Below are 72089 nucleotides of genomic sequence, written 5' to 3' on the forward strand. Positions count from 1 at the left end.
AAACTGTGAAGTCAGCTATCGCATCTCCTGAGGCTTTGAGAACTGTTCCTCAAATCCTTATGCTGCACCACACGTGGCATGGCCCCCTCTCCACCCTTGTCTCAGTCTCCCAACCCCTGAGGTTGGTGGACAAAGAGAATAGAATGGGTGCCTGCTCTGAAAACCAGCATGAAGACAATACTCTGAAATTTCTGTCAACCACATGAAGGGGAATGGGCACGTGGAGAATCTGCAGATATCTAACATGTATCCAATGCAGAATTTGGAGCAAATGAGTTAGCCGGATATTAACTGCAAGGAGATGGAATAAAAATAGTGCCATTTAGACAGATCTTCAGGAAAATTTCCCAACCATGAGCCCAGACTGTGCCAAACCCCAAACATTTGGAAAATAGCTTGAGATGTTCAGCACATCCCAAACTTGAGCATTTGGGGATGGTTTGTGTTGTCTTAATCGTCCCTGTTTTCACTAGAGTAAGTTGACAAGACACTCGCTGAATCTCCTCCAGAGAAAGAATGGTTTCTGATTCAACACAATGAGAGCCTCGCCTCTCCTCTCCTCTCCTCTCCTCTCCTCTCCTCTCCTCTCCTTTCTTTTATTTCTTCTTCTTCTTTTTCTTTATTTGGTCTCTTTTTTCTCTTCTCTTCACTATTGGACAAGGTTCTTCCCCAGAGACCGTGATTCCCCTCACTGAAGACTCTTTCCAGTATCAGGTATGATGGGCATATTGAGAAGGGTGATTTATATGCAGTTTGAAGTTTCTCTTTAAGAGGAAAAAAATGACCATCCCTCCTCTTAAGTAGCTGGCACGTGTGCTGCAAATGTATTAAACACTTCCAGATTAGATTCCAGCAGAGTACAGTCTATCTTTGTGCTGGGCTAATAGGCTACAGCTTCTAGACAGGCCTCTGCTTTCTGCTGGGGAATTTCCCTCCTCAGTTCAGGTAGAGGGGTCCCCCAGTGCACAGGAAAGAAAGGCTTCAGCATCCCAGAGATACACGCTGGGGACTGCTGGCTTGCACACCTAGGTCACTCAGACTGCGCTAGAGACTCTGATGAGGAGACTGTGCCATAGCTAAATCTGGTATTGCTTACCTTCCAAAAATCAAGGCACTTTGTTAGATAAAAGAGCCAAAATTCAATCTGGCTAAGCCTACTTCTCAGGATATTTGGTGTGAGCATACTGGTGGCAAAAATCCCAAGCCTGATGGCAATGCTTCTATATGACGCAATCACTTGAAAAGAGAAAAGTTCTGGGACTGAGGGATGCTCTTGGGAGATGACTGGGAGGTCAATGACGGGAGGCTGGTTTTTCCTTTTCACAAATGAAAGATTCTTTATAAGTAGGAATAGGACAGCCCCAGGTTTTCCAGCATTTTGCTCACTCATGAAGAATGGAGATCCAAGTAAATTAGAAAATATCTTGTCCTTCAGCCTACTCAGGTTCATATGCTAAGGCAAACAGAGGATGGCCTATCAGACACTGTTGGTTGTCTACCCAATATCCATTCTTGCTGTTGCCCAATCAGAGAACCCTGATTTTGTTAAGGCCTTAACCAACTCCACTGTAAAACTACATTTCCCAGCATCCCTAGCAACAAGGGCTGGCCTTGGGACAGAAGCCTGGCCAAGGAGGTATAAGCAGAAGTTTGGGGATTTCAAGTTTTCTTTTTTCAGATAAGGGTCACTACTTTCTTCCATGTTGCTTCTTTTTTCATCTTCCTGTACACGTGGATATGGGACTGGCGGTATAGCAGCCATCTTGAGACCAGGAGAATGCCATCCAGGCACTAGATGGCAAAGCAGGAAGATGGAAGGAGCCTGAGGTGTGATGACATTCTGGATCTGCAGCACAAGACTGGACTTGTGTAACTTCTGTAACTCTTCCCCAACACTAGTACACACACACACACACACACACACACACACACACACTCACACAAATAACACACACTTGCACTTCCTTATCTCAGGAAATTGAGTCACCATCCTCCCAAAGGCTTTAGGAGTCATCATTGACTCTTCCTGTTCCCTTACAGCTCCCTCCACTCTTCCAGATCCAGTTTATTATCATGTCTGTTGATTCTACCAGCAGAGCACATCTCAAATTGACCTACTTTGCATTTACGCTGCCACCTCTGTAGTGAGCTCATTACCATCTGGAATATTACAAGGGTCTCTTACTGGGTCTCTCCACAAGTGCTCTGCTCCTTGTAATACATCTCCACACAGCAATAGTGCTTTTTACAAAGAGATCAGGTCACCCCACTTAAAGCTCCTCATGACTCCCCACTGCGTTGAGCATGAAATCGGAACTACTCACAACAACCTCCAAGGCCCCACATGGGCTGGACATACTCCACCTCAACCTCACCTCTCACTGTTCTTCTCACCTCCTTCAGTTGATCAACATCACCCATTCCCTATCTCAGATGCTCTTGCCTTCAACTCAGCTCTATCTCTTCCTTTAGGTCTTAGCTTATGTGTCAGGAAGAGTTTCCTGTCTACCACATCTAGAGAAAATCTCCTTGCTGTTGCCTTCCATTCCACGTTAGCACTGCCACAATCGACAGTGATTGAATTGGTTGGCATACTTGGATTTATTTGTTTTGAGACTGTAAGCTCAAGGACAGGGTTCATGTCTTTCTTGTCATCTTTTTTTTTCTTTTCATCTTTTACCACTCCCCACCCCCAGGCTAGTCTACTGCATAGAACATAGAGCTCAGTAAATATTTGTGGAAGAAATGAATGAAGGAATTTATTATTTACACTTTTCAGAATTTGTAATACTGAACACTGTATTTTAAGAGAGGAAATCTAACACAGCAATATAGCTCATGGACTCCAGAGATGTGAGGTACTTACCAATGGCATGATCTTGGGCAAAGAACTTCATCTTGGTTATTTCATCTGTAAAATAGGGGTAAAAATTTATCTATCTCACTAGGTTGCTATGCAGATTAATTGAGTTAATTCATACGAAGTCCATAGAATATCCTCTTCCTCTTTTTCTTCTTCCAGGGAGACTGAGATTGTGTTTTATTTTATGTCTCTTTTTTATTTTATGTCTTATTTATATGTTTGCTTCTCCAGTTCCAGCACAAAGTGCAGTACAAAGTGAATTTACTACAGCGTTTATTGAAAGGATGAAAGAAAGTAGGAGTGAACAAATTAACAAACAGATCCATTCCAGACCTAAGTTGATATTTAATGACTTACAATGACATAAATCTAAAAATAATCAATAACACAGTCCTCCAGAAATATCCAAGTAATTTGTTCTCTATCAATAGAAGGTGCACTGTGTAACTAAGAGAACCACAAGGTCACCTGAATGTCTTTAGGGACCCTGGGCTGGCCTTGCAGAAAGAATTGTGAACCCCTGATCAGTAAGCCACCATTTCTGTTCAGCATCAGTAGTATCCTCTGAAGCTTCCACACACCCCTCTTAGGAAAGAAGCAGGTGGAGTTGTTTTATTCATCTTAAAAACAAAATGACTAGAACTGGCATAACGCAATACAAATGCTCCTAAAATGAAATCAGTGACATATATACAGCCATCTGCAATCCATTTGAGAATCCAGAACCCAGGAAGAATCTAGTTTCAGGAAGGAAAAAACCCAAAAAGATACAGCAGGCAGCACAAGGAAATAACCTTCAGAAATGTTACAGTTTACAGAGGTCAGAACATCCAACAGGACAGAGCCCAGCTATAGGGATTATTCTCAGGATCTGGCAAATTTACCACATCTCCTGATGATTGCTGATTTGTCTGAAGTGCAACACTGTGGATTCATACAGACTATGCCTTAGTCTTTTCTACCTCTGCCTTTAAGCTCTGTACACAGATCCACTTAAGGACCTTGACATGCGGTACAATGACTGGCATTGTAGGAGCTCAAGAAGTATCTGTTGAGAAAATGGATGAGTGATTAATTCATCATAACAGCATAGAGCTCTCACCTTGCTCTGCTTGATGTTTAGAGATGAAGAAGTTTTGGGAATTGAGACTGGTAAAAAAAAAAAAAGTAAGCAGATAACTTGTAGATTTGATAGGCCCTTCTCTAAGCCACCTGTGTATCTTCTTTGGAGAAAAACTTACTAAAATCTTTTGCCTATTTTTATATTGGGTTGTTTTTGCATTATTGAGTTCTAAATGTTCTTCTAGATACAAGTCCTTTGTCAAGTATGTGGGACATTTACACTTGCAAAGTATTTTCTCCTGTTCCATGGATTGTCTTTCCCACTTTCTTGGTGGTGTCCTTTGGAGCATGCTGAGATCAAGACCTGAGCTGAGATCAAGAGTCAGATACTTAACTGACTGAGCCACCCACGTACCCCCTACAGTCTATCGAGTTTAAGTTGACTAAGATATTACCTTTGATAATGTGGGTGAGGCTCATCCAATCCATTGAAGAGCTTAAGAGCAAAATGGGAGTTTCCTGGAGAAGAAAGAATTCTGCCTTGAGACATCACAGAGAAGTCTTGCCTGTGTTTTCAGCCTTCTGGCCTGCCCCACAGATTTCAGACTTAAGACTACAACATCAATTTGTCTGAGTTCCCAGCCTGCCAGCATGCCCTACAAATTTTAGACTTGCCAGCTCCCACATTACATGAGTCAGTTCCTCAAAAATAAATCTCTTAATTCACATATACATATATCCTATTGGTTCCGTTTTTCTGAAGAAACCTGACAGAAACACTTGTTGAAACCCAATAGACCATAAATGTATGGATTTATTTCTAGGATCTCTATTCTATTCCATTGATCTATATGTCTACCCTTATGCCAGCACTGCACTGTCTTGGTTACTGTAGCTGTATAAAGTAATTTCGAAAGCAAGAACTGTATTTTCACTAACTTTATTCTTTTGTCAAGATTGTTTTGTTTACTCTGGGTTCTCTGCATTTCTGTATGTATATTAGGATCAATTTATTAATTTCTGCAGAAGGAAAAAGAGGCATCTCGGATTTTGATAGGGATTAAAGACCCTATGCAGACCAATTTTGGAATTATTTCTGTTTATTGATATTGAGTCTTCCAATTCATGAACATGGAATGTCTTTCCATTCATTTAGGTCTTCTTTAGTTTCTTTCAGCAATGTTTTGTAGTTTTCAGTATATGGGTCTTGCACTATTTTTATTAAATGTATGCCTAAGTATTCTTTTCCTTTAAGCTATTTTAAATGGAATTGTTTGCTTAATTTAATTTATGAATTATTCATTGCTGGTGTAGAGAAATATAATTGACTTTTTGTTATTGATTTTGTAACCTGAAACTTCGCTAAATTCGTTTATTACTTCTACTAGGTTTTTTGCTTGTATGGATTCCTTAGGACTGTCCATATACAAGATTATGACATCTGTGAATAGAGGGAATTTTACTTTATCTTTTCCAGTTTTGATGCCATTGATTGATTGATTGCCTAATTGCCCTTGCTAGAACTTTCAGTACAAGACTGAAAACTAGTGGCAAGAGTAGACATCTTTGTCTTGTGTTTAATCTTAGGGGAAAACTTTTGATCTTTCACCATTACTGTGATATTAGCTGTGAGCTGGTTTGTTTGTTTTGTAGGTTCCCTTTATCAGGCTGAGAAATTTCCATTCTATTCCTAATTTGTTCAGTTTTTTTTTTTATCTTGAAAGAATATTAGATTTTGTCAAATACTTTTTCTGTATCTGTTGGGATAAACATGTGGTTTTTGTCCTTTATTATATTGATACAGCATATAACATAAATTAATTTTTGTATGTTGACTCACCCTCATATTCCTGGGATAAATTCCACTTGGTCATGGTATATAATCCTTTACATATATTGCTGTACACACACACACACACATACTCCATCTAAAAACCACTATATTAAATGCATTCCATGAGAAAGCAAAATAAAATAAATAGAACAACCAACCAAACCAAAAAGAAAGCAAAAATAAAATCCCTCCAGACAACTTTGATGTTGAAGATATGTTTGTAACTTGAAGGAATTATCTCTGGAACATCATCCGGCATAATTCATTGGAGTTGACCAAAACCCCAAGCAGTTTATTCATATGAATCAAACCTTATTAGAAAAGCAGAATTCAATATGGTCCATAGGACATTTCTGGACTCCTGCCACATTTCCCAAATATCACATACTTTTCTTCCTCTTTATCTGCACTTCCATTTGCTGCTTCCCGAGCTCTGTGGAGTGTGATGGTGCAGGCTTGGGGAGCAAGGCAGACCCTTGGGATTACCCTCACATGTTGGGGATGGTGCTGGCCAGCAAGTAGAGACAGGAGTGACCCAGGCATTATGAATGCCTGGCTAATTAGCCAGTGAGCCTGGGCTTGAGGCTTACGGGATCAGAGAACCTTCAATTGTTCAGTTGCTGGGCCCTGAGCTGTGCTACTGCAGTGTAGGACTAGATGATTATTTCCATTTTGACGTAACAGCTGCTGATTCATTTTCACATTGTCTCAGAGGTACATTTGCATTCTTAAATCTATTTTGTAAAGAGTCCCGTTCATTTAGAGTGGAATAGCTAACTAAGTGTACAGAGAAATGGGGGTTATGATGAAATCTCTGTCAAGGGCAAAGGACCTCGAGGTGTGTGTAAAATTCATGGAATCTGTGCTCTCTAAATGTGTGTCTGAGGAGACAGCCTCACAGCACTCTTGCCTCTCCTCATTATCCCCTTAATCTCATTATAGTCCCACTGCCAGGAAGAAAGTCTTCCTTACCTCTCTGACCAGCCTTTCCTCTTGTACTAGTATCACTGGAGATGGAGAACAGCTGCTCTATTTTATGGTCTCACAGTTAATTTAATTTATATCTACTGTAAACATGATTTTTTAAACCTCAGTAGAACATTTCAGTTTGGCCTATAGAAAGAGCTTTCTGGCTTGCCCCAGTCATTCCTAATAGATGTGTTTTATTGTGTTAATTGATGTTTTGGTCTGTTGTTGGTGCTCCTTGTTTCTTCCCCCAATAGTGTGATTTTATTTTTATGACCATATTCTTCCGAGGAATTTTCTGGGAAATGTGACATTCCAAAATCTTACCAACGTAATGATTCATCCCACTGATGAGTAGATGATCTCAATAAGACAACAGAATGAGAGTTGAGAGAATGCTGCATGATCTCAAGGTGAGCAAAGACCCTAGTATTGTTATTCCAGCTCCTCAAAGATGGAGTGGATGGAGCTCATGGCCAAAGGGTGTGTGGCCCACTTCATTTGTGCCTCTAGCATCACTGCTGAGATTTTACACAAGTGAGAAATATCTGAGGGAAAACTTGGAATAAAATGAAGTGTCCTTTCCATTTTGACATCTTTCTTCCTTGGCCAAAGGAAGGAGAAGTCTTTTGCAAGGACTGCCTGGTATCTTCCACCCACTGGTGGCTGACCTGTAGCCCAGAGGGCAAGCCTGAGGAATTTAGAAATAGGCATATGATTGCTCCAGAGAAAATTGCATAAAGTTCAATCCATGTGGCTAGAGTTTGCCCAGCCCTATAAACTTACAGCCTCATGTGTGGATGAGACAAGGCAACAAGATATTCAGCATCTGACTGAAGTTGTGGTAGTTCCTCGCCAAAGCTTCTTGAAGTTCTCTTCAAAGCAAGTCATCAGGTAGAGGGAGCTCCTTGTGAGAATAGGTAAAATGCCTCATTTGGCTCAGTACTGAGGCAAATAGGTGGTCTGCATGACCAGTTTAGAAACTAGTGGACTATGGTTGCATTGATCAGTTGGAAATGAGAAAGACAAGAGACCATACATACATATAAGAAGGCACCCTATAGCATTTCTTAAGTGTATTCATTAAATCTTTATTGGGTATCATCTAAATGGTAAACTCTACATACTGAAGAGTATGTAGGATATAAGCTACATACTGAACCTTATATCCTATTAGAGATTATTCTCTCCAGTAATGCTATCTGCCATTCTTCAGAAAAACTGAGCATGGTAAGGAGCTGGAGACAGAGTGTGGGTGCATATATGACAGGAAGGAGAGGAAAACATCTCTGAGGAAGTGATTTGCGTAGAATTCTAAAGGATAAGAAAGAGCTGGCAATACACAGATTTGGGAAAAAACATGCCCCTGAAATATCCTGAGCAGAAAGAACTGGGCATGTCTGTTATGTGACAAGAAGGACCTCCATGTTTCAAGTGTCCTCAAGCAAGTTGTTTGTTTTCTCTGAGCCTCACTTTTCTTATGGACATAAAACCTAGATGTCATAAAACCCTGTGGCCTCTCTCTTAAGACAGAGGAAAAACTAGCCTGATGCATCCTCCTATCCTCCTACCTTTACCACCACAAACACCATAATCTTGTGGCTAAAAAGAAGTCCAAACCCACCAGCTCAAAGATTTTCCCTTTCCTGAAGGATTCTCTGCAATCCAGCCCCTACACATCCAGGATGTGTAGTTTTGACTCCTGAGGCATCGATCAAGGAGGCCTTTCTGTAAGAGGTGTAGAAAAGCCACCTGGTCCTGGCAATTGTGTGCACAGCAGCCAGAAGATGTGGGGATGAGAAGAGACCCAAGAGGAGCCCAGCCCACTTGTACAGGAGTAGCATTCTAACACCTCAAAGAGAACAGGCCCAGGAGTTTACTGGTTCTTTTCTCACAACTGGCTTCTAACTTCCTGGCTCCCTCTCCTCTCCTTTCTTTCTTCTTTTCTTTCCAATAGTAAAGCAACAGTTTCTCCTTTCCAACCTCTGCCACAGCCCCTCTTCTGTCATCGTGAGCTCAACCACCCCAAGAATATCTTCCCAAGTATTTTCTTGAAAAAACACAGTGGCATCTCTGAGTATAATCCTGGAACCGGTTTTAGGGGGAAAAAAATCCCGTTCACAACTTTATGTTTAAATTACAGGTTATCCTATTTACTTTGTGGGGTCATTGAGAGGATTACCTGGAATAATCCTTGCAGGAGCTCTGGCAGCATTACCAGAATAAAGGAAATGCAGACGAGCAGAGGCAGTAATTAGTGCGGGTGGTGGTTGTTATCAATTCATTACTTGTTTGAGGTGAGGCAGCTCTGGGGCTCACGTTAGAGAAGGTAGGGAGATGAAGGGCTGGGGAAGCTCTGGCTACAAATATGACAAAGAAAATCACCATCAAAGGAGGAAAGAAGGATATGGAGCTGTACTGGGAGGCAAAAATAAAGAAAGAAATAAATAAAGAAATAAATAACCAAAAACCTCTAGAGATTTGGAGGCGTAGTAAAGCAGAGCAAAAAGATTGGAGAAGAAAAATGATGGGAGCAAAGTTGTGCCATGAAAGCTTAGATAAACTTGGTGAGAATTCAGACCTGAGTTCTAAGCCTGGTAGGTGAATGGCACTCGGGGCCTCTCCTGGCCCACATCACACAAATTTACTGAATGCAATCGAAAGAGTATAGAATGAGTTTTGGTTAAAGATCATGGTGTACAGACATTAAATATCCTCCTCCCCGTCCTCAAAAATCTAAAAAAAGAACAGAAAATGGAGATATATTTTGGTTGCCAATAAAATAAGGATATGACTACATTCTTGAACCATAAACAATGTAGCTAACCTGCCAAATGCTGTGAAATCTGGACCAAAATGAGGAAGAACACTGAGAACTAACAACGTATTCTCAGACCTTGGGCAGGATGGACATCTCTCCCGAGGCAAGAGGTTACCCTGAAATCCTATGAAAGGACTCTCCAAGCCATGTAAGATCCAGGGCACAGAGGCCACTGCCAGAGAAGACTCTTTCCACAGAGACCCAGTTCGACACCTCAGCTCCCGGCAGATGGAGATGAAGGAGAAACCAGGGCGAAAGCCAGTTTTTATCCACTACTTAACTTTTTGAGCTGTGGGCACAACCAGAGGTGAGGCAAGATGAAGAAACTGGAAGAAGACAGCATTTTTCAAACTACCGACCCAGGTCCCCTCCCTGTCCTTTTTCTTTCAAGAATATAAGGTCTTCTTTAGGGGATCCCTGGGTGGCTCAGCGGTTTGGCGCCTGCCTTTGGCCCAGGGCGCATCCTGGAGTCCTGGGATCAAGTCCCGCGTCAGGCTCCCGGCATGGAGCCTGCTTCTCGCTCTGCCTGTGTCTCTGCCTCTCTCTCTCTTTCTCTGTCTATCATAAAAATAAATAAAATCTTTAAAAAAAAAAAAAAGGTCTTCTTTAGTTTGAGTTACCAGGAGAGGTTTCTAACCATGTGACATTTTTATCTGAAACCTGGGTTAATAGATATTCTAGGTGTATATAATAATAGTAAACAAAGACTATAAGGAACAGGATAGACATGAGTGGCAGTCAAAGAGTATCCAAAAATACACAATTGGTGTTTGCAAAAAGAAACAAACAGATAAAACAGAAAATATGATTTAAAAAATACAATAGGTAAAACAATCCTACAATAAATGCTTAAATCTGCCGAAGGCTTAAATTTGAAAGAATAATGCTATCATAAATACTTGATATTTGAATGATAGACATCAGGACATAAGAATAATATGGATAGGCAACGCTAAATCTGGGCTGGTCCCGTGGCTTGCTTTGACCAATAGCATATTGTATTAGCTCTAAACCTGCTCCAAGAGGCTTTGTGTCCTTCCAGTCTCTCTCTTGCAACTCTGCTACCATTATGTGAACAGGCCTGGGCTATTGTGCTGGAGGATGAGAGATCACATAACCAGGTCACCATCTACTTTGCCCCTGCTGAGAGATGACCAACTCTTACCACACATGTGATGAAGCAATCCTGGGGCAGCCGGCCTCCAGACCAACGTCCTGTTTGTAGACCCTTAGTAATTCACCCAAGAGCAGCCAACCCAGACCAGCAGAACTGCCCCCACGGACTGGGACCCACAGACCTGTGTGCTATGAGAAGCGGTGTTTATTTTCAGCCACAAAGCTTTAGAGTAGTTCATGAGGCAACAAAATCTAACTGATAAATATCTAAATGTTCTTCATAATCTTTTTCTTGCCTTTGGAGAGATAATTTAGGACATGCATTTATTTTATAAGGAAATGTCTACCTGAAATTCAGTCCATCTAATTGTATTTTAGCTTCTTCTTCTTCTGTTAAATTCATGTGGAATTTAATGCTTTTTATAAAAATAGCTTTATTAGTTGTTATTAATACTTTAATTAAAAATAATACCTTTCCATCAAAATTCTGTCAATTTAACCATCTACCCTCTTAACCATATATATGCAGAAAGGTATGCCAGGAACAGTGCTTACCAAATGTTCATAGCTGTTTTTTCTTTGAATGTGCTTGTAGTAAAATTTCCTATCGTTTTTACATTGTTCTTTGTAGTTTTCTGTTGAATCTGTTGTGATGCATGAATATCAACTTTATAAAAACCAGTCTTTTAAAAAGAGCTTGACACATAATAAGGAAGTGCTCACAAAAGGACAGGGACATGCTGGAAGGCTACACGGGCAATGTGGAATCCTGAATTGGCTCCTGGGCCAGAAAATGGACATTAGTGGGAACAGAGCTGAAATGTGAGTAGGGTTTATAGAGTAATTATTTGTGTTGTATCAATGTTAATCCTTTGGTTGGTTCATTGTGCTGTGGTTGTGTAAGATGCTACAACAGAGGAAGTTGGATGAAGGGTCAAGGGAACTTTCTGTACTATGTCTGCACTGCCTCTAAAAGTATTTCAAAATGTAGCTAGAAAAGAGGACAAAGATATATTAAATCATGTGAAGAGAAAGTTGGATTTTGATCTTACTTTTGAAATGTAAAACTTTTCTTCTGTGAAATAAATGAAGAGTTAAAAATGACTAATAACTAATGCATCTAGTAAATAAATATTAGGTGTACACTCATTCTGATTCGTAGTTTTAGATCTCGGGGATATTCAGAGAAAGAAACCTATTGATGTAAATGTTTAATGTCTGCAATGTTTAATGTCTATGTTGTCATTTATATGTTGATAATGGTTGGTCTGCTGGGACCAAATCAATTCTACCTTCTGTACAAACAGCCATGTGTATATTTACATATTTCTAAAGTAATTATTAATATATTTCCAGCTTAATTTTAAAGATTACATTTACTTTAATCAGAGAAATAAAGGAAATTGAACACTAGATTTCATCTCCTGTGTAGCAAAACATGGCAAATACAAAATAGATATCAGAAAGGATGTCATCTGCTATTCATGACTCATGGAGGGAACACCATTTGGTCCAAGGTGAAACAGCACTTTCTTTAGAAGAGAAGCACTGTATATATACATATGTACATTCACATATACTTATACATATATATTATACACACATATGCATAGATGTATGTGTGTATATGTATAGAGAGTGTATATTTCTACCATCCTTTACATCCATTTTGGTGCCATGACAAAATGTTATCATATCACACACCATATGCCAAAACTCTCTTTACATGTATGAATAAGTTGACTCCAATATGTTCCAATTGTCTCACAAAGGCAGCTATTTTTAAAAAGAGCTGAATAATACCATACCAGGTTCATTGTAGAGGAATTCCCTGGTGGGCTCTGAAGCAAAGAGGAAACAGCAGAAATCTTAGAAACTTGTAACTGACAAATTAAACCATATTTTGGAAACAGTACTGACTCAGCAATAACTCACATCAAGAAGATACTATGTGTTTACAAAAGTTGTGTGTTGTGGCCTCTCTAACGCTACTGTCAAGTCAGATGTCAAGAATGTTAATGAGTAAAAGGAAAGGGAGGCAGTGGGTGAAGTTGGTCAACAGAGTGCTCGCTGTGACCTGAGTCCCACGGCAGCTACTGGAGGCGTTCTTTGAAGGAGGGAGACAGTATGTGATAAAGCGTGTAGTAAAGAAGATGTGAAAAGTTATTGTTCAGGGGATCCCTGGGTAGCTCAGTGGTTTAGCGCCTGCCTTCAGTCCAGGGTGTGATCCTGGACACTCGGGATCGAGTCCCACGTCAGGCTCCCTGCATGGAGTCTGCTTCTCCCTCTGCCTATGTCTCTGCCTCTCTCTGTGTGTCTCTCATGAATAAATAAATAAAATCTTAAAAAAAAAAGTTATTGTTCAAAAGCCATTTATCAGGACACCTGGGTGGCTCAGCTGTTTAGCGCCTGCCTTCAGCCCAGGGTGTGATCCTGGGGTCCCGGGATTGAGTTTCACATCGGGCTCCCCACATGGAGCCTGATTCTCTCTCTGCCTGTGTCTCTGCCTCTCTCTCTCGCTCTCTGTGTCTCTCATGAATAAATACATAAAATCTTAAAAAAAAAAAAAAAGCCATTTATCCAACAAAGGTATTCTTATTGTAAATTACCAGAAACTGGTTCCAGGTCATTCAGCTCACCGGTGTGTGGGTATCCGCTCTGAGGTTTATTTTGGCTCTTTGTGCTGTGTGCGTTCCTTCTTGATTGGTGCATGCCCTCTGTTAGAAGGCCTCTCCAAAGTAGATTACACAACTCAGAGATATCTTTAGCGTCCATTGATACTTTTCCAATTCTGGATATTCTACTATTTTGCCAACAGCCTGTTAGCCCAGGTATAAAACAAGGAAGAAAAAGATTCCCTCATTAAAACCAACATGTTTTCTCAATGCTCCTATGTCTTGCCCTATTGTGGTATCACAGCACATGCAAATGGCTGTGGATTGGTGTGACAATTTTTTTTTAAACTTCTTTTAGCCCTAGAATCTAATCTAAACTATTTCTTTTGTGCAGCATCACTTGGAAGTCAACCAAGTGGGACCTGGTAGACAAGTATGGGTAACAGACCCTACATGTCTCGTGTCCATCAACATCAGGACTGGCTTGGAAGCTGGCAAAGCGTTTTGCAGCATCCTAAATTGCTTCTCAGTCCATTTAAAATTAACTCCAGTTAAGAGAAAAAAATGACATAAACTGAACAGATTTTTTTGAATATTAATTTTGTAGGCACACTGTTGGAATGATAAATGAGTTTTGCCCAAGGAGGAAAATGAAACACATCAAAATGCTTTATCTTTAGGACAAATGTCCACAAATGACTACATATGTTACTATGTATTTTTGTTAACCCTCTAATGTCAAAATAACCAAGAGGGGATAAATCCTCCCGCCCCAATGCAATTATCCATATATTCATTAAGCAAATAGTCAAGCTCCAAGCCCAGAGTCTGGGGCACAACCATGAGTCAGGCCCTTCTCTGCTCCTTTCCTCCTTGTCTCTAGACTTTTCTCCCACCACCTAAATACTCACATAGGATACGAAATCGTTTCAATAGCTCAGCCAGGCAAGCAGTAACGTCCAGGCCAAACTCTAATGTATTTTAGACATTTGCTGATAAAGATGTATTGGTGTTGTTTTATTTTTTGTTTTATTGCTCTCTATGTGGGATGTTCCACCTGTCCTGGGAAAGAAGGAAAACTGGACCAGTGGGGCCCTGCCCCAGCCAGCAGGGTCATCATCCACTCTGCAGATGTTGATGGAGTCTTGGGGAGCATGAGGACTCGAGACGGGAAAGAGACGCAGTGGACTAGTTTGCTTTCTAATCTAAAGCCAAGTGTCTTATTTGTAAGCCCAAGATTTTTAAAAAAATCTCATTGTCATTGTGTGTCCTGCAGCTGGGTGCCAAGCTCAGGACTTGCCCCGAGGGATGAGCAGCCCTGTGGCCTCTGAGACCACTGTACCACCTGTGTGTTCAGATGTCCTCCCTTCTCTCTGGAGAGCCAGGCCAACTGCCAGACCAGCTGCAGAACCAGTTCTTTGTATGCAATATTTGACATGGACATAGACTGGGTACCTTTGGTGACAGGCAGGATGTCCATGTAATTTATCATCCAAACTAGACATTTTTGACAGAGGGCACTATTAATAATCACACCAGGTCAACGGATATGAATGGAGGCTCTCCCAGGCGAATGGGGACACATGGCTATGCTAGCCAGAGGAGACCTATTCAGGATGCCTGCATTTTCTCTTTAGGAGGTTTGCAATTAAGACACTTAGAGCTTCCCTGAGGCCTCACCTCCAGAGTTATACTGCCTGGAAATAATTTTGAGAAGGTATTTTGGGGCAAAACAGGTTTGTTGAAGAAAATGTCCTCATAAATGTGTAACAATAACTGCAGAAGTCCTCTTCCCACTCTGCCTTCCCAGTGTGGTTGGAGGAGGTTCTAGAATTAGAAACAAAACCAAAAAATGAAAGACCTGATCTAAGGGCTTAATTTTGCCCTTGAGGAAACAAACACACAGAGTGGCCAGTGGGTTCTTTAAAAATGTTCCCCATCCATTTTCCACCTTCTGTTCATTTGGTCGGCCTCTGACTGACTTTCATTTCTTTTGGATTTTTGAAAAAAGTTATTGAATCTACAGCCTAGAAACTTCGATGTACTTTGTCACTATCAAGGAAGTCCATCATGTGGGGATTCCGCATCATCTCTGGCAGACCATGGTGGGCTGTTCAGTGGATGTCATTTTATGAAAACATAAAAGCGTTCTTCTTTCTTTCTTTGAAATACGTTTGAGGTACCATCTCCAACAAAAATGCAGTTGTTCAGCAAGGAGAGAGGCAGAGGACCGTGAGCTGGCCAGGAAGAGGGCCGGGTCTGGGGCTGGAGAGTGGGGAGGAGTGTAAATAAAGTAAAGGCCTGAGCAGAGCTGCAAGAAATATTTGGCATTCCTGGCTTCCCACAAAGGGTAGGTCAAGGAGAGGGAACAAGCAGTTGGGATGGAGTGTACACCACAACTATTCCTTCTCAGGCCAAATCCAGTCCACTGTATCACAGAAACGTCCCCGGTGGGAAGACCCTGAGTTTACTAGGCAGTGTGGCAAATGCTCCGGGTAATTACACGCGATGCCTGTCTATCTGCAGGACGGGGGCAACATCTCTGGCAAAGACAGCTGCTGGCTTTGAGGCTGTGTGTTAAATCCACTTTGGCTAACAACTGCCAAAGTGTTTAAGGGTCAGAGCACTTTAAGTCCCTTTGTCAGGCCCTGGTCAAAATAAAGTCCTCTTCGTGGTGAGCCTACAGGCGGTCTGTTTCAAAGTCCTGCTGTCAGCTTCTTGGTTGGGGATTTTGGAAGAAGAACCACACTGGCTGTTTCCTGGGTAGTGAATGAAAGATGTGCCTCTCTTGTCTCTGAAACTTTGGGAAAGAAAAACAACACACCATCAAGACAAAAATAGCCATTGAGTTTTAAAAGAGATTTGATCATTGACAGGTTTTCTTTCTGCCCACCTCTCTGGTCAGGGTGATTTGGCTCCTGCAGCCAGATCTATAAAATACTGGATTGAGATGAGTTCACTAGGTCCCCAGCAGTGGGAATTTCCAACTACTGGAAATACCCAAGGCCAGTGTAAGCTCATGTGTTTTTCTTAATTTGAGTGTCAGGTCATAGACTACATAGCAGATGTCTCATGTCCTCAAGTGCTTCTGAGACAAACACCACAGAACATAATACAAATGGGAGTGTGCACAGAAGATGGGACACTGTGACCCAGGGCCAGCAGGTGGGCAGACTGCATATAAACCTTCTCCTTGGAGTCATAGAAATGAAGAGTTTCCAGGTGATGAATCTGAGAAGGTGCCTCTCATCATGGGGCCCAGAACAGGAGAATGGCCTTCCTGTTCTCTTGTAGGCTCCGTCTCATGGCCCAAAGTGAAGTGGTAGTTTGGAAGTCATGTTGAGACCTGATATGTGGCATGAGTTGCTTTGGAGTGTTTTTATTTTTGTTTCACCCTCATCAACAAGGAGTCCTAAGACAGTTGCCACATGTCCTGCATTTCCTGAGACAGTCTTAACTTCTAATATTTTTGTGTGTTCATCCTATACAAGTGCACTAGAATCATTTGCTCTTGATTTTAGGCTGAGAAAGCACAGTTGCAAAAATCTTGGGGCATCTGCACATTTTAAAGGACAAGCAGAGGAGGAGAGTAGGGACAGAGTAGACATGGATCATCCAGTTTATGACAGGTAACGCACCAGAAATCTTCACAGTTGATATGTTTAGTTAGCTTCCATAGGGATGGGACTTATTGTTCTGATTTTAGAAATGAGGAAACTAGCTCAGAGAAGCACAGCAACCCGCCCGAGGGTTGCTTGGCTCTGAAACCAAGCTTCGAATCCAGATCTGTCGGACTCTAACACCCATGGCTTTTCTACCGTTGTGCAAGTCACTTATTCTGTTCTTAGGAAGCTGAGTCATTCTTAAGGAGGTAAGATTTATAAACATGAAAACTCTAGATAATAGAGATGGGAAATAACGTATTACATTATGACAAGTGGTCAGTCCAATGAATCAGATAAGTTAACACATCTGTTGCAAAATGTGATCCATGTATATACCCAGGCTTTATTCTCAGTGGGATAAATTTCCATTTCTTTTTCATTATTTCTTGAGGGGGATTCCAAACTCAATGGAGACTAGAGTGTCTTTCAATGCCACGTGGGCCTGGAGCTCAAAGGAATCCAAACCCCCAATCAAGATGCTGGCTTTGTTCAGGAGCCACCCCCTCCCCCCCACATGCTCGATATTGTGCCACGTGCTTGATGATGGCACAATGCTGCAGAGATGGAGGTGGTGCCCGGGGTTGCCAACCAACAGGTAACCGGGACCATGATGCTTTTCAAGTACTGTCAGCAAGGAAAATACCTTCGATTCCATAAGTGTTCACTGGGTGCCTGCTACATAGAAAGCACAATGTTGAAACATGCAGGGGCCAGGGGCTCACAGTAGAAGGAGACAGAAAACACAACCGTGTAAGAAAAATGCCAGCTGGTAGGTACACATGATATACTCTGCTCGTTCCAAATGGGAGTGATATCGCCGCATCTTATGGAGAGGTCAGGGGAGGAGGCCTGAGACACAGGCCTTGAAGTATGTGTAGGAGTCCAACAGACAGGGAGGGGAAAGGAACAACAGAAGCTAATGCTCAGGGAGGAGAACAGAATCTGTGTAAACAGCAGTGAGTCATCCAGCTCGTCTGGATTGCAGGATGTATGTGAGGGAGCAGTAATAAGACTCATTTTCTGGGCTTGCTCTTCACCTTGAACTTCAGTCTATGAAAGATTCATCACTTCTGGTTTATCCTGAGGAGACCAGACTCCCTCTGTCAGCAGGCGGGGCACCTGCCCCGGGGGCAGGGGGCCGTGCTGCTCGTGTGTGTGTGTGTGTGTGTGTGTGTGTGTGTGTGTGTGTGGACAGGGATACACACCAGCCGCCATGGTTTCCTCGCTGAGGAACTTGGCCTGGCCTGTGAGAACTAGCGTCCCTGGCCTGGGGAGCTGACCTGGCCCTCCTCCTGGCCCCTGCTTGCTCTGCCCTGAAGCTCTGAGCCCCTGACAGAAGGCTGGGTCGGCTCTGCTTGTAGCCAGGGCCACTGAGAAGGCCACATCCCAGGGGGCTGTCTCCTCTCGGGTCCCAGAGCTCCTGGGGTGGGCAGCCAGCATCCCTTGCCGTCTGGCTCCAGGCGATGGCTACCTACCAATTAAGCCGGAAGATGTTTGCCCTTAGGATACGGTCTGAGTGTCAGTCTGAGGTTTGAAACAAAACAAAACAAATTCTGCTTCGCTGCCTTTTAGATTGTTGATTTCTGGTGAAGTGGCTTCTAAAAACCACACCAGGCTCAATTAGCCTTCCTGTGAACAGAAGTGAGCAATTTAAAAACTTGCTTTAGCTCTTTCCTCGTTTTCTTGCCCTGTGAAAGCGTCTGGCTCTAAATTGGGCCCCAAATGATCAGTATGACGCCTGCTACCCGTCACAGCTGGCTGGGGAGTTGTTGGGAAATGCAGATGCTGGGCTCGCTGGCTCACCCCAGGTCTGGTGAACCACAACCCCTGGGCCGAGAGAGAGGTCTGTGAGTTTTATTTTATTTTTTTTAATAATAAATTTATTTTTTATTGGTGTTCAATTTGCCAACATACAGAATAACACCCAGCGCTCATCCCAAGTGCCCCCCTCAGTGCCTGTCACGTATTCACCCCCACCCCCCGCCATCCTCCCTTCTACCACCCCTAGTTCGTTTCCCAGAGTTAGGAGTCTTTATGTTCTGTCTCCCTTTCTGATATTCCTACCCATTTCTTCTCCCTTCCCTTCTATTCCCTTTCACTATTATTTATGTTCCCCAAATGAATGAGAACATATAATGTTTGTCCTTCTCCGACTGACTTACTTCACTCAGCAAATACCCTCCAGTTCCATCCACGTTGAAGCAAATGGTATTTGTCATTTCTAATGGCTGAGTAATATTCCATTGTATACATAAACCACAGCTTCTTTATCCATTCATCACCTGCACCCCGATGTTTATAGCAGCAATGTCCACAATAGCTAAACTGTGGAAGGAGCCTCGGTGTCCATCGAAAGATGAATGTGAGTTTTATTTTTCATGCATCTCCCCCAAGTGATTGCTATGCACAGCTAGGGTGGAAACCAGGGCCCCAGGCAAATGCCTTATAACTTTTGGTACATACATTGCCTAGTCCTTGCATCCTAGAATTTCCAGCTGGGAAGGATCCTGGAACTCAGCTCCTTTAGCACTTTCTAAGTTCATGGGAGCAGGGCTGGGAGTCTAGGGACTGGGGCTGTAGCAGGCAGTGTGTCCTCAGTGGGTCTGACTGGAAAGCAACTTCTTGGAGCACAGAAGGGTGTCTCACTGCCTAAAGAACACAGGAGAGTGCTGGTCTAGTTCAAATTCCTCTTGGTGCATTTGAAGAAAGAGAACTGAGGACAGTGCTCAGAGCTCCTAGACCCACAGACTCGCTTCCCCTGTCCCGGCTGCTTTGGGCTGGCCTCTTCCATCTCCTGGCTTGGGGTGAGGATGGCATGTGTGAACAGATGAGGCACTTGTGGGGAAACCATGTGCTCGGAGCATGTGAGGTAATGTACAGTGTTTTGACTTGGATTTTTTCTGAGCCTTGCTTTAAGATCATGGCAACTATTGAAACCATAAAGCATCTTAGAATCATTGAAGAAAGGAGGGACCTTTTTCTCCCCTATAAGGAATTCTAAATTTTGGGGCTGGGTAAGGACAAATTCTCTACTTCCACCCCATTTTGAGCACAGCCTCCTTGTTGGATTCTAGTGCCTAGAACACAGGAGTCAGCTTCTGTCCCCAGGGGCTGTCTAGGCTGCCAGGGGTCACCAGGGATAGTGTAGGAGAAGGGAGGATGAGAAGCAGGGGCACAGGAGGCCCCAGTGGGAGGCAAGAGGAAGCTGGTTGAGTGGGTAAACAGAATGAGGGCTGTTTCCGTGGCTCACCAGCTCAGATTTCTGGCTGCACGTGCTCACCTGGCACCTGACACTCCACATGCCGTCAGTGAAGCAGATCCTTCATTGAATGATGCAAGAACTATGAAGTTATCTGCTTTACACCATCAGGAAGTCTAAGCATCATGCCTTGTTCCTACAAACTGTTTGGTGATTATATGAATAATGATGGGATAATGATGTATCAAGAGTGACACAGCAGGGAACCTTCCCATCTTCAGAGGAAAACTGCTCTTATACACGCTCTCCCAGGGAAACCTCCCTCTTCCAGAAGCCTAGCCTCTCTGGTTATCCGGGGCTGCCTGTTGACCCCCATTCCTCTTCAGCTCATTAGTCAGAGGCAGAGTTGTTCCTGGATAACACCCTTACACACACACACACACACACACACACACACACACACACTTAATCTGTTTACTTTCGGATCTTTGCCCAGAAGCCTCCAGAAGCCCAGACCAGGTCTTGGGTCCCAGGTCCAAAATTTCTATAGCAAGAATAGCCATTCTAATCTGAAACTTTTAATAGCATATAAATAAAGTGATCCAGGCTCCAAATGGCCTAGGCAAGGCCACCCTATACAGGGTTGTGAATATCACAATAGGTGATTGTTTTAAAGTGTTTTAATGAGTCTCAAAACATCCTACATAATATCAGCCTCCACTTTAGTCCTCCTGACAGGCTCCAGTAAATAACATGAGTTGACAGGAATAAAACAGCTTGCTCAGGAGTAATTGAGTGGAATTAGAATGAACAGACAAGAAAGAAAAATTGGTGCTTGGGTCACAAGGAACTTTTTGTTAGGAACGCCCTGGGGGATTTGGTGGGATGTGGTCCCGCTGACTAATCACCAGTATAGAAAGTTTACAGTCTCTCCACCATGCCAACGTCTTTAATAACTTGAAAAGCACAAGAGGTGGCTGTTAATTTCAAAGACAGTTATATGAAGCTTTTATTGAGTGTGGCGCAGAGTATATAGTTAGCAGCCTGTGAGATAATGAACCCTTTAAATAGGGTTTTCAAAAAAAAAAAAAAACAACCCTGTTTTATTTTTGCTTGAGCCAAAAGAACAGCAATTTTCTCCTGTTATTTGAAAGTAGAAAAATGTCTACAAAGTAGGATTTCTCCATTGGACATGAGAAGGGCAGCTTTCTCCATCGAGGGCATCTGCAGTGCGGTAGAGCCACGCGCGCATAGATGGACGGAGCTGACATCGTCGTGCCATCGTCCTGCCTCTGCCAGGAAGAGCGCAGGTCGGGAAGGGAGGGGTCACGGGTACCATCCTAGTTGCCCGGTGAACACTGGCTCCTGGGCCTCTCCCCTCACCCATCACAGGCCCCCAGATGTCACAAGGTGGGTAAACCAGAGACCAAACCAGTGGCTTCTTGAGTCTAAAGAGAAAAAGAGAGGCCCCTGGGTGGCTCAGTGGTTGAGTGCCTGCTTTTGGCTCAGGTCGTGATCCTGGGGTCCTAGGATGGAGTCCTGCATGGGACTCTCCACGGGGAGCCTGCTTCTCCCTCTGCCTGTGTCTCTGCCTCTCTTCTATGTGTCTCTCATGAATAAATAAATAAAATCTTGAAAAAAAAAAAAAGAGAGAGAGAGAAAGAACCAACCCATGAAAGAAGCAGGACTTTGCATGCTTCCCCAGGGGCACTCTGGGGGCCAGAGACCACAGGGGAGGAGCAAGTTGGGCAGACATTGCCTTTCCAGACTTAGAACCATTTACGATGGCCTGCTTTGAACTCTGCAAGCTGTAGGTGTAGAATGGATGAAGTGAAGAGAGCAGCTGATGGGCTTCGCATCTCTGAGATGCGATGATGGGACCCTCCTTTACCCCCTGGCAACATCTCTGATTTGATGCTTTGCTCATTGTCCCTCCCTCCCTCCCTCCCTCCCTCTCTTTTTCCCCTTCCCTCCCTCCTCCCTCACCCCATCCTGCTGGGTGAAGAGACTGAGATAGAAATGTGTCCAGCCCACTTTGGAAATCATCTGCTGTTCCCTCACGCTGCCAATCTTGTATTCAGTATTCATTAACCCCTTGCCAAGAACAGGGCTTACTAACGTGAGAAAGGCAGGTGTGGCTCCCCGTCCCCCCACCCCCCACCCCCCACCACAACACAGGGGTCCTCCACACCTCCACACCCTGCAGCTGACAGCAGTCAGGGACAGTGCTGGGGAGCAGGGCAGGCGCTGGCCCACCTGCAGGACCAGATCTGCAGCTGGCCTTGCTGTCTTCCCCCTTCATTCCCCTCTGGGTGGGTCATGCCAGCAATGGCTTTAACCATAGGGCTCCCCGGGGCTGAGGAGCAGTGGGACCAAGTCCTACTGACCAAGGACTAAAAAACGAAGCAAAACAAAACAAAGAAACAGGCCTTCTCTAAGCCAGGCCTGTGGAGCAAAGGAAATAATGTAAACAGAGAGATTAGTTAAAGGAAAATGAATTATTTCCTGCCTCAGCATTGGCAACCAGCAGAATCTAAGACCTTAATTCAGTCTTGTTGTTAGCAACATACGCTTTGGCTTCACTCTAATTTTTTTTTTTTTCTTTTTAAGACACACGTCTGTCCCTCACATGATCTGGAGGGTTTCTCCATTTCCAGGAATTTATTCTGCAATATGCATTGAGTCTGACCTCTTCCTGAGCTGTAAGTGTTTGTTAGCCCGGGAACACCCCTTCCAGAAGCTTCTGGGATCCAGTGAGCCCCCAAGGAAAACTCATAGCCTCACTCATTTCTAGAGTTTGGGAACGTGCTGGGAGCTGTGTCCGTGGGTGTCTGGAATGCTCAGGAAGGCGGTTTGTTGGCCACATTGTATTGGAGTCACTCGCAGATTCCTGCGGGCCTAGGACGTATAAAGAAGCCAGAGAACAGCCTTGTTTTAGGAAAAGAGAGAACTGCTTCTTCTAAAGCTGTCAGGAAGCAAAACAGTTTCTGGGGGTCGAACTTACTTTTCCACAGTTTCTTAACAGAGGCAGGGATGTTTGAATGCACTTTTAAAGTGTTTATGCTCTAATTGTTAGTGATAACCAGTCCTACCAGGGTTCTAGAAGCACCTGAGAATGAGTCTGAATGTGCATTGCTGTTCCCCATGTCCCGCCTCCAGGAAACGTCTTGTGTGGGACCTAGGAATCCGGATTTTTAATCCTGGGTGATCTTCATGCAACCGGTGCAGCACCACCACCCAGGAAGTGATGGTGAGTGCGGTCACCCAGGGGCTGCCCACAAGGCAGGGAAGCAGAAGGAGCTAAGGTTGAGATGTTCTAGGGAAGCTCTTTCTCAGGAAAGGTGATCTTGGGGTTTTGGTGAGGCAGGGGTGAGGGAAGGCTGAGTCCCGGGGGGTCCTAAGTCCAAGCCGAACATCTCCTCGTTAAGGATGCCCGTTAGCTGACTGGCCACCCTGGGTAGCTTACTGTGCTCCTGGTGGCCCCTGAGATGCGGTCAGAGGGAGGACGAGTGCTGGCAATGCCAGCGTGTGGCAAATACCATTGCTCGAGAACACCAGTGGGAGTCCCTGAAGATGTCCTGTGGGTCACACTGAGTCCTAGGCCAGGCTCAAGCGCTGGGTGTTTCTGGTCAGCCCGAGGTTCCACAAAAGCATCTCCTTGTGCCTTCAGTTCAGACCCTCCCCACCTGGCACCGTGGCCTCTGCGGGTGTCCACGTGCTTGCTGCGCAAGGCTCCCCGAGCTGCCCGGGGCCCACACCAGCCAGGCTGCTAACGAGCCTGCTCCAGGCCGTTCCTTCGGATTGGAATGAACCCCTGCAAGAGGCTGAGAGGCCGGAGGCATTCCTGGCCTTGGGGGGAATCTGATCTCCCTTAGAAGCGTCTGACTGCGAACCTTCTGGGCCAGGAAGGAGCTTACTCCCTGACGTAGAGCCCACTTTTCCACAAGGAAAGCAGCACCTCTCAGCTAGTATCCAGGGTTTGCTCTTTTCAATGCTAAAACATAGTTAAGTGACCATTCGGAGCTTCTCTTCTGGCTAACACGGGGCGTGGGTGTCTAAAGTGGAGAGGCCACCTGTGCCTTTCGACCTGAGTGGGTCAGAGCCACGGCTGGGATCCTCCTTGGCCTCTGCGAAGATGGCTCTGTACCACCAGGTACCCGGGAAGCTGGGGACAACGCAGTCCCAGTCCATCAACAACTATTTACTGAGCCACTGCCATTGCCAGACATTCTTCTGGAATCCTTGTCTTATGAATTAACTTTTAGAAAAGTCAGGGACTTTTTGAATTCTAAAAGTTATGAATTAACTTTTAGAAAAGTCAGGCTGTATTGCAGACTTTATTTATTTATTTTTGAGAAAGAGAGCAAGTGGGGGGGAGTGGCAGATGGAGAGGGAGAAAGAGAGAGGGGCAGATTCCCCCGCTGAATGAGGAGCATGCCGACGCTTGGCTCGATCCCACAATCAATCCTGAGATCATGACCTGAGCCAAAATCAAGAGTTGGACGCTTTACCGATGAGCCACTCAGGCGCCCCTGTAATTGCAGTTTTATAACTGACTGTGATGCCATGCGACCCCCCCTTTCCATCTCTGGCACTTATTAGACTCAGCATGGTGAGTCTGGCTATAACATTTTCTGGAAGATTCCAAAGACACCTGGCTTAACACATCCCACCTCCACACCCAGCTTTCATGAAGTTCTGTCTTTAAGGTGGACTCATCACCAGGAGTCTGGGGCACTAGCAACCCTATCTAGTGATGTTGTGAGTGTGACAGGTTAGTTCCCTGGATGGAGTCTGGGTGTGTTGAAACTCCTCTTCTTTGGAACCTAACAGCTATAAGGTTTGTGTAGTCAGGGAGATTGTGCCATCCCAGACAACCAATGAGGGAGCTCTGAGAGTCAGAGAGGCACTCATCACATGTGTTCTTTGTATCCTCAAAACCATCCAGACTCCAGAAGAGAAATGCTGAGATTGTTTGAACTTAGCCAGGGCTTTGGAGATGCTTCTTCCGCCCTCATCCTGACAAGAGAGCCTTGCCCTGGCCCTATGGCTGCAGCACTGGGAAAGACATCCCGACCAAGGAGCCTCCTCATGCTCCCTTGGTTCTAAGTCTCTCTTCACAGCCTTCAGACTGGAGTGGGTGGTAGGCAGCTCCAATCACTCCCTTCACCCTCCATTCATCCATCCATCCACCAAATACTGATTGAACTGCTACTCGGGGCCTTTGGAACCCTCCTGGTGGCCTGCTACTCCAAGTGCTAAAGACACACTATGGGGAAGAAACTATCAAGAGGAGGCCAGGCTGGCTAGGTCAGGCCCTGGGAGATCATGCAGCAGGGCATGGGTGAGGCAGGCAGTGCTCAGCACCAGAGTTTGGGTGGTATCCAGGAAACCCTCAGGCGGTGGTGCGGTATGGAGAGGAAGCTGATACCATGGAGCTGCTGGGGGGTGGGGTCACAGTGACCGGGAGAGCTGGTCTGCAACCCTCCTCTGCTGAGCAGCTGCCCCACATGCTCGGCTCCGCCCTCGTGCCCAGTTCACAGTGGTGCAGTTCATTCTCTGAAGATGTTAGGGAGATCATAGGAGCCTGGCTTTTGGGCCTTGCCCTAGAGATTCCTCTATCTGGGGCATCCCACAGGTATCTCCCATAACTAGGAGGGTGGGGCCAGGGCCAGGGCTCATGCCCCAGAGCCACCCCTTCTGAGAGCTGGTGCCAGAGGATCCCAGTCATTCCACAGTGTGGGGCTCCATTTGACCCGGATGGGCCCAGCGCTTCCTCCTCAATGCATGCTTGTCTATCCCTAGGACTAAGTGGAAGCCTTTTGGATTTCCCAAGTATCCTCTCCTTCTGTTTCATAGATTCACATGGAGAAGGCTTTTTTTTTTTTTTCATAAGGTTGTTTACAAGGCAGATTAAGGCTAGACTCAAACCGGAAAATCACTGAATACATTGGTACCAGAGAGCTGAAGTAAAAAGCCCTCGAGCTGATCCTGACATTCTGGTGCTACGTCACTCTGATCAGGAAAGGAGGCCGGCAAAGCAGTGGAGAGCCTGTCTCCATGGCCTGGCGGCTTTGATCTCTGGGGAAGTGGTGATTAGTGCAGACAGGGTGTCATAGGTCTTGATTCGTCCATTCAAGCTGGTGACTGCAATTTCCCCATAGATACAAGCACAGAAAAGTCAGTAAGTGTTGGGCTGAGCTTTATACAGCTGTCTCCTCAGAGCAAATCCAGCTGTGAAGGAAGATTGCTGGACGGGCCTCAAGACAAATGTCTATATACCCTGTGCTCTCAAGTCCAGGGGGAAAGCTTGTCAAGGTATCAGCCGGTAACCCATGACTGGTCTTAGGTAAGGTCCCGTCAATGGGCAGCAACTCCTCAGGTCAAATAAGGATAAACGCAACCTGGTCTGAGAGGGTTTCCTTCATCTGCCCCCAAAATACCACTAACCGGACTGCAGACAGCTCTCTCTTAACCTGGGACCTCTGGCTTCTCTGGTGGTTGAGTTGATGTGGTGGAAGTTCAAACCTCTACACCAATCCTTCCTTCACATCCCTGGATAATTGCCTTACATTTCTAGGCAGACAGTTGAAATTCGGTCATGGTTTTATTTTGTAGCTTTTGGCCAGCAAATGTAAAGGCGGCACCAGTAAAGCACGGAGTCCACAGAGTTTGTGGCAGGACTAGTGGGACACAGACACAGTGGGATGGGGAACGAGAGTGGCCACAGGTTCCAGCGACAGTCCAGTTCTCCTGAGACAGTCCCGGCTTACACCTACTGTCCCATTCAGTTTCCGCTTGCTTCTCTCCAGCCTTCCCTGTTTTGGTGATGAATTATAGAGCCCCTGGAGGGGAGGTCACTTCCCAGGCCCAGGCTTTGTTTGAAGGAATTGATGTTCACAGACCCCTTTGATTTGGGTGGAGGAAGCCTCTGTGCTTAGGTGGGTGAGGTTGAGTCTAGGAGCCCAGTCTTGAGTCTTCTCTACCTTCAGGCACCACAGCCTGAGCCCTAGACTGGGTGAGTCAGGCTGAGGGGCTCCATCGGTGAGGCATTTTATGAAATTTGGGGTAGAAGATTGGGGTAGAAGATTGGGTTACCAATCTTCACACTTGCGTACTGACTCAGGGGCAGCGCCTGACAGGCTGCAAGAGGTGCAGCAGCCCAGTGGCAGAGAAGCAGGTTTTGTCATGGGGCTCCAGCTCTCTCCCTCCCAGGGAGTCAGCACGAGGCTCTTAGTAATCCCGAGGGGAGGCTCTGACAGCAATTATGCAGGCAAGGGCCAAGAGGCGCTGAAATGTAGGTGTTCGTGTTAACATGCCTCACTGATGACATCCAACCGGGGAGGCCTGAGAGCACTGACTCACTAGGGAAATAGGTCCTTTGGTAAGACCTGACACAAATGTTCTGGTGCATTTCACTTCTGGACAGCTAGTACTTTGTGATGGGCCCTCCCTTTTTGGAACCTCCCTTGGGGGTACTCCTCTCTCCTATCAGACAGCAAGCTCTCTCAGGGCAGGAAATTCATCTTTGTCTCCCTTACAGAACCTAACCCCACTCTGTTTCAGGGGTGCTCAAGCAATATTGGTTGAACCAATGAATGAAAGGCCCTGAAATGTGTGGACTAATTCTCCAGCTTGGCAATAGCTAGTGAAACTCGAAGCCTGAACTTATCAAAAAAATTCATAAAACTAATTCATGAACCACCCTGGCCCTTTAGGCTCCCCTTTAGCCAGGAAATACTGATGATCTTGATGTGCCCTTTCTGTGCACTGTTAATTGACTGGATTCTAACAAAGAAAATCCCCTCCTGGGATGCCTGGGTGGCTCAGCAGTTGAGCGTCTGCCTTTGGCTCAGGGCATGATCCCAGGATCTGGGATTGAGTCCCACATCAGGCTCCCTTCGAGGAGCCTGCTTCTCCCTCTGCCTATGCCTCTGCCTCTCTCTTTCTGTGTCTCTCATGAACAAATAAATAAATCTTAAAAAAAAAGAAAAGAAAAGAAAATCCCCTCCTAACCATGATTTTTTTCTGAGGTAGGATCATGTTATTATGTAATGAAGGTGTGAGAAGGCAAGAGGCCCGAGAGAGTATTTACCTTACTCGAAAAGCTTTAGACTCATGTTGAGGGTTTGGTTTAGAGACCCAAGTCGACATCCTCCTTCTGGGAACCCACTGGGCTAGAGAGCAAGGAGTGCAGGTCTTCAGCTGCCATGTTGGGTCTGTATGGCTTCCAGGGGAATTGGATACTTTTTAATGACACATATTTCCCTTATTTAACCACACATTCCCTGCACAGATGGTATTTATGCTCAGGAGATGACTCACACTCTTTGTCAACATACCTTTCTATATTAAATACCCCCATAAGTTTATACTCACTGGGCTTCAGAGTAGACTGGGCGATATTAAAAGATCCTCTTCTTTTTCTCTAGGAGGTGTGTGGCTTTTGAAATTTACCCCCAAGTGCCCCTTTCTGTAGATTATGACTTTGTGGGACTTCTCTATTTCACATCTGAGTTTAAAGCCTAACTCTACCACCTAACTAGCTATGTGATCTTGAGATTCTTATTTTCTGTGCTTCCATTTAATTACTTATAAAATGAGAACAATATTACTGATTCCCTAATGTTGCTCGGGAAATTAAATGGAGTTGTGGCACAGGAAAGAGATTGAAGAAAATTTTTTTGAATGAATGACAAAAGCAATAATAGAAATATAGAAAATTATCAACCAACCCCATTGTATATGACCACTGTTTATGTATCAGGAACAGTTCTATCTTGAACACATACTATCTTAGGGTAAGTGAAGGGATGGGGATGCAAACCTCCATCTTGTGGGCATCAAGATCATGCTTTAAACTTCTACCTGAATTGCCTCTTCTATACTTGTAGTAAACTCCTTTGTCACTAGAGACTCCTTGGGAAAGAATGGAGAGATACTTTAACTGTGGCTCCTTTTAATATAACTGGGATTCTTACACTTTTATAATTTACTGAGTTTAAGAGGAAGACATTCCTATGACATGTATTGGCATGAACAAAGATCTTGTCGTCTACCTTAAGGAATCAATACCAAATATTGGAATCAAATACCTAGCATCTGTTACCTGTTACTCTGAGCAAAGAATTCATCAGGCTTATGCTCCAGAAATAACTTTACTGGGGGTGGTGGTGGCAGGAATCAGTATTCTATTGCCTACTTTCTGGTTGGTGAAAACTGAAGGACATAATGACAACTCTACATTTTGTGCAAATAGTAGTCTTCCTCTTCTCGTTGTTGGAAAGCATTTCACTATTCTTGGGTACAAGAATAGTGTTCTGGTGGCTTTCAATGATTTTGGGTTCTGGTAGCTTTCAATGATTTTGAATTCATCCAGTGTCACTATAAAAGAGTGTACAAATGTTTGCTTAGAACTATGCCAGATCCTGTGTGGTTGCTTCACACAATAGTGGTCCTGGCCTTTGTTGTAGAATCAACATAGGAACTATGGTTTATTATTAGATTACTATGTTCTACGGGCTATTCTAGAATAGCTTAGGTATATTATTAAAGTCAGGGTAGGCTAGTTTATACTGCAACAACAAAGACCATTGAAGTCTTAGTAACTAATAATAAGTTTACTTCTTGTTCTCATGAAACGTCTACTGCAGGTTGGCTAGGGGGCTCCGCTGCACATTTCTTCATATGTCAACCCAGAATAAAAGAGCTTCCACGTATTCTATCTATTGCATTGCTAGCTGCCATTATAAGCTGCACTGCTAGCTTACAACAGTGTCTTATACTGGCTATTAAGTCTTTCCAACACAAAATCCTTCTACTCTCATTTCACTGGCTAAAGCAAATCATGCAAATATTTCCAACTTCAAGGGGCTAAGGGAAAGCATCTTACCATGAGCCTAAAAGAAGGAAGGTAAGGGGGCAACTTGGTGGCTCAGTGGTTGAGCGTCTGCCTTTGGCTCAGGTCGTGGTCCTGGGGTCCTGGGATTGAGTCCCACTTCGGGTTCCCCGTGGGAAGCCTCCTTATCCCTCTGCCTATATCTCTGCCTCTCCTTCTCTGTCTCTCATGAGTAAATAACTAAAATCTTGATAAAAAAAAAAAGGAGGAAGTTAAGATTTTCTACTGAGCTGCACAAATAACCAACATACTTACACTCTTTATCTTAAACCTCATCACAGTTCAAGGAGGCAGGTCTCTTATCTTCTCCATGTTATGGATGGGGAAACTGAGAGTGGTTAAGTAATTTTCCAAAGGTCAGACAGCTAATGAGTGGAAGGACAGGATTTGAACAGAATGACCCGTAGCACAAAAACAGCCTTCTGCAGGGCTCCAGAACATATGGGGCAGTATCCTCATGGACTCATTTTTCTCTACCCCAATGAGCTTCTCTACTTTTGGGTTTTCCTTCTGTATTATCTTAGTCCTAAGACATAGCTGAAATGTACAGCCCCCAGACATCTTTATAGCATCCGTACTTGTATGATCCATGCAGGCTTCACAATGCCTTGTGCTCAGTTCAGCTCTGGTGAAACAAGTCCATGAACGGAATTTAAGAAGAGTGGCTCCTTGTGCCAGAAGTAACCTTAGAAGGTGATCTTGAGATACCTCACTTTATAAGTAAGAAGAGTCTTGCTTTTTATCCAAAATCCATGACCTGACTTGCAATTCAGAGTGCTTTGATTGGTGGGACTTTGCCCTCCTATTTCTATGCATGATATCATATTTTAAAAAGAAGAAAAAGGCATGGAGTATAGCCCTTGTGGGCAGGCTATGATGTGCTTGAACTTGAATGCAGCTATACCTGGGGATTAGGCCAGAGTGGAGGTTTTAGTAACCTCAGAGTCTGAAATTTCAGAATCCCACCTCTAGAATTCTTACAGACATTATCAGAAAATCTCCCTGAACTTTCCTAACTTTGCCATCCTGAGACCTTAAAGAAGGTATACATACAAAAATTGTATGTTTTGAGATCCAGAAAAGGAAAGGGGGGGGGGTGAGGGACATTGAAATTGGCCACTTTAGCCCTGGCTAAGACTCTTCTGGCATAGGCCCCAGGGATGAGCTTGCCTCTGTGGATTCCCAGCCGGGAAGTACCACCCTGGTTTATTTTCAGAGGTGGAAATTCAAGCAACAATTATCTCCTGTCACAGCAAATTAAAAACCCAGGCTCACCCATCCCAGGAGCAGGGTGAGCACAGCCCGTGGCCAGCAAAGGGCCATAATGACAGGCCAAGGCTGGTGCATTTCCTTTAAAGGCATAAGCCACTCATGAAACCCACAAAATAAACAGAGACATAAAAGTCCATAGCAAAGGCCCACAAGTGAGAGCAAGAGTCTCTGCCAAGATCAGAGAATGTATTTTGATTCTGTGGGGGATCAAGGATTGTGGCAATAAGAAGTGCTTGGTGGAGGATGAGTTTTGGTCTGTGTTTGAGATAATGGAGGAAGCTATTGTGTATGATACTGCAGAGGCCCTGCCTGTCACACATACACACACACTCACACACATGCTTGTACACATGCATGTATGCTCACACACATGAATGCATGTTCTCACACATGCATGCTCACACACTCACACTCTCATGCACACATACTCACTGCTATGGCTTCAAGCATGCTTCCACTCACTTCTGTTAGAATCTTCCTCCCTGCTTGGACTCCTGCCTCCCTTCCCCTAGATAGGGCAGCCTGGCCCTGCTGGCCCAAAGTTTCTGCTTAGAATCCTCCTCTTCTCTTATGTTCTGTGCCCCACCATATTGCCAGGAACCTAAGCAAAACTCGCCTCTTTGAAGTCACCTCAAGGACTGGTGCTTCTGACCTTCATCACCCTCCCCTTGCAACTCCTTTCTGTAACTGTGTCTGCTGCTTTATGTCAGTGCGGACTTGTTATGTCAGGTTGTTGGAAATTACTTTGGGCTTTGTTATGGTATAAGGTCTACAGGAGTAGAGATTTTTTATTTTTCCTTATATTTGTGCCTGATATGTTTAACTTTCAAAAAGTGTTTTCATATCCATCATCTAATTTTGCCTTCAGTATCGCCTGGTGAGGTAAATGGGTGGGCAAAATCATTCCAGTCACCAATGGGAGCTTATATGGTGAGGTGGCTAAGAACTTTGGCTTTGGCTGGGCAGGTTGCTGATCTCTGTAAGCCCCAGCTCTCTCATCTCTAAAACAGGGATAAAAATAGTTTCTACCCATAGGTTATTTTAAGGATTAAATGAGCTAACACGGGGAACATGCTTACCTCACGCAGAGAAAATGCCCAGGAAAATTGTCATTATTTCAATGATGATGGAACTTCAGCTCAGAGAGGTTAATATCCAAGGGGTGGCCAAGCATGGTGGGAGAAGCAGAGGGGTTGGAAGTAGTGAATTCCTGTTCTATTTGCCCTGTGTCTTTGGGCAAATCACTTTGCTTCTCTGATCCTCAGCTTCTTCATCTCTTAAATAGGAATCATGTGATACATCATGTATCACACGTGTCACATCATTAATCAAAAGTACATTTGAAAGCCTGTTGTAAAGTGTGCCAAAAATGTTCATTTATTAATCCACCTAAATTTCTGCAGTAGGTCAGGGCTGGAACCAGATTTCCTTACCCCTGGTGTCCTTTCTAGTGGTCTGTTCTTTCCTCTGGAGCACCCTCAGAGCCTCCATAAATGCTCCTGACTGCCTGTGGGCTGAACAAGTGGGCTGCATACCACAGCTCTAGGCACCCAGCGTTGAGCGACTGAGGTCCCCAGCCTGCCACCCCTCCCTGTCTCCTGCCTGGTCTTTATGGGTGTAGGAGTGTGTAGAGAAAGCAGAACTCAGAACCAGTCATTTCAGCTGTCCCTGACTCCTTTGCCTTACTTCTGCTGTTGACGAATGGAACAAGAAAGAGTAAGAGAGAGAGTGAGTGAAGTAGATCCTAGGACATTACGGACAATGTCACCAGGACTCAGCCTAGGAAGGGGAGGGAGGAACCTTAGAATCTACACAGCCACTTGCACCCCAGATTGCAAAGTAGGCTTCACAGGTGGATTGTGACTCACATTATCTATCTCACTTTACTTACATATGAGCTAATGAGCAGGTGAATGTTTTACTAGCGTTATTCCCATGGCCTGCAGATTAATTGCTATGAAGCCAACTTCTTTTTCAGATTGCAGGGAGGATGTGGTCTATTCTCTACTGCATGAATCACTTCAGTCTTCCCCCTTGTCCTTAGGCAAATTCGGGCCAGGAACTGCCAGGTGACCTGAAAAGAACACCACGGCTCCTCTTGCTTGGAGAACAGCTTGCTCTGGATATTTTGCTTTGATTGTCAAGTTGTTCAGGAATCCTCTCAAACCCTTCAAACCAAAGTTCCTTTGAAACGTTCAAGTTGATCCAGGCAGGGTCAGGGCTGGAGTCATCAGTCCAGCCTTTCCTGAAATACCTTGTTTTCATCCTCCCTGTGTCTGCTCTCCTTTTCTAAGCCTTATTTGCTCCAGAATGACTGAGGGGTCTCTGAGATGCTGATTGGAGGAGGAAGAGGCAAGCATGCTCTTGCCATGTGGCCAAAGGGACTGGTGGGGGTTGAGGATGCAGAGATTTGGTCCCAGTCTTTACTGCCGACTCCCAACTTGACATTGGGAATATTCTCAAGACCCTCTATCAGGCATATATGGTCTCGTCCTTTATTGGTTAGAAAAATGAGGTGGTAACCAATGAGACTCTGAACCTGAGTCCAGGATATAAGATCACACGACGTTCATTTGTCCAAAGAATTACGTGTCTTGGAATAGGTCTTCATGAATTCATCAGATTTGTAGTTCCCTCTTTAGTCAAAAAGACCAAAGATGGTGAAGGATAAAACATAATTTAAAGGAGAAAGATGATGTCAAGAGTACCTTTTGTACCTGTTTCAGCATCTATGCAATTTTACTGACACTTTACTGCTAGGAATCAGTCATCTATTTCTGCATAAGAACCTACCCCTAAATTTAGTAGCCTAAAATGAAGATCATATATTTGCTCAGGAGTCTGTTCTTGGGCCAGGCTCAAAGGGGCAGTTTCTCTATTGATCTCACCGGGTGAATTGCTGCAGTGAATTGGCAAGTGAAGGGTTGGGGAGCAAAAGAAATGACAACTAAGGGGCTGCCTGGTTGAGCTGGTCCAGTCCCATGTCTGGTGCCTCTGTGGTGATAGCTTGAACTCCGGGGGTGACTGGAGTTCTCTCTCCATGTGATTGCTTATCCTCAAGGAGACCAGCCTGGGCGGTATACATGGGGCTCTCCAAGCACCAAGAAGGTGAGATCAGGCACTTGAGGTCTAATGCCACTTCTGTAACATGCTATTGATCAAAGCAAGTCACATGGCCAGCCCAGATTCAAGAGGAGGAGAAATAGGGTCAATCTTTTATTGGAAGGGAGGAGAAGTTCACACTGCAAAGAAGCATGCATGTAGGGATGGAAGAAATTGCTGAGGCCATCCTTTGAATCTGTCACAGTTGCTGAGGCTGTATTTTATAAATATAAATAATTTATATAAATTATAAATATAAATTAATTTATATAAATTATAAATTAGTTTATAATAATTTATAAAATTATTCCTCCTACCCTTTAGGAATGGCCTGCCCCACCATGGCAAGGATGGATGGAAACCCCAATTCTGACTTTCTCTGGTTGAGTGAACTAGGGTAAATCATTTAAGTGGGAATACAGAACGAGCATTTCTGGGATGCCAGCTCTGTGCAGGCACTATACATACATCATCTTATTTAGCACTCAAAACAACTTTTCTGTAAGTCTTATTCCCATTTTCTTACTAGAAAGCTAGTGTTAAAGAGATCTAATGACTTAGTGTCACTTGGTTATATGTGATGGAGCTGGAAGTTCCTTCATCTGTACAATGGGAATCATGAAACTTGCCACCAGCACAGTTGGGAGGATAAAATGAGACCCTGTATGTGGAAGTGCCTGTGAAATCCCAAAGCACTGCACACGTCAGTTGTAGTTTTCATCGAGCCAGGCAGACTTCTTTGGAGGAAAAGGGGTGGTCTAGGAAGGCGCCAGAGCCATCTGAGCCAGACGCCAACTGTTATGTGTCTCTCAGCTGCTATTTACTTTGGCTTCAGACCAAATCTTCTATCCAGTGCCTTTAGCAGTGATGGACAAGAAAGAACCCTGTGGGCCAGGTGGCGAGCCAGGGCATGCCACAGGTGAGGACACAGGCTTTCCCCACAGCTTACTCTCCCATTGGAAGAAGGGAGAGACAGAAGCAAGGCTCCAGTTGCCTTGGTGTTGTCCTCAACTGTTAGGGTCAGGAGTAAAGAACTGCGTGTTTTTAATCAACTCAAGGTCACACATACCCTTGAATTGTTCTAAGCTTACTTTACCCCAGCTCTGCCTTTCACAACTCTCTTCTCAATTTCTTTTCACTTCACTTTATTTGAACCTTATTCCCTTTTAATGAACTCTTCCACATCTTCAACCCACTGGTTCCTTCGCCTCATCTTATCAGACACGTGAATTTTTGTGACCTAATCCTGTGGCCAGGAGGCAGGGTCGGTTTCTCTAGGCTTCTCACGGCATGGGTACCACTCACCCATAGGCAAGATCTCCTGCTTAGAGCTTCCTGCTGCTCAGGTGCACCACGTCCTCGCTGCCCTCCTTGCTGCTGTGATCTGCCCACCTCTTGTCAGTTACTACCATCATTCTTGGAAGATTCTGGGAACTCACTCACACCTCCCTGCCATGACCAAGGACAACTTCAGCACATGTCTTACCTTCAGAGTTCCTTAACTTTTATAACCCCACTGCCCTTCACCTATTCTCCATGATAGCTGGATACAAATAGTGAAAGGCCTTGCATGGGGAAGAAAAATTAAAACCTCCCTGTAGCCAAAGATGGCAGAACTAGAATCTGTGGGAAGATATAAAAGAGACAGGTTTCAGCTCTTAATCAGAAGGAACTTCCTACCACAGCTATCCCCTGGTGAGAGAGGGTGCTTTGCATGTTTACTACAGAAAGTGTTTGCCAAAAGACTCTGGTGCAGGTAATAAAATAAAAGTCAGATTTGGACCAAGAAATCTGGTTTTGAGTCTTGTCTCAGCTCCTTACCAACTAATGGAACCTGGTTAAGACTCAACCTTTCTCAGCCTCAGTTTTCTCATATTTAAAAATGAGGACTAATAGCTATGATACTGGGTCACAGTAAAAACTAAATAAGTTCGAGAGTGCGAAACATAACTAGAAACTAGAGGATACTCAACAAATATCACTATAATCCCTGGAAGACAAAGCACATGAGACTATGACTTAAATCCATTTTTTTGTTGTTGTTGCTAAGCCAAAAATGAAAAGAGAACACAATAGTGGATTTTATTTATTTATGTATTTATGTATTTATTTATTTATTTATATGTATGATAGTCACACAGAGAGAGAGAGAGAGGCAGAGTCATAGGCAGAGGGAAAAGCAGGCTCCATGCACCGGGAGCCCGATGTGGGACTCGATCCCTGGTCTCCAGGATCGCACCCCGGGCCAAAGGCAGGTGCCAAACCGCTGCGCCCCCCAGGGATCCCCACAATAGTGGATTCTGATAGACTAAGATGATCCATTGAACCTATACATCTATTTTCACTCTCTCTCAAGATCTTAAATTTTTTTTAAAGGCATAAACCAACAAGAGTGGAAAAATGGGAAGATCGACAGTGGTAGCAACATTGTGGAAGCAATAGCAGTAAATCCGAGAAAGCTGAATCCTTAGGCAGCTGTGAGAAAGTGGAAAGGGAACCCAATGTATCCCACCAAATTTATGAAGCAATTAGTGTCCTGGCAGCCAGATCTTCACTCTCCAGGCAAAAGAATAGACATGACTTCCCTGGAAAACCTGTCCAGCCCAAGAGGAAACCTCCCAAGATACTGACATTAGGGTTCCAAGGAAACTACAAGGAAGCTAACATTCAACCAGGGCCACTGATGTTTTAAAGCTTCCAATCAGATTTTTAGAGCCTTAAACATGTAAAGATAACTAAAGACCATCACACAGATGAGGAAAGAGAAAGCATATGAAAGAGAAAGCAAAACAAGTTTAAAAAAATAAAGCAATTTAGAGGAAGAGGAGACCTTGTAAGGAAGAAAAGAATGTGTGAATGTGTGTGTGTGTGTATCTTCTAACTCAATGTCAGTATCTTTAGGGAGATAAGATACTGCAATCACAAAACAGGTTAAAAAAGAAACATTCCTAGAGAAAAAATGATTTCTTAGAAATTACAAATATGATAGCAAAAATGAAAAACTTGGCAGAAGTGTTAAAAGATAAAGTTGAAGGACCTTCCAGTAAATAGAGCAAAATATAGGAAATAGGTGAGAAAATTTAAGAAAAGTAGAAAAAGACTCTAAGAAGTTTAATATGCAAACTATAAGAATCCCAGAAAATGAGAGGAGGAAATCAAGAAAAAAAATTTTTTTTCCCCAAATTGAATGATAGCTAGACAAATATCTACACACATATATACAAACTTTCCAGGACTGAAAGATATGAGGGTCCATGTTGAAAGGACACAAGTGCCCAGCCCAGTGAATAAAAATAGACCCATACCAATGCAAGTCATTGTGAAATTTCAGAGCACTTGGGATAAAGTTAAAATCCTACAACATGCTTTCAGAGAGAAAACATGCTTACGAAGAAATAGGAATCAGAATGACATCATCCTTTTCAGTGGCAATGTTGGAAGTTAGAACTGTGGAGCCAATGCCTTCATAATTCAGAAAGCAAAGGATTTGCAACCTAAAATTTTACACGCAGACAAATCATCAATCAAGGCTAGGACAAAAGGAGGACATTTTCAGATAATCTTGGATATAAAAAAAATGTATTTCCTCCTCATCCTTTCTCAGAGAGTTATTGTAGGATATACTCTACCCTAATGGGGGACTAAACCAAAGAAGAGGAAGGCATGGGGTACAGAAAAGAGGAGATCCAACATAAGAAAGAGGCCATGGTATTTCCAGGATGATATGGAAGCATGACCCAGGACAACTGCTGTGATTCAGCCATGAAGGGTAACCAGACACCATAAATGGGTTAGAGGGCTCCAGGACATTTCTCCAAGCTAACACTGACCATGTGATGCGTTTAAGCAGACTGCCAGGAGATTTGGACGACTGGTAGAGAGTTTGAGATTGCATTAGCATAGTACATAGAAAAATAAGCAAATAAAAGGCAAAAAAATACACGCACACACACACATACATATATCTGAGATAATTATTAGCTCCATGGAAAATAAAAAGTTGTTCATGAAAGAAAACTGAAGAAGCTTCAAATGGCTCAGCTGTGACTATTTACATAGTAAAAAGTTGTTCATGAAAGGAAACTAAAGAAGTTTCTAAATGGCTCAGCTGTGACTACTATTTACATAGTCATAAAAATATAAACACTGAATATTGATCTCACTGAAACTATAATAAAACTGCAATGGGAGGATGGGGGAACTGGAAAGGTATGTGTTGCGGGGGAAGGGAATGAAAAAGAACTAAATTCTCTATCTCCTATGGCAGGAAGTCAACCAGTAAAGCCCCAAAAAATGAGAAACCAAAAAGTAGCAATACACTTGTGCTATTTAGAGTTATATGGAGAGTCAGTCATCGAGTGGAAAATAATTGCCTCTAAGGAAGGAAATGTGAAAGTGGGGGACTGATAATTTTTGTAACCAATCTGGTAGAACAGTTTGATTCAATAAAATACTACATTTGATTAGAAACAAATTAAAAATGATTAAGTGGTATAAATGATTCTCCCTGCCATCCCATTTATAAGGTTGTTTGTGCCTGGGGATAAGAGTGAGACCAGAGACATGGATCTACCGACTTCCCCACTTCCCACATGCCTGTCATATTAGAACTTTCAAAGATGATGTTACCAATACCTAATTTCACCCTACTTTGGAACCTAATGCCTGCTTAGGATATGTCTACTCTTTATGAGAAGGGCTTCCTGGCTTCAGTTAGAGGTTGTTCTATATGACTTCTCCAGTTCCTTCCAACTCTCAGACAGGGCACAAAAATATATAAAACCAACCAAAGTTACACAAGGAGTAGGAGTTGATGAAGCATTGAAGTGGCTGGAGCCAAGGAGAGGTCAGGAAAGGCTCCTTGGAGGAGGCATTCTGCTCCTTGAAACAGTATACCAGCCCATCTTATTGCTGCATTAAATTAAAGAATGTCTGATTTGATTCTCTTTAATGTTTTCCTTTTCTCCATGTAACTGAGCACCCAACGTCACAGAGCTGAAGGAACTGGTATTTTCAGTACTCAGCATTGAGGCATTATATAACGGGAGAAGTATGTGTCCACTATCTAGCTGGTATACCTCATGATAAGGAGAAGGGTTCCAATAGAGTCAGTAAGAATGCCAGATGGTAAGCAGCAAGTGCATAAACAATAGGACTCAGGTTGTTTGATTTTCTTGGCTATATCTTTCACTCAACTTCCACCTGCCTCTGTTGGCTACCAGTGGGACTACCAGAAGCCACACGAGAGCAATCTCCCTGGCAAGGCAGATGCAAACAAGAGATGAGGAGACACAGGACTTGAAGTTGGTTCTTTGGCAAAACAAATAGCTTGTGAGAACCTCATTCCAAGCGTTAACATATCTTGTGCCAAAAATGCAAAATGCCAAGTGAAAGAAAAGCACTAGACTTCTCAAGGGCCCCACTGGAAAGCCCTCATAAACCTCATTCAAACATGATTGCTCTCATTATCACCTCCCCACATGTTCAGGACCCCTCCCCACCCTCAGAGGAGCACTCAGGTTTCTTTTGGGCTGTGATCCAAGCTCAAGAAGGCTTGCAGAACAGCTAGTATGTGGAGCACTGATTTAGGATGCCCCATTCTCTAGTTGAGCCACCCCCAGGAGATGGCATTTATGTATGAACATGAGGCCCCAAAACACAATTTGGAATAGGCTTTGTTGTCACGATAAACAGTTTTCTTTGGGACTCATTTCCACAAAGCTGCAGCTGTGGTGGGGAGACACTACACAGTCAAGTTAACAAAATCTCTCCATCCTATTTAAGGAAGAAAACAAATCTAATGAGGTATTGCATAGGCGGGTCCGTTTAGATCCTCTGGGAAGCGGACTCTGAGATAAGAGACAGCAAGTAAGGGATTTCCTGGGAGGTAAGCCTATGAAAAATGATGGGCATCTTTCCCTGCGTTGGGTAGGGAAAATCTTCAGAAGGTGATACAGATCTGATACCTGAAATGAAAGGGGGAGAGGAAGTAAAATTGGGTGAGGAAAACCTCAGGTGAACCCAATGGAAACTGCAGAACAAAGATTGTCCATTAGAAGAGTCCCACATTGGACAGAAATGGCTATGCCCTAGTGCATCCCCTCCCAAAGGCTCACTCATAGCCAGGGGGGTGGGGGAAAGGGGGGCAGCAGCAGAGCATGACTTCAGCTCCAAAGTTGTGGGTGGAACCCAAAGGCACTGAGATGGAGGTTGCCTGCTAACTGTACTTCACACAGCTGAATGTCAAATTCTTTCTCGAAGGAAGTATAAAAGCAGCTTGGCTGTCACTGTAAGGATGACCATAAAATAATAAAATGCCAAGACATTCTGAATTTACACATTAGGCCAAGATTTAACTATGTGGAAAGAGTATTGCAAAACACTATCTAGAAGAGAGTATACTGAGCTGATTGAGGTTGGAATGATTTAGCTTTCTATTCAGCTTTGTATGATCATCTCATTGATTTACTATTTTTTGATTTAACATCAGCAACTGTTTACAGATATTCTGTTATGTACCAAGCACTACACTTTGTCTCTATCCACCAAGAGTTCACATTAATGCAATCAAATGATTAAAACAACACATGATAAGGACTAATGGAAATGTGTGTGAATTATTGAGGAAGCTCAGGGAAAAGAAAGGTAAAATTACACAATAACTTAGGCACTTTTTTTACCCTTGCACAGGAGTCCTGCCATTCTACTTTAGTTTGTGTGTGTTGCTTGGGTGTGCTTCCGAAATGGATTGGAGTAGATTGGGCAAGTAAGTGTTAACCAACTCTAGAGCAGAGAGTTCTCTGTTGAAAAAGAGGTCAAGATTTCAGCTACTAAATTAAGACCATACCAGTCTAGTTGTAGAAACTGAAACACCTACTCCATCCCAATCAAACTGGACCTTAACCCAGGTGGAAAAAGCCATGCTGATTTCAACCATGGAAATAGAAAGATTTAGGGGCTCTTGGGTGGCTCAGTCAGTTAAGCATCTGACTTTGGCTCAAATCATGATCTCAGGGTCCTGGGATCAAGCCCCAAATAGAACGCAGAGTCTGCTTCTTTCTCTGCCCCTCCCCTTGCTTGTACTCTCTCAAATAAATAAAATCTTGAAAGAAAGAAAAGAAAAAAGGAAAGGAAAGGAAAGGAAAGGAAAGGAAAGGAAAGGAAAGGAAAGGAAAGGAAAGGAAAGAAAGAAAGAAAGAAAGAAAGAAAGAAAGAAAGAAAGAAAGAAAGAAAAAGAAAAAAAGAAAGAAAGAAAGAAAGAATCATGGGCTCAGAGACAATTTTGTCACCTGAAAAGGCTATGAGACCACATTTTCTCATTGGGATTTCTTTTCTTTTTGGTCACTTGACCCGATGCTCAGGGGTATAAATATTGACCAAAGAGTTCACATATTCAACCACCCCTTGATGTGCATTGTTCCAGAGTGGGGATCTCAATATGGTAGGCACTGGGGGGATGGAATGGGGTATAACACACGGCTCCTGCTCTTAAGGGGTACATAGTACCAGGTCCTAAAAAAATCCACCAATTCTTATGAAGCTTTCCTTGTTTCCTGTAGGACCCTTTCTGGGATTCTCTGATAGCTCTGATCACATGACCTCAGACTATCTGAATCTATTTCCTCCTGGACGGAGGCTATCACCCTGAGCTTTACAGCCTCCACAATGCCTAATCATTCGGTCCGTAGTTTTGCTACTGGTATTTTGCACGGACTTCACACTGTGGGGCCTTAATACTGCCTGAAGCCCTTACACCTACCTGACAAGTGAGCTGGACCTCCCATTATCCAGACGGGCACAGATTGGGATCAAAGCTAATCTTGCTGCAATCCATATTAATGTGCACTTATCTGCAGGGGCTCAGCCAGCAATCGGTGGCATTCTCTGAAGAACTGTCACGCATTTCTTGAGATGTTGTTATAACAACAGGGAAAAATAGATCCACTGTATGTGCACTGATAGAAAACTGACTTGCAAGTGCGGAGCAACTTGTGTCTTAATGCAGAAAAAATATGCAAAAATGTATCATATTCTATTCCTCAAGCTCACTCTGTGTTTCCTTGCTCTGGAGGGGGAGAACTGGAATTCTGTTGTGCTTTCTTTATTCTTTTTCTTTTTAGCACATGGCCTTTATATTTTAGCCACAAATCACCCCATCTGTAATAGAGGCTCTATCATGACCCACACACTTCGTCAAAAGTAAACCTCACATTCTTCTTCTAATTGATGCTTCCCGACAGGTCAAGGAAAATGGTGTTGTTTTCATAGTGAAGTCGCAGTCATAAATCTCCTGGGATTAAGACTCTCGAAGCAATCCAGCATGCTCATATCATCAGGAGGACTCCTCCAGGGTCACCCACTGGGACAGAGACAGAGAAGGAAAGATTGAGAGAGAAATTCCTTTTAGAAAATGCAAATGCTGGAGGAAGACAGCATATTCACCAGCCTCTGCTCGATGTTGACTAGTCTGCTGGAATCACATAAGGCAGGTCCAAATCTAATTTTGCATCTAAACAGCAAGACACACCTCTCAGATTTCTTTTTTTTTTTAACTCGCCTTATGATCCCCATCCTGGTGCTTTCTCCCCCTCTGCTCCATTTGTTCATTTTTAACCTAGACTCCACAGTAATGGGGGAGACAGAGCGCTGGGCCGGAACGAGAGAGAACCAGGCTCAAATCCGTCCTTGGCTGCTTTCTGGCCACGTGACCTGCGAGGGCTCTCAGCCTGTTACCACAGCTGGAACTGAGAAAATAATAACTTCACAGGGTTATTGGGGGAACCAAATGGCAGAACATATATAAAAACGTCTGGCACCGAGGCCCTTAATACCGTCCATCAGTCTCCACACCCCTGATGAAATGTTCTTCTGAAAAGGGTTCACTCCAGGGGTTCCGCTCCCTCAGGATGGGATAGCTGATTTGTGGACCAGTTGGCTGCGATGGCCAGCTAGTAAGGTCCAAGGTTGGGTGGAAGCCACTCAGCTCCACTGCAGTATTGACTGCCATCTACCTCCCCATGGAACGCATGCTAGACGGTTCCACAGAAGTAAAAGGACTCATTTACTCTCCTCTTTTCACTTTTCCTCTATTTAGAGGGCCTGACATTGTCCAAAGGGAATCAAAATAGATAAACTTGCTTACATAACTGAGTAAATTTGTCAAAGTATTTTTCTTTAGTCTTAGAAATATTGTCTATTGAGCCACCTCACCCTCTCAACTACCTCTTCCTATTCTCTCTCCCTCCGCCCCCATGCCTCCTTACTTCCTGCCAACATCACTGTTGCCCAAAACAATCACTTTAAAAATGGCCTCAAGAGGGATCCCTGGGTGGCGCAGCGGTTTGGCGCCTGCCTTTGGCCCAGGGCGCGATCCTGGAGACCCGGGATCGAATCCCACGTCGGGCTCCTGGTGCATGAAGCCTGCTTCTCCCTCTGCCTGTGTCTCTGCCTCTCTCTCTCTCTCTGTGACTATTATAAATAAATAAAAATTAAAAAAAAAAACTTAACATAAACTGAGACTAGAGCACTCAAGAACTCCCTCTCATGATGAATCACTGGAAAAGTCCTCAGTCTGAATTTCAGCAGCTTCCCCATTTGGTCCCATCTGGCTTTCCATCCTCAGCTCTTGCCAGGTACCAGTATGAACCTGTCGGTCTTCCCTACTCTCCATCTGTGTCCTTACTCCTCTGTGCTAGCCTCAGTAAGGGAGAGACAAAGGAGAGGTTCTGATCCCCTCAATGGAGAAAAGGTGAGGAGGCTTCCACTCTGTACTGAGACTACTCCTTCCAAATTTCTGAAACTAAACACATCTCACTGTGGGCATTCAGTTCTCTGTAGATACTCTCAACTGGGCTCCGTTACAGGCCTTTAGTGACCTAATGTGACTCGTTTATGAGAACCTAGAGCCCTAACTTTATCTGCCATTATAAAGTTTTCCTATATTAGGTAAATATAGAGGTGCCATTGTATGTATGTATGTATGTATGTATGTATGTATGTATGTATTTTAAGGATCTTATTTATTCATAAAAGACACAGAGAGGCAGAGACATAGGCAGAAGCAGAAGCAGGTTCCCCGCGGGGAGCCTGATGTGGAACTCGATCCCAGGGATTTGATATGAGCCAAAGGCAGATGCTCAACTGCTGAGCCACCCGGGTGCCTCTAGAGGTGCCATTTTTAAATTGCTTCTCCCTAAGCATCTGCTTGTTTTTGTTTTCCACAACTGCAAAAAAAAAAAAAAAAAAAAAAAAAGCCTCAGTTTACTCTGCTAGGGTTACAACCTTTGCAAACCTCACTACTACATCATACATCATCATTTGGAAGTTAAGCTTCAGAACTGACAGAAAAGAGCATGGAAGTAAATTTATACAAACCAAACAAAGCAGAATTTCTCACTAGGGGAGAGGAAAGGATATTGCTGATGTAATATTCTCTGATTTTATTTATTTAATGAAGAAAACATTATTACATTGGGCTGTTGAATGTAAGGCTGTCCTGTCACTAATGATTCTATGTAAGTTTTCCTTTTACTAGTAGGTGACAAAGTCCTTATGAGCAGAGACTGTGTTTTATTCTTTCTTTCTTTCTTTCTTTCTTTCTTTCTTTCTTTCTTTCCTTTGGTCACTTTTCCTCAAAAGCATTTGTTGACAAGTTGATTCTGAGCTCCACATGAGTGCCAATCCATGGCCACCTGGTGCACAGCAACATACCTAGACATTGTTAATTTTAGTAACATACCTCTGCTACTTGGACCACAGCTGCTTGAACCAGGAATCAGCACCTGGCCCACAGCCAGCTATCTATAGCTTGGCCAATGTCATAGAAGTTGTATTTAATGAGACATCTTTGTCCTCAAAGAGATTCTACATTGAGTGGTAATGGAGCAAAAGATCAGCTTCCCTTTTTTAGTGCAAAGGATACAGACTTTAGCAGGTGATTGGTAGCAACAGGGGAAAGAAGTTGTGTCACTAAAATGAACTCTCATTTCTGAAGGAATAATCATTAATGTTGGTGTTGAAGTATTGACTTGCTGCTCTCCAATGACCAAAACTGAATACTGCTAATGGATGTTCCAGTGACTGGAAGCTTCGGGCAGCTTAAACAATTTTGCCAATTTTATTTGTTCTCAAGTATCATTGTGAATATTCTTTATTAAAGTTCATTGGAATATGCCTCTGTTTCTTGTATCCTGGAAGATCCTAGCAATGTGCTTAGTACTGGGAGATAAAGATGAACTTGGGTCCTCTAGTCAGGGAGATGGACTTAGAAGCAGAAATGTTCATAAGTGAAGGTTTAGTTCTGCTATAGCAAATGGCTTAAAAACCATGACAGATTTATTGTCTTTTAGTTCAGGTAGCCAGAAACCTCAAATCAGTCTCACTGGGCTAAATAAAGTCAAGGTGTCAACAGGGCACCTTGGATTTTTCTGGAGGCTCTAGGGGAGAATCCACTTCCTTGCCTCTCATAGCTTCGGGAGACTTCCTGTGTTCCTTGTTCATGACTTCAACCTTATGTCCATTATCATATCTCTTACTTCTGTATCTTTCTTATAAAGGACCCCTGTTATAACTGGGCCCACCAGGATTACCCAGGATAATCTCCCCATCTCAAGACCCTTATCTTGATCATGTCTGCGAAGTCCCTTTTGGCATATCAGGTAACAGTCACAAGTTCTGGGGATTAGGATATGGATATCTTGGGGACAGAGGCATTGTCCAGCTGACTGTGTGGAGCCAGTACTATGATTTATATAAGCACAAGGGGCTATGGGACCTGTACAAGGGGGCAATTGGACCAGCGGGGAGGAGCCTCTCAGTAATTTTCTTCAGGGCACCTGGTGGCTTAGTCAATTAAACATCTGCCTTCAGATCAGGTCATGATCTCAGGGTCCTGGATTCGAGCCCCTATTGGGCTCCCTGCTCAATGGGGAGTCTGCTTCTCCTTCTATCTCTGCCCTCTCCCTTCTTGTGCTCTCTTTCAAATTCAATAAATAAATAAATAAATAAATAAATAAATAAATAAATAGTTTACCATTTCAGGATTCCAGGAGAGATGTGAGTGTGAGATCCTGTCAAATGTGTTATACAGGATGCTGCTATGCTTCTTATCCCCATTCCAGTAAAAGTCATCCACTTTGCCTGTTTCCCAAAATAGAACCTGGAAATGGCCTCACTATGCCACTTTTCCTAAATGAAGGAGTACAACAATATACACTGAGAGTCATAAATGGGAGCAAGATCGCTTTGCTCACAGATGATGGGGTTGGGATGGGCAGAGGCTCAGAGTGGTGTTTCTTTGGCAAACACCCCAGTTTGAGGTTCCTGACCTTGAGTAAAGGACTGTGTTCTGAGTTATAGCTAGTGTGCATTAAAGAAAGACAGTATGGCATTTATCACCTAGATTTAGGGGAGGGATTTTAGAAAGAACAGCTAGATAGTGATTACAAATTATTCACGAAACAAACAAAAAATTGCTGTGGGTGGTTCTGTTAGGAAGGGAGGCTTTGTTTACTGGCGGGTAGGGAGGTTAATTAAGAAGTAAGGATGTTTATAAGTAGGATGCTTAGTGAAAGTGGTGATATCATTAAATGTTTCTCTGGTATAAAAATACTTTATTGGCACTTACAGAGAAGGTTGATTTTTTTATTATTAGGCATTTACTTATTCGTTGCAAAATAAAACTTGTGTTTGTGCTCCCAACCAAAAGTCAGAAGCAGAGCCTATATTACCTAGTACGTAGGGATTCAAAGCCTGGTGGATAGATGGACAGAAGAATAGATGGAACTGGATAAATTGTCATGGCTGGAACATCTAAATACAGAAAGTAGAAGGAAAGGATTCACAAGAGTTGGAGGAGTATCATTAAAAACTTTTGCAAGAAACATTTGCAGCCATTTTTGGTTTATCCTGCTGGTTGTATTTGTTTCCTCATGAATCCCGTGGGGGCAGGGACCATCTGAGACTTCCACTTGGAGCACTGGAAGGTGGCTTTCCCTTCCGTTTCACATAGTAACTGAGTAATCATATTTCCCTCCTGCTTTCTTCTCTGCCTTTCTACATTGATTTTAAGCTTATCTGGATACTTACTGTAAACGCTCATGTAGACCAATTCCATACATTGCTTCTCAAAAGAGTTTCTGGATTCCATTTTCTAGAATAATTTAGCAGCCTTGAATATGAATCAAAAGAAGCCAATCCCTGAATGAGGTTTGGCAACCTTTTAGTTTGATAGCAATTTCTGTATGTCATAGCAGAGGTGTCCTGCGCAATCAGGCTCTGTTTGATTTCCTCTGGCCCAGGCTACCTGTCCAGCTTCACTTCTTGCCTCACCCACTCTTCAGCCAACACTGAAGCCAAATCAAACTACTCACAGCTGCCCTTGTGCTCAGGCTGTTGAAAGTATCCTGTGACTTTGTTCATATGACTCACTCTGCCTGAAGAGTCCTTCCCTCTCTTCCACTTTTCCCCTCTCCCCACTTCCCTTCTCCTTTCTCATCAGTCCTTGAAGGCTCATTTCCGGAAGATTCTAAGAACCTTTCATCAGTTCTCCTTCCTTTCTCCACCTATAACCACGTAGCCCCTCCTATGCATGCTGCATTGCAACAACAATGACATTATAGTTTCCTATTTATCAGCATGTCTGTCTCTCTCCTCCAGACCTTAGGCCTCCTAGAGACAGGATTTTGTCTTCCCCTAACCCAGTGCATAGCACAGCGCCCAGAAACTCAGTTCCTGTTTGTTGAGTGATGAATTACCTGCTAATTCTTTGCTGCTCCTCCTTCCTCCTCCAGCCATCTTTGCCTATCAATCCCTCTGTCTTCACATTCTTTATTTACATTTATTCTTTACTCACATATTCTTGATACACCTACAGCTCCTTATACCCAGAGAGCACCTCCCTGCATTGGGCATGGGTAGGGAAGTGTTTAGATTAGAAAATGGGCTGAGAAATTCTCATGCGATTTTGAACTGAATTGAGAGAATTCCAGCCCCCCTCGGTCACTCTTTCTTCTTCCTTCTCCTTAATTCAGCTGAGCCAGTCAAGGTAGAATGGCCATTAATGGCAAGCTGACAAGAAGGCCCATCAACTCGTCTTTCATAGTTTGGATTAAGGAAACTTCAATGAATAGAACATAGTCTCTTTTTAAGCAGCCTTATTTTTCTTTTTAAAGATTGAGAGCTTCTTTCTCAGGCTTAAGTGCATGGAAGATACAGAATAATTAACCCCTAAGTCCATAATCCGTCACTAAAACTTCAAATAAATTCATAGGGGGAGAAAAGTAAATGCCCCAAGCCACAATTAACAAGTGACTAGAGTCTGAGTAAGGTCAGAGTGATGAAGAGTAAAAAGTCCTGTAATGCAAGAGGGTCAGATAGGGATTAAGGGATAACATTATAAAAAGTCAAAATATGTAACCAGAGAAGACTCTGTTAAATCTTACAGAGACAATTTTCAAAGTTAAATGCTTTTTATTTATTTTTTTCATCATGATAAGTGTACCCTTTAATTCCCATCCCCGATTTTTACCATCCTACCCCCATCCCTCTGATGACCATCAGCTTGTTCTCTATAATTAAGAGTCTGTTTCTCTCTCTCGCTCTTTTTTCCCTATTGCTCATTTGTTCTGTTTCTTATATTCCACATAAGTTAGATCATATGGTATTTGTTTTTCTCTGACTGACTTATTTCACTCAGCATTATACTCTCTAGCTCTATTCATGTTTTTGCAAATGGCAAGATTTCATTCTTTGTATGCCTGAATAGTATTCTATTGTGTATATATACATATATACACACATATATATGTACATGTATTGTTATATGTATATATATGTACATAAGTGTGTGTGTGTGTGTGTGTGTGTATACCACCTCTTCTTTATCCATTCATCTATGGACAGACACTTGGGCTGCTTCCATAGTTTGGTTATTGTAAATAATGCTGCTATAAACATAGTGCTGCATGTATCCCTCTGAATTAGTGTTCTTATATTTGGGGGTAAATATCCAGTATTGTGATTCTTGGATCATAGGATAGCTTTAGTTTTAACTTTTTGAGGAACCTCCATACTGTTTTCCTGAGCAGCTGCACCAGTTTGCATTCCCACCAACAGTGCAAGTGGGATTCCTCTTTCTCCGTATCCTCACCAACACCTGTTGTTTCATATATTATTGATTTTAGCCATTTTGACAGGTGTGAGGTGGTATCTCATTGTAGTTTTGATTTGTATTTCCCTGATGAGTGATGATGAACATCTTTTCGTGTGTCTGTTGACCATCTGTATGTCTTCTTTGGAGAAATGTCTGTTCATGTCTTCTGCCCATTTTTAAATTAGATCATTTGTTTTTGGGGTATTGAGTTGTATTTGCTCTTTGTGTATTTTGGGTAATAACCCTTTATCAGAAATATCATTTGCAAATGTCTTCTCCCATTCCGTAGGTTGCCTTTTCATTTTGTTGATTATTTCCTTTGGTGGGTGGAAACTTTTTGTTTTGATGTAGTCCCAATAGCTTGTTTTTGCTTTTATTTCTTTTGCCTCAGGAGACATATCTAGAAAAATGTTGCTATAGCTGATGTCAGAGAAATTACTGCTTGTGCTTTCTTCAAGGATTTTTATGATTTCAGGTCTCACATGAGGTCTTTAATCCATTTTGAGTTTATTTTTGTGTATGGTGAAAGAAAGCGGTCAAGTTTCATTCTTTTGCAAGTAGCTGTCCAATTTTCCCAAGACCATTTGTTGAAGAGACTGTCTTTTTCCATTGGATATTCATTCCTCCTTTGTCAAAGATTAATTGACCATATAATTGTGGAGCTAAGTTAAACACTTTTGAAAAACTCTCAGCTGGGAAATAAAAATATTCCCAGGTTGAAAAAAAAACTGTATCCCTGAGGTAATTATCCTCATATATAAGGATTCTCGGGGAAGTGCTTGGAGCTTTGGTCAGGAAAGGGGCACTCACAAGGGCAGCCACATTTACTGGAGATATTAGAGGGATGACAGCAGTCACAGCCATGTCACCCTTATTCCCAAAGACTTCCAGAAGGACATCGGCATCATGGAGAAAGAGTGGCAATGTCAGCGCTCCTACTGGGCATGTCATCAATTGAGACTGAGGCTGCAGAGGGAGAATATTTCATCCTTGGAGACCAGGAATTATTTCTTGGCTTGTTCTTAATTTCTCAACTGAGGGTAGTGCTAAGATCCAGTAATAGAAGTTCTTCATTTGTGGCCACGTAACATCCCTGAATCCTCTCCTTATTTTTTTAACAGGGTTAATTGAGATCTAGTTCACAAATCATAAAATTCACTCATTCAAAGTATACAACTCTATGGCTTCTAGAATCTTCGATGAGTTTTGCAACCATTGCCACAATCAATTGGAGAACATTTTCATCATCCTGAAAAGAAACCTGGCACCCCTCAGAACCATCATCCCCCAAATCTCCCACCGCTCTCCAGCCCCAAGAAGCCATTAATCTATTCATTTCCTGTCTCTATAATAGATTTGCCTATTCTGAATTGTCATGTCTCCTCCAGATTCAGATGTTGAAGTCCGAACTGCTAGTACCCCAGAATGTGAATGTACTCGGAGATAGTCTTTTAAAAGGTAATTCAGTTAAAATGAGGTCACTAGAGAGGGCTCTATTCCAATATGATGGGTGTCTTCAAAACATTAGGACACAGGCACAAAGGGAAGATCATGTGAATTCAGGGAGAAGACGGTCTTCTACAAGCCAATGAGGGAGGCCTCAGGATGAAATCAACCCTGCTCACACCTTGATCTTGGACTTTTAGCTTCTAGAACTGTAAGAGAAATCAAATTTCTGCTGGTGACACCACCAATCTGGGACTAGCTCAAGGACATTTCATATTAATGGAGTCAGACAATATAAGGTCCCTTCTTATGCCTGGATTCCTTCACCTAACACAATGTTGTCAAGGTTCATCTATGTTTTTTTGTTTAAGATTTTATTTACTTATTCATGAAAGACACACAGAGAGAGGCAGAGACATAGGTAGAGGGAGAAGCAGGCTCCTTGTGGGGTGTCTAATGCGGGACTCAATCCCAGGCTGATGCTGGACTCAACCCCAGGATCATGACCTGAGCCAAAGGCAGACGCTCAACTACTGAGCCATCCAGGTGTCCCAAGGTTTATTTATGTTATAGCACGTATCAGTGCTTTATCCATTTTTATGGCCAAAAAATAGCTATTGGTATACCACACTTTTTAATCCATTAGCTGATGGGCATTTGGATTGTTTCTGCTTTTTGGCTATATTGAAAAATGCTGCCATGAACACCCATGTAAAGGGTTTTGTGTGTACTTATGTTTTTAATTCTCTTGAGCGTATACCTACGAGTAAAATTCCTGAGCCATATGGTAACTCTATGCTTAGCTTTTTGCAGAACTGCCAGATTGTTTTCCAAGGTGGGTGCAACATGTTACATTTCCAACAGCAATGTGTGAGGGTTCCTTTTTCTCCACATCCTCATCAACACTTGCTACCATCTGACTTTTTTATTATAGTTACCCTACTGGGTACATAGTAGTATCTCTGTGGTTTTGATTTTCATTTCCTTGATGGCTAATGATACAGAGGACATAGTATTTGCATATGGGCCACTTGTATACTCTCTTTGGAGAAATGTCTATTCTGATCCTTCTCCCATTTTTGTCTGATAGATGATTTGCAAAACTTTTCTTCCATTCTGCGGGTTGTCTTTTCACTGTCTTGGTGTCGTTTTTGGAAGTGCAAAAGGTTTTAATTTTGATGATATTCTTTTTCCCTTTGGTAATATCTGACATTATAAGTTGCATCTTCCCAAGTTAGAAGCTAGAAATCTTTTGTGCCCAGTGCCCCCTGTGGCTAGGGTGACCTGGATTTCATGGGTCATCTCCACACACCAGAGCCTGGTATCTGGAGGGACTGTCTGTGCAGAGGGAAATTGACGTGATAATAGAGACATCTAGATTCAGGATCAGCAGCGCAATGCTGCTGGTAGCTATCTCAAGTTTGCCACTGGGCAAAGCAGTGATGACAAAGGCAGCTTTGCTCCACAAGGTCCAGGCATTTTTCTCGGGGGTGGCAGAGGCTACTCTCTGGCTCTCCTAAGGTTCCTGTGATATTCCACAATAAACCGCTTTTCTGCTGAAGCTAACCAGAGTGGATTTTGTTGTTGGCAGCTCAGAACCCTGACCAATAGACACCAGTTTTATCAGAATCAGGATTCTAGGATTTCAGGAACTGAAGGCCTTGCAACTTCAGCAAAAGTAAACTGCTTTTTGTCTTAAAAAAAAAAAAAAAAGAAACAAAATGACCTAACTCTAAGAGGCTATCAGATAGTCCTTTTTTTTTTTCCCTTCACAATTCTTAATATCAATTTGAAATAGCCTGGTAAAGACTTTTAAACCTTTTAGGTTTTTTTCTCTAACAGCAGGTTTACAGAAGTAGAATGAATTTGCTCAATTTATCCACACATTTAGCTCACCTCTCACCATCAGTGGTCTGAGTCTGCAGTGTGGTTGCCGGGACAAGCCCAGGTGCGGGGAGAGAACACAGGTGCTGGCCACATGGAGATCGGCAAGGAACACTGGGCTTACTGGTTTGATGCTTCAAATGCTGCACAATAATCAGGAAATTAGACCTCCCTTTTCTCTAAAGGAGGATAAACAATGGATTGGGGGGGGGGAAGAAAGATTCCAGTGGTTCTTTAAGAAATTGCTGGGATGCCTGGGTGACTCAGTGGTTAAGCGTCTGCCTTGGACTCAGGCAGTGATCCTGGAGTTCCAGGATCGAGTCCCACATCTGGCTCTCCAAGGAGTGCCTGCTTCTGCCTCTGCCTGTGTCTCTGCCTTCTCTCTCTGTCTCTCATGAGTAAATAAATAAGATCTTTAAAAAAAAGAAAAGAAAAGAAAAGAAAGAAAAGAAGAAAAGAAAAGAAACTGCTGGACTAGGGACACCTGGGTCGCTCAGTGGTTGAGCATCTGCCTTCAGCTTGTGGCCCTGGGGTCCCGGGATTGAGTCCCGCTTCGGGCTCCTGGCATGAAACCTGCTTCTCCCTCTGCCTATGTCTCTGCCTCTCTCTAGGTGTCTCTTATGAATAAATTTTAAAAATATTAAAAAAATAAAAAGAGATTGCTGGGCTAATATCAATGAAAATTAAGGAGGAGAGTCTCCCTCTGCTTCAGGGCCCCATCGAGATTCCCAAGCCAGGGCTCCGAGATTAATGCTAAGCAGAGGTCTAAGAGTCATATATAGTGAATTCATCACTTCTCAAAAGCTTATTTCAGCCTAGCTACACTTTTTTTTAATTCACCAGATAATTGCCCAACACTGTTTTGAATTGATTAATTGGATCTTACATAAGGGAAGCCACAGTACCAAGCAATGGCAAGTTCAAAAGAGGAAGATATTAAGGAAATTAAGAAGGTTTTGGTTTTTTTTTTTTTTTTTTAACTCAAGGCCACCAAAGCTTATTCCAAACTTTAAATATATAAAGATCAAAAGTCCTGCTAGCGGATAAAGCATACCAAAGCCATAGAGAAACGTTAGTTTTGGCAAGATGAGCAAAGAGAAGTGGGAAGAAAGGAAGCAAACAAAATACAGAGAGGAAATTCTACCTTGACTCTCCTCACAGAAGTTTCACTAAAAAACAACAAACAATCAGCCAGCCGTCTTTTTATATCATTGAAAAAATAATTAGAAGAAAAATATTTAAAATGAGCGACCTCTGCAGGCTCTGCTCTTTTCAACACGTAAGATTCTGAGGTTAGCAAGTTTTGTGGAATATAATCTCTTTGGAAATTAATCGGAAGGTCCAAGTGTGCACAGCCTCATGGGTTGGCCTGGCTGGTTCCCTCCTTCTTGGTGAGAAATACACTCATTCTTCATAAATATGGAGGTGCCATCAGGTGAAACCCCATTGCTGAATGATTCACTACCGTGAGTGTTAGTCAGGATCCCAAGTCTAACACTCCAACAAGAGAGTTAAGAAGTCATTCAGTAGTGTTGGCCTAACAGAAACAGCAGAAATGCGGGGGTGCCTGGGTGGCTCAGTGGTTGAGCATTTGCCTTTGGCTCAAGGTGTGATCCCGGGGTCTTGGGATCAAGTCCCGCATCAGGTTCCCCGTGGGAGGCCTACTTCTCACTCTGCTTACGTCTCTGCGTGTGTCTCTCATGAATAAATAAATAAATCTTTTTTTACAAAAAAGAAAAGAAAATAAACAGCAGAAATGCATCTCAAATCCCTCCTAAAAGTTACTGATTTGGAACATTGAGTTTGGAACATGAAACCATGTTGAGTACACAACAATAAATATCACCTGCAAAGTTGACTAAGGACATTTCTCTTTTCCCTAACACAGATAGGCCCAGTGATGTGAAACCCACAGGGGTAGGGTAAAAAACCACTCCCTTTCCATATGTCCTCCCACCTCCAAGTTGCCTGAGCTCAAGGAAATATCCCAGGTAAGCTGAGTTGTACACATTCTGCAGCGGTAGCTCCTTTTGTTAGTAGAACTCACATGAGTAGGACGAATAATGGAAATTATATTTCCTAGCACAACCTCCAAGAATCTGCCCTGGACAACGAATTTAAGCCCAATGGCAGCACTTGGCCTGCGCTCAAAGAAAGAACTAAATCTAACTGTCACCTCTGTTTGGGTACACCTGAATTTATGGCTCATTTCTCTGCTTGCTCCGTGCTCCATGGGACAAATCTGAGTATGTTTCATTTCACTGAGAGCAGGCTACAAAGATCAATAGGAGCCCTGTATTCAGTTTGGCTGCGAAGCTAGAAAACAAGGTGAGAAATGGTCCCTAAGTTAATAAAAGGAAACAGAGTACACGAACACACACTCACCTACATACCGGAGACTGAATTTGCTTCCAGACCGGATGCCCAAGGAAGCTTATTGTAAACCAAGCTGCCAAAGCACAGAAAGTGACTAATTGTCATGGGCATAATAAAGATGAATCCCTCCCACCAAAAAAGATGGTGAGCAAAGACCAACAGAATTAATATGAACGAGATCTGAGAGCATCGTTGAGGTTAGCAATTTCATTTGCGGCTGAGATTTGAGGGACTCAGTAAGTCATTCCAAGATATAGTCATAGAGATAGCTTATAGCATTTCAGGGAGAGGGTAAGGAGGATGCATAGAAAAGTGAGCTTGTATTAAGTGAAGGGAGCATTCCTGCCCTAAAGTCTCAGATCTGGGTCTTTTCTCTAGAGAGTATCTCAATTATTGCCTAGCAGGCTCAGGTGGTGTGTGTGTGTGTGTGTGTGTGTGTGTGTGTGCAAGCACATGTGAAACAAGGTTATGGATGTCTAGTATTAATATCTTGGGGAGTTATTGCTGCAGTGGAGGAATGTTTTGCCCTCAGAAGCAAAGTACACAGTACAAAGAGTACAAATACAAACTCCTTTATATATGACTGGCCTTGTAGATTCTCAGTTAGTAATCTCTACTCACACGGGCAAAGAAAGACGTTGCTCTGGGTGCAGGATGAATATTCTCATAAAGAAAATTTCTAGAAGCCAGACTAACGCTTCATATGTGCCCCACAGGTTCAGGCAAACAATCTTTATTCACACACAAATATCTCACCGGATATTTCTCACTTCCAGTTCTCTCCTCCTCTGAGAAAGCTCTAGGGACCCTTTGTGTGCCCCTTGAAAGTTGCTGGGAGTGTCTGTTCTGTCTCAAGTGTTAAATCAGGAGGAATTGCCCATCAGAGTAAGAATCAGACCTGTTATGGCATGACGGGTCCCTGTTCAACCCTGTTCAACATCATCACATTAAATCCTCATAATAAAGTCTCAGAGAAGAACTAGTTATTTTCCGTATTTTATTGATGAGAATACAAAGATGACACCAACTTGCCCAAGGCTGTGCAGCCCAGGCTGAGCCCTTGGTCTTAAGAACAAAGTTCTCTGCATTGGGGAAGGTTCCATGGCCAACCTGGTTCTTGACAGCTCCTCAACTAGGTAACTGAAGGCTTTAGGAAAGACCAATTCCATGTAGCAAACATCCCAGCAAGAAACAGGATGTAACTTGCTTAGAACAGGCGGGGCTGTTTCTTCCATGACATATATACTTCCTTCCATATGTCCTTCTGACATATGTGTTCCCAACAAACATGTTCCTCACAATATGTTCCTGACACATGCAGTGGAGATACATATATTCTTATACTGTCACACACACACACACACACACACACACACACACACACACACCCTTAACCAGGTTTTCAATTGCCAATTTTTGTTAGCCATGGTCAAGCTTGGCCTGAGGCAGGTGATCCTCCTTCTGACTCATTATCAGAAAGTCAAGTGTAACCTAAGGCTAGGTCACATTGCCTGTATCATTCACCTCATTTCATCTCCTCATATAGGTGTTTTATCATCTTATACCATCACAAGAAGAGGAAGAGTGGGTATAATATACTAAGATGTTTTCAGAGAGAGGGACCACGTTCACATAATTATTTATTATGGTATCGTTATATGATAAATAAACTTTTATAATAGGATAGTTATAATTCTTTAATTTATCTTATTATTGTTGTTAACCTTTAATGTGTCTAATCTATAAATTAAACTTTATTATAGGTGTGTAAGTAGAGGAAAAAACAGTATATGTAGGGTTTGGTTCTATCCTCACTTTCAGGCATCTGCTAGAAGCCTTAGAACATATTCCCTGGTTGTAAAGGGGACTACTACACTTCTGACTCAGCAGAACCCTCTCTCCTGCTTTGCTGACTACTTGATACCCAAGGGTCATTTATAGAGAAATTTATTTCTGCCACTGCTATGTGGTGATAAGAACACATATTTCTAAATCAGTTATGGGCTGTTGGCATCATTATGTTGAGTTCAAGATGTAATAGGACCCGAGGGCTATCCCAGCCCTGAGACACCATAGGGAGAAGGTATGATTCTGGGTCTTGACAAGGCAATGGGTTCTCATGCAGAGCTAGTTCACCCTGAGGGGTGACTATGTGATAAACTGAAAACCACAAGCTGACCATTGTGGCTCAGGAGATTGAGGGTACAAGATCACCAAGCTGAAGATCACCTTCTCTTGAAAACCATGAATCTGTACCACCAACACCCATGGCCTCTGCCAGCAGTGGCCCTCAAATAGAGCTTTGCCTTTTGGGGCCTTCACCTTCCACAGGCATCATTCCTCCATTGGTCATGTCTATGAGGGGATGGACTTCAGAACTTTTTCTATTCCAACCTCCCTGGGCCCATGTGGTAGGGGCTGAATGGGGGAATCAGGAGAGCTTTACTAAGAAGGAACCTAGCCAGCCAGACTAAGAGCCACCTTCACTGAATGCCTAGAAGTCAGTCTGGTCTTGAAGAATTCCAAATGCTAAGTCAAGATGGTGCCCTCATGCCTAGGTTGCTGGGGAAGCAGGAAACTGGACCTCTGCCCCACTTCAGTGCCCTGGACCAGCCTGCCGTGGGTACTATCAACTCAGCTATCAGCAACACTCTGTTATGAGGAGTACTCTGAGAAAGAACTGACTGGACACTTGTAAGTAATTTGGAACCCTGGACTCTTTTTTTTTTAAGATTTATTTTTTATTAGAGAGAGAGAGAGAGAGAGCAAGGGAAAGGGAGAGCGAGAGAGAGAGAATCTCCAGCAGACTCTCCACTGATCATGAAGCTTGATGTGAGGCTCCACCTCATGACCCAGAGATCAAGACCTGAATCAGAATCAAAAGTTGGACACTTAAACTGACTGAGCCACCCAGGCACCCTTGGATCCCTGGACTCTTAATGAAAAGAGATCAATCTCTTCAAGGAGGTTAGACTAGACTTTTGGACTTCTGGCTATTGCCAAAAGCGATTTTCTGACTCTCCATTCTAGCAAATGTTGGAAACAAGTGACCTCAGTTATAAACCCTACCTCACACTGTGCTCTAAAACTAAAAATGATCCAAATGTTTGCCAGAAGGTGATTGGATAAACAAATTAAGCTGAAGCCATATAAACGGAATATTACTCAAAGTAAAAAATGAACTATTATCATTATATGTAATAGAATGGATGAATCTCAAAGTGATTATGCTGAGTAAAGAGGTTAGACCACTAGAAGGCCATACTGAATGATTCCAATTATATAAAATTCTAGAAAATATAAACTAATCTATAGTGACAGAAAGCAAATGAGTAGTTGGTTATCTGAGCATGAGGTTGTGGGGCAGGCAGGTGTAGAAGCAAGAGATCAGGAAACTTTTGGGATAATTGATATGTTTATTATTGATTGTGGTGATGGTTTCATGCCTGTATACATAGGTCAAAAGTTATCAAATTGTACACGTTGAATATGCATAGTCTACTGTACACTAACACGTATCAATAAATCCATTTTTTAAAATGAAATAATATATGTAAGGTGCTTAGCACTGTGCCTGGCATACAGTCTCTGCTTGGTAAATAGGAGCTAGTTTTTTAATCATTTTTATACTGAGACTTTTGCTCACCTACATTAGTGATATGGGGGCAAAGGAGAGGAAGATCCTATTTCTGTGGTGTGTTTCAAGTGGACCCTACCCGAAGGCTGAGGGAGCCTTAACTGTATAGCAGAATTAGAGACAGCATAGAAAGAGATTCAGAAATTGGTTTGGGAACCCTTTCCAATGAAGTGACACTTCCTTGAAAACAGTCTCACTGATGGGGAGAAAAATTTCTTGAATATATATTTCGGAGGGATGCCTGGTGACTCACTGGTTAAGGGTCTGCCTTTGGCGTGGAGTCCTGGGATTGAGTCCTGCATCGGGCTCCCCGCATGAAGCCTGATTCTCCTTCTGCCTATATCTCTGCCTCCATGTGTCTCTCATAAATAAATAAATAAAATATTTTTTTAAAAAAGAAAGAAATATATTTTTGATAATGTCTGTAATTCTAATGGCACATTTTGGTCTGTTTTCTTGTCTTGTTTGGACTGAAGTTTTGTTCCAGATCAGTCATTTCTGCTCTTGTCAATAAAACCAGCCCCTTGGTATTTCAGTGCCACTATACAGTGATAGACAGCTCACCCACAGTGTGCAAAGTCCTTTGGTGGGATTCCTACAGACCTTCTTATGATATCCTTGCACCTCCCAGCTTCTGGTTCCACATCAAGAGCAGATACCCCATTGCATCTCTGTTCTTTAAAGACAGTATCCATGCTCCCTCAAATCCCTGTTCCTTCACACCCTCATTCCTTATACCTTAAAACATCTATTTGCTGGGGAAACAAAATATATGGATTATATCAATTGTGTTGCCATTAAAAAAAAAAAGTTTGCTTTTAAAAGAGGAAAACAGCCCTTTATCAGAGAGTCATATCTTTCATTGCAGAATTTCTGCCACAGAGACAGAATGATGTAAAAGATATTAATAGTGACATTATTTTAATATTTAATATTTATATTTAATATTTCTATGGCTATGATCTCACTGAATTCCGTAACAATTATATGAAGTAGTTAATGATACATTGATAAGAATACAAAATTCAGAAAGTTCCAGTGTTCCAGTGTGACACAAGGTCACACAGCCAGGAAATAAAAGTGAAACATGGAAGCAGTTTCTCTGACTCCAAAGCTGGGGTCTTTCCATCGGACCACAAATGCTTCCCTTGGCAATTCCTTTGTCTTCAGGTCATCAGCTGGCTTGAATTAGGGATGGAGAGGGGCTCCATTGGGATAGCAATATTTATGTGATTTTCCATAACTCAAACAGGTACCCTGAGAATTACTTTTCATTTTCTTAGGTGATCTGCCAAAAGTATTTCTCCTTTTATTTTGCTCGGAAGCTAATTTAAGCTTCCTTCTAAAATTTTGAGGTGTTGGAGAGGAAGGAAATAGTGGCTTATAGAATAATGCCAATGCCCCCAAAGTCCCTGGGCACTGCTTATGAATGGGCCTGTCCTTCTCCCACCTCCCATGAACAGAGGGATCAGTCTTAGCAGTTAAGAACGTTTTCTAGTGGTCCAGCAGCATGGGAAAAATATGGCCCGGCTGGTGGCCTTGACCCACCCCTGGCAATAAAAAGGGATTTCATATCATTAGCGACTTCCCCTTCACAGTTCGTTAGCATGAAATGTCTTGGCAGCTGAAATGACAATGGGGACTCCTTCCTCGCCAGTGATTTCACAGGGAGAGATGGAAAACACCCCATTCGAAGAGTAGCCATGAAACAGCTGTAGTTGCTGCTTTAATTTGTGGCTCAAGAGCAAGTTGATATGCTGAAAATGGTGTAGTAGTGGTCAGCCAGCAAACAGATGGCAAGTTGAAATTAACTTTAGATGGCAGGTCAAGTGGCTCAACTAGTTGTGCCTGGATGCCTAGCTTTGTTCACATTACTAGAAGGCTCTGCTACTGAGGGTGCCCTAGGGAGTGGGGTAAACTGAGGTGCCCTAGGTCATCCCAGTGAAGTACGTGCATGTGTGGAGGGGGTGTATGTATGCAATGCACATATATATGTGTGTGTGCATGTTAAATATAAGTAAAAATATTTCTTTTTGCTCAAAATTTGTTGTCTATCTACCAAAGAAGTTGGAATATATAGTTATATTAGCCCCTGAGAAAGTTGCATTTGAGGTCAGGGCATGAAGTTCCAGTCCTATGTTTTCTAAAAATATTGAATATTGTTTCACAAGTTGGAGCCAAAAAAGATGTAATAGGACCTTTTATCCTTTAAAAGATAAAAACAGAGCAAGTGACCCTGCTCACTAATGGAGTCTCCATTGATACCTAAGGTGACATTCATAACTCATGAAGTATGTGTGAAAATTCAGGCATTGGCCTATGCTAAACTCAAAAGTTTGTTCTCCTGCTTTGGGCCTATTGATTGAATTGCCATCAACAGGCAGAGTTCACTTCAGCCCCACCTCTGCCTACCTACCAAGTAGACGTTGAAGGATAGAGGTGACGGTGGGCTTGGTATAGAAGTTTAATTCTGTTGTTTGCCTAGGAGCAATGGGGCAAGTATCCTCCAAGATGGCCCCCAGGCAACCCCTACATCCTAGTATTCATATCCTTGTGTAATGCGCTCCCCTTATTGTGTGCTGAACTTGCTGCCTTATATCTAACAAATACAGAAGAGCAATGGGCTGTCATTTCTGAGAGTAGATCATAAAAAGGCTGTGGCTTCTGTCTTGAATGCACTCCCTCTCTCACTCTGTTTCTCTCTCTCACTCTCTTACTCTCTGATCATTTTTTTCTGTGGAGTTAGCTGTCATGTTGTGAGTTAGTCTGGCAGAGAAGGGCAGAGATCTGCCAGTAACTACATAAGTGGGTGTGAGCAGATTCCCTCCTCCTTTTGTTCCCTTTCTGACATTCAGATGAGACCACAGGCCTGGCCAACAGCTTGCCAGCAACCTTAGAGAGTCCTTGACTCAGAGTCACTCAGATAAACTGTGCTCAGATTCCTGATTGACAGAAACTATGAGATAATAAATGTTTATTGTTTGAAGACACTAAATTTTGGGTGTCATTTGCTAAGTGACAACAGGTAACCAGTACAGGCAACCATGAGAGACAAGGTGACTCTCCATTGACCATTGAGTGATAAGCCAGGTGGTTACAGGACTCAGTGGCCAGTATACTCAAATTCTAAGTGAATTCTCATTTGAGGAAGATTTTTTTTTCAAACCTTAAATAGTGGAATCACCACTTGGGACTCACTGTGCATACAGGGACCTCTTCAGACACATTTCTACCACTGGCTAGAATTGTTTGAAGATGGTCCTGTCCAGAGTGCTTTTAAAAATACAGAGGCCAAGGGCTCCATTCCAGACTTACTAAAATAGAATCTCTAGGGTGGGACCTGGATCTGTATTTTTAGAAAATTGTCCTGGTAATTTTGCTGTTTATTTCAATTTGGAAGTGGCTAGAATAAATAAGCTTTTCAGGTCATCTTCTATGTTGGAGTTCCATGACAGTCTGTGTTAAGGGAGTTACATCTCATTTGGGTAATACATTTTGGAAACCAAGTCCTAGCAGTGAATTTAACATACTTGAGTATTTTATTTTATTTTTTTTATTTTTTATTTTTTTATACTTGAGTATTTTAAATGTGGATGTTAGCAACTTGCAGGACTTGGAAACTTGAGCAAGGCCACAAAGCTTGCCTGTATCCTTAACCTAATCAAAGTAGTAAATGGACTTCAGCATAATTCCACGAATATATACACTAGTGACTCAAACATCAATGATGTATTGCTCAAGCTAAGTGTTTTCAGAAATACCATGGTATGGATAAGGAGACACTGAGATAAGAGTCAGAAGAACTGAGTTCAGGTGCTGGCTCCTCTGCCTGACAGCTGTGTGACCTTGGGAAGTCAATTTATCTATCTGAGCATACTTCTTTTACATTTTAATTTATTTTTAAGATCTTTCGCTGTGATTTTCTTCTGAGTGTAAAAATAATACAACCTCCTTCTAAAAATATGCAACATACAGAAAAGTTTTTTAAATCCAAAATTATACATAACCCAGAAACCTGAGATAACTACAGTTCTATTTTTTCCATTCTAGTTTGAATAGATTTACATGCATGCTTTTATAAACTGTGATCGTGCTATGTCGTTTATGTCTCTTTTTCACTTAAGACTATACTCTAAGCATTTTCTCATGCCATTAAAGTTCTTCCAATCATCACTTTTAGGGGCTCCCTAGTATCCCATTATGTAGGTGAATCAGAACTATTTTTCTATGGTTAAATATTTAGGTTATTTTCAAGTTTTTGCCTTTATAAAGAATATTGCTAAGAGATATTTCTATAGATAAAATTTATCCACATTCCCTATTATTTTCTTAGAAGGAAATCTCAGACATAAAATTACTGCACCCAAAGTTATGAATATTTTTAAAGGTCCTGGTGCATGCTGCAAACTGCTCTTCAGAAAGGCTTATCCAATGTGTACTTCCCCTAGTAGAAAGAGAATTTCCATCTCAGTGCAACTTTGGCAGCATAAGACATTATCTATTTTTTAAAATATTGCTCATTTGATGGTCTACATATCTGTGTTAGTTTGATAGCTAAAATACACTCTCTTGTTTTAATGCACATTCTTATATTGCTAGCAATATAGAGGATTTTTCCTACATTTAGTACTAATACTCTATCCTCATTGGAAAACTGAGAATAATAATGCCTATGCACATCACAGGGTTATTGAGAAGACTTATGAAATTATGATTGTGAATTCTTTTTACCAGCACAGTGATATGGTACCTTTATATAACTATCATTGTCTCCATTTAGTTGATAGCTATTTTGTATGTAGACAAGTCAATCTATGGTGAGGCTGTAGGATTGAGGGTAGATCCTCCCCAATCTTCCTTCATTCCACACTTTTCCACGTCATATAATCAGAATTCAGTAGCATTAAGAGCTGTAATGAAGGAATACTCATAGATGGCAAATAGGCCTGTGCAGGATGCATGGCTATTTCTATGTTATTACTCTTGCTAATGGCAGGTGTTAGGGGAGAGATGACTTGATTGGATGGATGTTTGTTTGTGGCCCTAGCTATTTAACAATAACTCTTGAGAGCCACTGCCGCCTCTTTCACCAGCCATGTCCCCGAGTCACTGCTCACATGTGGGTCTCAGCAACAGTAAACTCTCCTATGGCAAGGACTAAGATGCCTCTTTCAACACGGCCTAGGACTGGTCTGCCTGGATGTAGAAACTGCTTGATTTCAATACTCATAATGATGGCAAGCACCAAGAGAAAGCTATAGTTCTCAGAATTTATGTATTAAATGGATGACATATATTATTTCTTATTCACTTGATCCTCTCACTTAATTGAAAAGGAAAATTAAGAAATAAAAACTGTTATGAAAGGCTTAATTTTTAACTCTTTGAGGAATCTTCACACAATTTTCCAGAGTGGCTCTACCAGTTCACATTCCCACCAACAGTGCAAGAGGGTTCCCTTCCTCTCCAACATTTGTTGTTTCCTGTCTTGTTAATTTTCCCCATTCTCACTGGTGTGAGGTGGTATCTCATTGTGGTTTTGATTTGTATTTCCCTGATGGCAAGTGATGCAGAGCATTTTCTCATATGCTTGTTGACCATGTCTATGTCTTCTTTGGTGAAATTTCTGTTCATGTCTTTTACCCATTTCGTGATTAGATTGTTTCTTTGCTGTTGAGTTTAATAAGTTCTTTATAGATCTTGGATACTAACCTTTTGTATGATATGTTATTTGCAAATATCTTCTCCCATTCTGTAGATTGTCTTTTAGTTTTGTTGACTGTTTCTTTTGCTGTGCAGAATCTTTTTATCTTGATTAAGTCCCAATAGTTCATTTTTGCTTTTGTTTCCCTTGCCTTCATAGATGTATCTTGCAAGAAGTTGCTGTGGCCAAGTTTAAAAAGGGTGTTGTTGCCTGTGTTCTCCTCTAGGAGGTTGATGGATTCTTGTCTCACATTTAGATCTTTCATCCATTTTGAGTTTATCTTTGTGTGTGGTATGAGATAATGGTCCAGTTTCATTCTTCTGCATGTGGCTGTCTAATTTTCCCAGCACCATTTATTGAAGAGACTGTCCTTTTTCCAGTGAATAATCTTTCCTGCTTTGTCAAATACTAGTTAACCATAGAGTTGAGGGCCCATTTCTGGGTTCTCTATTCTGTTCCATTGGTCTATGTGTCTGTTTTTGTGCCAGTACCACACTGTCTTGATGGTCACAGTTTTGTAGTACAACTTGAAATCCAGCATTGTGATGTCCCTGGCTCTGGTTTTCTTTTTCAATATTCCTCTGGCTATTTGGGGTCTTTTCTGATTCTACATAAATCTTAAGATGATTTGTTCCAACTCTCTGAAGAAAGTCCATGGTATTTTGATAGGGATTTCATTGAACATGTAAATTGCCCTGGGTAGCATAGACATTTTCACAACATTAATTCTTCTAATCCATGAGCATGGAATATTTTTCCATCTCTTTGTGTCTTCCTCAATTTCTTTCAGAAGTGTTCTATAGTTTTTAAGGTATAGGTCCTTTACCTTTGTTGGTTAGGTTTATTCTTAGGTATCTTATGCTTTTGGGTGCAATTGTAAATGGGATTGACTCTTTAATTTCTCTTTCTTCAGTCTCATTGTTAGTGTATAGAAATGCCACTGATTTCTGGGCATTGATTTTGTATCCTGCCACACTGCCGAATTGCTGTATGACTTCTTGCAATCTTGAGGTGGAGTCTTTTGGGTTTTCTATGTACAGCATCATGTCATTTGCGAAGAGGGAAAGTTACCCTATGACCCAGCAATTGCACTACTGGGGATTTACCCCAAGGATACAAAGGCAGTGAAAAGCTGAGACACCTGCACCCCAATGTTTATAGCAGCAATGTCCACAATAGCCAAACTGTGGAAGGAGCCTCGGTGTCCATTGAAAGATGAATGGATAAAGAAGATGTGGTCTATATATACAATCGAATATTACTCAGCCATTAGAAACGACTAATACCCACCATTTGCTTCAACGTGGATGGAACTGGAGGGTATTATGCTGAGTGAAGTAAGTCAGTTGGAGAAGGACAATCATTATATGGTTTCACTCATATGGGGAACATAAAAAATAGTGAAAGGGATAATAGGGAAAAGGAGAGAAAATAAGTAGGAAAAATCAGTGAAGGTGACAAAACATGAGGGACTCCTAACTCTGGGAAATGAACAGTGGATAGCAGAAAGGGTGGTGGGTGGGGGGATGGAGTGACTGGGTGACGGGCCCTGAGGGGGGCACTTGACGAGATGAGCACTGGGTGTTATACTATATGTTGACAAATCGAACTCCAATTAAAAAATATACAGAAGAAAATAAATGTTTAGTAGAGTTCACCAATGAAGAAAAAAAATAAAGGCTTAAAAGTTCTGGGAGAATTTTTCTACAAATTCAGCAGAAAGCATCTAAGATGTTGAATTATCTGTGGATTTCAAAGGAAAAAATGTAGTGGATTTAAAATGTAATTAATGTTCAGTTAGACTCTAATTTCACTATCACAGGCCTGGAATGCAGCCTTCCTTTTTTCCAAGAACTCTGTCCTTCGTGCCTGGAGGCCGTAAGTACTGGGGTGGAAGTTGTGGGGGTAGAATCTGTTCTTTCTTATTTATAATTAAAAAAAATTAAAAACAGTGTTTGGGGACCACTTGTACTAGTGCCTATAAATCCACAGTAAGAATTTTGCTTTAGTAGCTCTAAATAGACTATTCCTTTTCCCTAAATTTATGGAAGAACTTTAAAGGCATTTTGTGTACACTGTTATACAGTCTGTGCTTTAATTCAATGGGACTCTTGGCTGAGTACGAACTGCAATTTAGACATTTGAAGTTCAATTTTCTTTGGTCTATCTTTCCCAGATATGACTTCATTTTATTTACACAATCTCATGCTGTCTCTATAAACTTGTTTCGTCTTCTGAAATCTCATGCAATAAATAGTGGTTGCAATGGGGAAAAAAAAAATCAGTCTTCTAAGATTTTCAACGAGAGAGCCTCCATTTTTGTCCAGAAGGGTATCTCCATTAATGCAGCCTTCATTCTGATGGCCAGAGTGATGGTATGTGCAATCCCCTCAGAGTAGGGGTCTTTACAATGCCCAGCAAGCATTTGCCAGGGAAGTCTGCATCAACTGTCCCACTTACCACTAGGGTTTGTAGAAATGGAGAAGCTTGATTCAAGGTGGCACAGAGTTTACCAGAGAGTGATGGTCCCCCAGCTCATGGCTGCTTTGAAATGATCCTGATAACTGAAAATGAAGGGCACAACTGTATGAACCACAATGGATAAAAAATCCCTAAGGGATTCACCAGTTTGGAAATGTCCATTCCTGATCTTCATGTCTCACATATGACAACACTGAATTCTTTGGAGTGAGATAAACTCAAGGAAAGGTCTGTTCCTGTTGCAAATTCTCTGGCAAGTGTAGAGCTTGCTGCACTTTAACATTAGGAATACTATTACTATATTAGATAACAATAACTGATGTGCATGGGAATTTACTAAGTGGCAGACACTGAACAAAATGCTTTGCATGTATTATCTCCTTCACCTTCACAATGCTGCAGCAAGGTAGGTACTGTCATTACTCCACTTAGTAAGCTAGGAGCTGACGGGTTAGCTAACTTGTCCACACACTTGCTTAGGAATAGGCTCAGATGGAATCCAAACAGGTAGTCAGGTCCCAGAGTCACTCCTCACAACTATGAGGGCTGCAAGTAGTGCAAACAGTGCTCTGGGCACAGACATTAAATGGTCACAAGAGTGCACTCACTATCCCTGACTTCCTCTCAGAGCATGAAGGACAAAGGCACCCATTCTGTAGGAAATGTTCATTAGGTACCAAGGTCAGCACTTTGTGTCTAATCTTTCAGAGCATCAGCAGGCAGGTAAACACTCCCTTTCTAATGCTGTGACTGGAATGAAAGGCAAAACAGAAAGAAATAAAAATATAATACAATAAAAATACAGTATTTCTTTCCCTACTTGTCACAAAGGAGAGGTTCCATGCAAAGCTGAGAAACAGATGGTCTGGGGCAAAAATCAACAAGCTTAATGTCCAGGATTAAAGACCAGATGCCACTAACAATCTTTAGAGCCCTCTAGGGGGACTTCAAAGAAATCGCCCAAAGCCCCAGGTCTTTCCCTCTGAGGGAAGTAGACTTAGTCATCTGTGCCCCTTTGCAGTCAGGTTGTCCCCAGTCAGGCTTTCCCTGGGATCAAGCTATGCAGATGAATGTAACTTTTAGGTTGCTAGGAACAGAGAACTCGAACATCGTAGAGCTTTGGTCAATCTAGTTGTTTGTTTCACTGAAGTGACTGATGAGATGAGGTTCCTTCAGGCACCAGCTCCTCTCTTGTCTTTCATAGCTTGTAATTCAGTTCACTTCTCCTTCTGGAAATTCTCTCTCTCCCACAGATGTAGCACACGTTTCCTTTTAGCTTTTCTTGAAGTCAGTTCTCAATTTCAGTATCTCTGTCCCTTCGTCATCTCCTCTTACTCCATTTGTAAGTCTAAGAGGGATGTTAGTGATTCATAACTCCAAACCATCTGAGTGGCTAGATACAACCTGGAGCCATGAAGCAGAAAGACGTAGATGAGGAAGTACAGTTTGAATAGTATGAAATTGAGACTTTCAACTTCTGGAGTTCTAGAACCTTCCATTGAGCCTCTTCAGAGTCCCCCCTTCACAAATAACCTAGCCCCATAGAGTCTCCAGTTTGGGAAAGATCATAGAGATAATCTGACCTGTCAATCAGCTGCAATTTGCATGCCCTCATTCACATATTCATTTAAAAACAAGGTCAAACTATCATTGGACACCAGCACTGGATGAAAATTTAAGTCGAATAAGACCCAGACATTGTCCTTAAAAAGCTTAGTACTAAAAAAAAAAAAAAAAAAAAAAAAGCTTAGTACTGTAAGGGGTCTAGGGAGTGCTATGGAGAGGGAGTTTCAAGATGCTGGAGTGGGGGAGGGGGTCAGAAAATTTATTCTAGAACTGGAAATATGTGGGCTGGTTCTAGGAGGAAAAGGAAGAATTTCTTGGTTGTAAGTAGCAGAAATACCACATAGGTCAAACAGGAGATGTATTGGAACGATACAGGCTCTCCCACGTTATTTGGGAAGATACTATGAAGTCCCATGGCTTTGAATGTTCTAAGGGCCCTCCTCATGTGCTCACTCTGGTTTTTTCTTCGCATCAATTTCTTCCTCTCCTACTGTAGCCTGGGCAAGAAACTTAGCAGCTAAAGATTCCCCACCTCACATTGCATAGCTATGCCACGGGAAATAGGCTGAAATAGGCTGATCCTATTTCCTGAGATCCAGGACTGGGGACAGGGTTGGGGCCCACCACACAGTAGGTTAGCAATGGCCAGAGGATAATGGCATATTATACAGACATGACCCCTGGATCTCAGACTCTCTGCATTGAGCCCATTCCCAATAAAGAGGAAACCCTGAGGACCACACAGCCATTCCACTTAGGGTCTTCTATAGACATGTCCCCTCAGAGCACCAGTCTCACCTTACATGCTTCACCAGCAGCAAGATAGAAGCTGCCTAAGAAAACTCATGAAAACCTGGCTTCCAGCTCAGTATTGTTCTAAGTACACAGGCTTTGCACAGTGCTTTCCACAAATGCATCAGTAATGCATGTCAGTAAGCTTTAGGTATTAAACAAATACAAAAACAGACCATGGTGGGGGAAAGGTTCAATCACTTGATGATGACGATAGTGATGATTAACAGCTGAAAACACTGGGGCCTTCTAAATATGCATCTCATTTAAATCTCAGGACTGTCCTGTGGGATAAGTAAAACTAGTCTAGTAAACACTTAGTTGACCATATACTAGGAGTCAGGCATTCTTTTAAGAGCTTTGCATGTATTCATTGTTATCTTTTTTTCCTTTATGGATGAAGAAGCTGAAGCATAGGGAAATCAAATAATGTACCTAAGGTTATACAGCTTAAAAGGATGTAACTGGGATTTGAACCCAGGCAGTCTGGTTCCTGAGTTCATGCTCATCACTTCTATTCCGGTAGACCATTTTTATGACCTTCACTTTACAGTGCGGAGTTCGATCAAAGTGAAGCCATAGTGAGTGGAAATAAAAATGATGATAGCTAATGTATATCTCCCTCCCACTATACATCAGGCGCTGTCAAGAGGCATGGATACTCTAATTTCCCCCAATTATTCTCAACAGGAAATAGTGTTGCTGTTGCTTTTAGAAAATATGCTCAGAGATACAAAGCCCAGGGCTGAATTTCACATGCCCACTTACACAGATCCAGACTGTTCTGGAGACCCTAGAAAAGTCAGAGATGTTGAAAGAGCTGAGAGTTGGCCCACTCCATTAACAAAACCAAATTTTGGTTTGGACTATGCTAAGACTAAGCTGTAGGGCTAGCAGAAATAAGTATCCAAGTCCTAATGTTTGCTCTGGTCCCTCACAATTTTCCAATCCAGGTCTACTTACTAGAACAAACATCCCTAGAGCAGGGGATCTGACATGCAGCTGGCTTCTGCCACCAGAGCCTGTGTTCATTGGGATCAGCTGTTGTGCCTGGCTGAGAGTCACACTCCTCATCTGTAAAATGGGAACGTTGTTCAAAATGATTTGAGCATGATGAACATTTGAACAATGATCTTTGGAGCTCTAAAACTTCCTGAGTCTTCCCTGACATGAGGTTTTATATCTAAGATTTCTTCTTGGAAGATACTCTCATTTTAGAGTCATGCCTTCTGGGGTACTATGGTCTGAGTGTCTGTGTCTCCCCAGATTCATATGTTGAAATCCTATCCCCCAGGGTGGTGGTATTAGAAGGTGGGGCCTGGAGACACCTGGGTGGCTCAGTGGCTGAGCATCTGCCTTCAGCTCAGGGCATGATCTCAGAGTCCCAGGATCCAGTCCTGTGTTGGGCTCCCCGCGGGGAGCCTGCTTCTCCCCCTGTCTATGTCTCTGCCTTTCTCTGTGTGTCTCTCTTGAATAAATAAATAAATTTTTTTAAAAAAGAAGGTGGGGCCTGTTGGGAGGTGGAGACCTCATGGTTGGAATTAGTGCCCTTATAAAAGAGGTCTGAAGAGCTAGCTTGGCCCTTCTGCCAGGAGGTTAGATTACAAAGGGACCCTCACCAGACACCTAATCTGCCAGTACCCTGATCTTGGACCTCCTACCCTCCAACTACGAGAAGTAAATTTCTGTTGTTTGTAAGCCAGCCTGTTTGTGATAATTTTGTTATAGTAACACGAAAGGACTAAGACTTCAGGATCCACAGCAAAATAGAACAGTGATCCCAGTAATAATAGGAAGGGGGACATAAGACAGGAAGTGTAGCTTCCTAGACACCAGTTCACCCACCAGTGCTCTAACAAATCCCCTCCCTGCAGACCACCATGCTTCCCTTGCCCCTAGACTGGAGTCCTTACAGCTACCAAGGCAGAAGTCTCCAACCTCACGGAGAGCAGGAGGTTGGAGGAACAATACACACGGTCTGTACCAGATGTACTTGTGAAGTCTTAGGCACACGACCCTTCAGAAGTCCTACTTATACCAAACTGCTCAGATTTAGAGGCATTTAAGTAATGGCTCTTGCAGGGAATCCTGCTCCTTTCTCATACTCTTTGAGAGCTATGGCTGAGGCATTGAGATGAGTGGAAGTGGTTTCTTCTAGAAGTTTTCTATTTCTCGAATTGTGATTCTTGCAACCAGCACTTTACTGGATCTGTGGCATTTGCCTGCAGATAGAAATAGAGCATGCTATAAAAAATAAAAAAAAAAAAATAAAAAAATAAAAAAAAATAAAAAAAAAAAAGAAATAGAGCATGCTATATGTATACAGCATTTATAGAGCATGTAGGTATGTTACTGATCTAAGTCAGTCACTTAAATGAAGGCATCTTATCCTTACAACAGACCTGGGGCAAGAGTTTTTCTTTGAAGGAACTGATTTATGGAGGTTAAATAACTTGCCCAAGGTCACTCAGCTGATAAGTGAGGTATACATTTCCTAGGGCTGCTGTAGCACATTGCCACAAACTGGATGGCTGAAGACAACAGAATTTTCTTCTCTCACAGTTCTAGCATCAGAAATCCAAAGTGAAGGTATCACTAGGACCACACTTGCCCCAAAGGCTCTAACAGAGACTCTTTTC

General features: G+C 42.7%; 1 long non-coding RNA gene across 1 annotated transcript; it reads left to right on the forward strand.

The window, feature by feature from the left end:
• Positions 1-17547: 17547 nt before the first annotated feature.
• LOC111090430 lies at positions 17548-43563 on the forward strand. Its single transcript, XR_005371867.1, has 4 exons — positions 17548-17711; positions 22752-22843; positions 23301-23391; positions 42654-43563. It is a non-coding gene; the product is annotated as an uncharacterized LOC111090430 (long non-coding RNA).
• The last annotated feature ends 28526 nt before the right edge of the window (positions 43564-72089 follow it).

The sequence above is a fragment of the Canis lupus genome, chromosome 17 (genome assembly GCF_011100685.1).
Source record: "Canis lupus familiaris isolate Mischka breed German Shepherd chromosome 17, alternate assembly UU_Cfam_GSD_1.0, whole genome shotgun sequence".
In the NCBI taxonomy this organism is placed as follows: domain Eukaryota; kingdom Metazoa; phylum Chordata; class Mammalia; order Carnivora; family Canidae; genus Canis; species Canis lupus.